The sequence below is a fragment of the Sorghum bicolor genome, chromosome 2 (assembly GCF_000003195.3).
Source record: "Sorghum bicolor cultivar BTx623 chromosome 2, Sorghum_bicolor_NCBIv3, whole genome shotgun sequence".
Lineage (NCBI taxonomy): Eukaryota > Viridiplantae > Streptophyta > Magnoliopsida > Poales > Poaceae > Sorghum > Sorghum bicolor.
Window position 1 is genome coordinate 7864577 of NC_012871.2, and position 71233 is coordinate 7935809.

Genomic DNA, 71233 nt, shown 5'->3' on the forward strand with positions numbered 1-71233 from the left:
TCAAGCCATTCCAAATAGATTTGATCACTCAAACTCAGACTTGATCACTGCTATCTCAGTTTATCAAATTTAGACAGATTTCAAGCAATTGAGCTATGCTTGTTCAAATTGAATCAAACTTGAAATCAACTTAATTGAATACTTTCACAAGACATATATCAATTCAGTCCACTTACTAAAAGTCATCTTATGAACTTATCCAACTCAAATCAATCCAAACTTGATTACTAAGCATTTAATCCATTCAAACATCTTATAGCAAGCAACATTGCATATATATCCAATTCAATCAACTTATATGCACCCAAATGAATGTGATCAACAAATATATACCTTGGTTATCTCATGATCATCTAATTTGCAAGCTTCAACTCATGTATTTGCAAGCCATCAAATAATCCAATAAATCACCACAACTTGAATGTGACACTTGTATGTTGTAGCACATTTGGACTTCACTTATTTGACTTGGCATTGGGATGAGATAAGCACTAAACTTCAATACTTGACTCAATCATATGATGAATAATATAAGATCAATTGAATCAAGCCTCCAATGCCGATGGTACCTACACACATTCATCCACTTTTTGATGGTACCCAAACTAGTTTGGGTCCTCTCAAATTAGGTGCAACATACTTAGGCGATGCCTTAGTATGAGTAGCGGGATGTTTTGCAATAGCAACCATAGAGGTACCATTACCATCCTTTCTAAGCATATTATGGTTATCAATTGAAATAGGCTTAGAACTATTACCTAGGGGACATGAATGAGCCATGTGTCCCCTTTTCCGGCATTAGTAGCAACTTCGCTTTGATTGAGCCTTTTCTTCCATGCTCATGTGTTGCTTCTCATTGCCTTGCCTCTTGAGAGTTGCTTGAGCCTTCTTCTCAAGCTTGGTAGGACACCTCGAGGCAAAGTGTCCATCATTCTTACACTCAAAACACTTGATGTGAGCATAAGCTTTCTTCTTGTCTTCATTTTTGCTCATCATCTTGGCATCTTGGATTTGCATTGGATGCCTTGCTCTTCCACCCCTTCTTGTTTTCTTCTTCATCATCATCAAGTCATCACCATCATGGTTGATCTTGACTTGAGCTTGGGGCTTCTTTTCTTGCTCAACTTGTGGCTTAGGTTGAGGCTCTTCTTGTTGCTTCACCAATTGCTTGGTAGGGCACATTGAGGTGAGATGACCCCAAGTGCGGCACTTGAAGCACTTGACATGCTTGAGCCTCTCTTCTTCTTTTATCTTCTTGAGATTCTCTTTGTTTGGGCAACCATTAGCAAGATGTCCCACTTCATGGCACCGATAGCACATGAAATGAGAAAGCTTTCTCTTTTCTTGCTTTCTTTTGCCCTTTGTCATCTTTTCTTTGAAGCCAAGGCCACACTTGTCACCATAGATTCTTTGAGTCTTCAATATATGCTCAAAGGTGACTTTTGAATTATAGCACCTCTCTAGCTTGTTGCTCAAATTCTTCACTTGTTCATTGAGCTTATTGTTCTCCTTCAAAAGGTTAGTCTCACAAGACATAGAAGTAGAACAAGCATCTAAAAGTGAAGAACATGGCATAGATAATAAATCATCACAAGAGGTGGATACATGCTTCTTTCCTACATCACAAGGGTTAGTAACAATATGTGATTGATCATTTGACCCAAGTGATGAGCTCTCACTAGTTTTAATTTCTTCATTAGAAATCTTCTTAGTGAGAAATGCATGATCTTTTACCAAGTTATCATGAGTAACACAAAGTTCCTCATGAACCAATTTTAGCTCCTCATGTGAACAAGTAGTAACATAAAGTAGATGCTTTTGTTGTTCACATGTGTTCTTTAGAAATGAGTTTTCATTTTTCAATTTACTTGTTTTAGCCATCTCATTTCTTAAAGCTTTGGTGAGTCTACATACAAGCTCAAAATTTGGATCATCACAATCAACAATCACACCTCCAATAGATACCTTGCCATCACCGTGAGACATGGAGGAATGTGATGAAGTGGATGAGCTTGTAGAAGCATCACTCTCATAGCCATCATCTTCATCTTCACTTGACCATGAGGTGGAGCAATCCTCCACAACCACCTTGTTGTGGTCATGCTCAACATCCTCATGTATGTCCACCTTTTGTTCCTCCTTTTTGAACTTGCCATCATCCCATGTGGAGGAATCACCGAAGGTGTGTTTGATAGACTCCCACATTTCATATGCGGTTCCTTTGGAGTTTATCCTATCAAACAACTCAAAGCTCAAAGATTTCATTAGATAACAATAAGCTTCACAATCAAGTTCAAAGAGAACCTTTTGAGCTTTGGTAAGATTCTTATGGTCCAAGTTGTGTGTGAGACCATTAGTGACAATCCACCAAAATTTAGGTCCCTTTGCACGAAAATGATCAAGCATGTGATTTTTTCAAAGTGCAAAGTTTGTACCATCAAAAATGTGTGTCTCACAATCATCTAGCCCATAAGCCGCCATCCTCTCGGATCGATGAAGACCACAAATGAGAGACCTAGCTCTGATACCACTTGAAGGGTCGAGATGGCGGACTAGAGGGGGGGTGAATAGTCCTTTCTAAAACTTAATGCGCCGGCTAACCAAAACAAATGCGGAATTAAAACTATCGGTCTAGCCAAGACTACACCCCTCTATCTAAGTTCTCTAGCATCTTGAAAAGATCCTAAACAAGCAAGCAAGGTGCTACCTTAGCAAGAGCTCACCTAATCAATTCTAGGAGCAAGGTCACACAAACCTATGCAACTAGTACTTTGCAAACCGGGGGAGCTCCTACACAAACTAGTGAGGCAAAGCGCACAAAGCCTAAGCTCACTAGCAAGCTCAATAACAAGGCAACTAATGCCAAATTAGAGAGCACAAAATTACTTAGCTACACAAACTAAGCAATGTGACTAACAAGGTTACACAAACCGAATTAGTCACGCAAGGGAACTACTTCTAGCTACACAAGCAAGAAGGTAACTAGCAAGCTACACAAGCTAACTAATTACAAGAGCAACTACACAAGCACAAGTATAGAAAAGTAAATACAAGCTTGTGTTAGGGACTTGCAAACCAACGGAAAGAACAAAGTTGACACGATGATTTTCTCCCGAGGTTCACTTGGTTGCCACCAAGCTACGTCCCCGTTGTGTCGACCAACACTTGGTGGTTCGACGGCTAAGAGGTGTTACACGAACCTCGTCCCCACTAGGACACCGCAAGAACCTACCCACAAGTGAGGTAGCTCAATGACACGCACGATCCAATAGAGTTGCTCTTCGCGATCCCCGCGGGGTGAGCACCGTACCCCTCACAATCTCTTCTCCGGAGCACCGCACAATCTCCTTGCATGCTTCGACGGAGTCACAAGCCACCAAGCCGTCTAGGAGGTGGCAACCTCCAAGAGTAACAAGCACCACCGGCTTGCAACACGAACACCTAGTGCCACTCGATGCAATCTCTCAATGCAACGCACTAGAATCGCTCACTCACACAATCGGATGATCACTATCAAGCATAAGTGAGTTAGAGGCTTCACTAGCACTCCCCAAGCATGGACACTAAGTCCCAAGGGTGCTCAGCTCCAGCCAAGGCCGGCCACCACTTCTATTTATAGCCCCAAGAGCTAAACTAGCCGTTACCCTTCACTGCGCAAAAGTCGACCACACCGGACGCGTCCTAGTTCACACCGGACGCGTCCAGTATTGACCAGACTAGCGTCCGGTGCTCTTGACTGTTAGAAAACTAGCCGTTGCCTCTGACACTGATAGGGCACCGGACTCTAGCTTTTGAAATACCGGACGCAAACTCAGAGAGCGTCGCAAAACTTGAACCAACACCGGTCGCCACACCGGACGCACACACCGGACGGTCCGGTGTGCACCGGACTCACACCCAGAGAGCTCTGCAAGAGGAGTTTGCACTGGACGCTAACTCGGACGCGTCCTAGTTCACACTGGACGCAAACTCAGAGAGTTTCACCGAGAAACGAACTCACCAGACGAGGCACACCGGACTCTACGCGAAAAGTGTTTCCGCGTCCGGTGCCTCAACTCGGACGCGTCCGGCCTGAAAGCCTACGCGAAAAGTTTCTCAACTTCTACCCTTGCTTCCATGTGCCAACACCAAAGTGTCTCCACACTTGTGCACGTGTGTTAGCATTTTCACAACCATTTTTCAAGGGAGTTAGCCTCTCAACTTGCCACGCCACTCGATCCTAACACGTATGCAAAGTTAGACGCTCAAGTGGCACTAGATGACCGATATGCAAACAAGTTTACCCCTCTTGATAGTACGGCCATCTATCCTAAATCCGGTCATAAACTTCTCTACACACCTATGACCGGTGAAATGGAAATGCCCTAGGTTATACCTTTGCCTTGCGCTTTCCATTTCATCTCCTCCAATGTTGATGCAACACATGCACCAACCAATCACCAAAAGATATGATCCACTTCATATCATCATGTGATCATATTGGTTCATCGATCTTGACCTCACTTGCTCTTCACCGTTGCCTCGGTCCATCGGCGCCAAGTCTTGCTCAAGCTTCACCGTCACACGCGATCCCTCGCTTCAAAGCCTTCGACTTGCCCTTCACTCTTGCAACCGGTCCATCGAGCCAAGCCTCATCTTGATCTTCTCCACCTTGGTCACATGACTCCATGTCATGTCTCATATGCAATGAGCTCCTCCATCATCATATCATCACCTGTGGACTAATCTCCCGTGTATCTCACATAAACACTATTAGTCCACCTAAGTTATCACTCAATTACCAAAACCAAACAAGGACCTTTTAGGTGTCCAGCACGGGCACGGGCCCTCCTCGACGGTGTCCTCCTCCACCTCTAGATCCAGCGTGACATTGTTGTAGCGTGGCTCATCCACCTCCACCACCACCTGTGACAACGACGACCACCTCTAGGACCTCTGACGATGATGATGACGACCAAGTGGATCCGCACCCATGGTGGCCGGATTTGGCGAGCAACAGTGGCGGTGTGGATCCGGCGAGCAGCAGCGGCTCACGGATGGGCTTGGTAGGCCTATAGATGGGCTCACGGGCTCATCCATGATTTTTTTCTTTTTTATTTTTTTATTCAAATAACTGAAGCGGACATCAAAATACATTCAAAAATACCTCCATTAACCATGATCTTTGGTCGGAGGCATTTCCGATGCCTGTCTCCTTTAATACTTTTTGCCCGCCTCGGATTTTATTTTCTCTAATAGTGACTTTCGTTTCTTTAATAATTATTGTGCAACCATAGACTAAATAGATTTAAAAGATTTATCTCGTAAATTATAGACAAATTGTGTAATTAATTTTTTATCTATATTTAATGCTCTATGTACATAATGTAACGTAAGATTAATGTAACGATAAATCTTAAAAAGTTTTTGGATTTTGGGTCGAACTAAACAAGGTCTATATCCATCCATCCATCCATCCATCCATCCATCGAGACCCGATATATGTCTGTCCCATTTTCCTCACACAAGTCCGGTCAGGTCCTAGCAGCTACCACATGCAGGATGACGCAGCTGCATCTCTGTGGGATTTGTGTAGCAAGTTGACGATGAAGATGATCCTCATGTGTGTGACCTGATTGCTCAGCCGACCACCGACCTAGCCTACCTAGAGAGAGCCAGCCCTAGAGGCGGCTAGGAGGCTGCCAGTGCCAGCCACCGCGCCCACCACCCACCGCGCGACAGCAGCCATGGCCATGCCGCCGGAAGCCGCCATGCGCGAGCGCGAGGGAAGGAACCGGCGGCCGGCGGCTGGTCGTCGGACCCTGTCGTCAGCCGTATGACATCACCGACGACAATCCGTTGGCATCGATCGATCGAGACGCGGATCCGCCTCAGCCACGCAACTTTCCAGCAGCCCGGGCGGCCATCATCATCGTCCTTTCCGGCGGCGCCGCACACGGGTCCCGACCGGTCCGCGCAAGGTCCTTCAAAATTCTGAGCTTCCGGCCGGCCGGTCGCACACGTATGCGGGGAAACGCCATAACTTTTTTTTTTAACAACAGTAACAGTGAATGATGAGTAATGCAAAAGTGGTTTTCTTTTTTAGGCTGCCCAAGGTCATGTTGGCCACGAACGTACGTGTCCACGCACAACAAAGACAGGGCCGACAAGGAGCAACTTCGGCACACGAGGGCAACGGGAGAGCCGGAAGAAGCTTTGATTCTTTTAGATTTTGCGGCTTATTATTTGGCTCATAAGCCATGGCTGGAAGTACTTTTCGATGATTTTTTGAGAGAGAAAAATATTACTGAATGTTTGGTAGATTTGGCAGATAAGTTCAAATGAATAGCCTAATTGTTTGAGCTTGTCTGTCGAATCTACCAGTCATTTAGTAGTATTCTTCTGTCTGTAGACATTATTTTCAGTCATGACTTTTTAGACAAGAGGGTCTATTTTATAATAAGCTAATTAATAAATTAGCCTAGTCATGCATCAAATAGGAGGGTTAATATGTGGCCTAATTTTTTAATTAACTACTTGTTAGCCAACTAGCTGGCCAACAATAACTAATTTAGATTAATTTTTAGCTAAACTAATAACTACTTAGTACGTAAACGGCCGGGCTCCCAGAGCGGTCGGAGAAGCGTTTAGTTACGGCATAATGTTGGAGCAAAATAAAATAAAAATAAGCAAATGGCCACTTTGCACTTGGGAACATTTTCCTTTTTTCAGCCAAGAATTCCAACCTCTGATAGATATACACACACACACACTTCTCTCAATAATGCAAACCATGCAAGCGAGACCGGCGGGGCATCAAAACGATGAACACGTAGCCACAGTAGCTGTACGTAACTTGCCAAAGCTGCATCAATCATGCATGCACGCTGATGATGCACTCATGCATGATGTTAACTGTGGGGCTTAATTTGGGGGAGACAAGGTCCCCTCCAATAATTGGCAACCAGGGGCTACGTGTGCCCCGTTTGCTTGTCTTCATTGCACAAGCAATTTAGGGACGACGTGGCATCTGTCCTGGCCGTCGATCGGTCGCTTCTCGCTCACTTGTCCCAGACACCCATGGTAATCGATCTGATGGATATTTCCATCTGCTGACATGATTGATGATTAGATTACTTAGACGCGGACAAATGCGTGCACAGCATGCAAGTCTAAAATGGCTTCTTCTTTAGGGCTCTGGCCTTGTTTACTTTCAATTTTTTTTGCAAAATATGAATAGTGACACTTTCGTTTGTATATGATAAATATTATCGAATCATGGATTAATTTCGTTTGTATTTGATAAATATTGTCCAATCATGGACTAACTAGGGTCAAAAGATTCGTCTCGTCCATTTCGACTAAACTGTGTAATTAGTTTTTATTTTCGTCTATATTTAATACTCCATGCATGCATCTAAAGATTCGATGTGACGGAAAATCTGAAAAAATTTGTAAATTTTTTAGGAACTAAACAAGGCCTCTCTATGTCAAGCAGAGCTTCAGATCCAAAACTTTGTAGATTTCATAGACCCCGAGTATTTTGTAGTTTCATAGAATTTTAGATCTGGTACATCGAAACACAAGTATTATTAGATGAACTACTTTGTTTATATTCTAGAGTAAATCCTAAATATTTAAACAGCTTTAATTAATTTAACCCATAAACATATAGATTTAACCTAGATCATCATTGGTCCACCTTTAGCTCTAACAATATTTAGTCATATATATCTCCCTCTACAAGTTTGTAGGGCTAGAGAGCTATGGACACGTCGAAAATATCTAGTTAACTAATAGCTTTAATATCTTTTTTAAAATTACACAGTACAAGTAGACAATCACAACACACGTATATTTACTCCTATGAACTACACGTACAATATAATTTATATCATTCTACAAACTTTAAATCATCGTGTATTTTGGAGTTTTGGAGACGCGCTAAACATGCTAAATATAATCGATTGCGGCGGTCATTGAATTTCTGACACCAGCTCTTTTGATCCTATTGAGGTGTTTGGCTTCAATTCCCCTTTTGATCAATATTCATGCATATTCATGAGGCAGGCAAAATATAGATACATACTCTCTGCGTTCCAAAATTAGTATATATCTCATTTTTCTAAGTGTGAAAACTTTTTTGAGTGTGACCAATTATATAGAATATAATATTAATATTTGTATCTCTAAATAAGTTTACTACAAAATTATACTCTGCTACCAATTTCATAATATTTGTTACGTATTATAAATTTAATATGTTTTTATATATACTTAATCAACTTTTTTTTTTAAAGAATGACTTTTGAGAAGTGGAATGTGCACTTATAATATTTTAGAACGGAGGGAGTATACATAATATCGTATATATTGTGTACATGTGGAGAGATAAACTCAACTTAGATGATAAGAGGACGAAATGATTGAGTGCAGCGTGTGTTATCGGACAGTGACCATGATATTCATGCTGAGCTGAGACTGACTCTATGTGTTTTGTGAGGTGCGTGTTGTGTTTTGATTTACAAGGTGCAAACAATAATGATTAGTTTCATGCTCGATCCAGCAACCTGCATATCATTAGTAGTTTATTTTTTGAGAAGAAGATCATTAGTACCTTATATTAACCACGCGAAGAATCAAATAAGTACGTAGCAATTTGCATGTAGCACTGCCACCGACCTAGCTAGATGTTCGGCACACCTTATCATCAGATCAAGGATCGAAACACTCTTGAAAGAAAAATGATTTGGAAAAGAAAAATTAAGAGGGAATAGATGTAAAGCAGCCGTCAAACTATGCAGGAATTCTGTCCTGGACCCTAGGGAATGCAACAGCAACGTGTACGTATAGTCCCATCTTCCCTTGTCTGCAAATAATGAAAGAATTGAAGAGGCAGGCGTGGAATGTAGCCGCCGGCCGGAACCTACGCACAAGCAAACAATTTTCTCGGTTACGGAATATTCTAACCGGCAGAGAAAAAAAAGGAAAGAGAAAAAAAGGAAATGATGTGCTTGGCAGTGTGTGCAGTCAACCGAATTCGATCAAGATATGAACGAAAAACCCAATTGCACAATTTCATCCGATATTTCTCATCTAAAAGATCATACAGCTCTGGTATCCTTTCAATCTCACTCCTGGTCTCCACAAAGATGTAAGTCTCGCTTCTCGAATAGCCATTGCTAAAAAAATTCTAAATTTAACTAGGTTTATATAAAAGAAATAGCATTGGTCAACATTTGTATCTTCAAGTACGTTTATTACGAAAACAGCCATTTAAATGAACATTCTAGATCGAATAATGGCTAAATACAATAGGCGAGACCCTGATCAGCGTTTAGTGATTTTTTTTAATGCCTAGATCAGCACTGAATTTTATCATTTGATTTAGAATGTGTGTATTTGGATCTATAATAAATGAAACCTACATATTGAAAATAGTGGTATCTTGATTCGATCTAGAGATGATTTCAAAACTCGATCTACAGCAAAACGTAATGGCGTTCGCCATGTATTGTTGTGACGTGAAAGATTGTCTACTACAGTAAAAACTTTTGTTTTCTCCCATGTATACCAGCAGAAGGTGAGCAGGAAGGAAGGAAGGAAAATGCACTGAACTTGGACTACCGCATAACGCAGGTATCATGGACCATACCATGCATGCACATGCAGTCATGCACCATCCTAATCAAATTCTTCATCCGGCTCCGCACGAGACAAAAATCTCTCGATTCTTCCTTCTTCTCTGCCGATCGAGCTGTACAAACGTGTTTCACCGTGATGGCGTCACCAGCAGTAAAATAAATTCACTTGCCACGTGTCCCGCCACGTCACCCCTCCCCTCCCCCCGCGAGTATATAAACCCTCACCCCCCTGCCTCCTTCCTCCCGCCAGTTTTTCTCCCTCCCAGTCGAGGGAGCACCATTACCAAGTACTGTAGTTTAGTGCTACTTATATTACCATTACTATATTATTATTACTACTGACTTAATTACCCTCACGCGGCCAGTGAAGCCCTCTACCTTTGATTGATTCCGCACTTGTTGTTCTTGCGCGCATTGCAGAGAGGGTGCTCTCGATCCATCTCTGCAGTTTTATCTCTTAGGTAAAAAAAATCAAATCGTGTGGTACCAATCAACATGACGGTGACGCCGTGGATCACGGTGAGCGACGGGACGCTGGCGGTGCGCGGCCGCACGGTGCTCACCGGCGTGCCGGACAACGTGTCCGCGGCGCACGCCGCCGGTGCCGGCCTCGTCGACGGGGCCTTCGTCGGCGCCCACGCCGCCGAGCCCAAGAGCCACCACGTCTTCACCTTCGGCACGCTCCGGTGAGTAATAATAATATTCCTAATCACTTCATCCTCTCTGCTCTCTCTATCTACACCTATGTCAGTGTTTCCTTCTGCGATAAGAAATGAGGCTGATTTTTTCATGAGAAACGTCTGGAATCGGAATTTTCGGTTTTTTTTTTTTTTTTTGGTTGTCGTGTGTTCAGTACTATTTTGATGTAACATTTTTGCATTGCAGATTGTTGATGAGATCGAAACAATGTGTAAATTTCTGATTTTTTTTTTTGTCTCTCTCTCCCCCGTGGTGCCGTGCCGTGCAGGGACTGCCGGTTTCTGTGCCTGTTCCGGTTCAAGCTATGGTGGATGACGCAGCGGATGGGCGTCTCCGGCCGCGACGTGCCTCTCGAGACCCAGTTCATGCTCATCGAGGTCCCTCCTGCCGCCACCGACGGCGACGGCAAACCCGCGTACGTGGTGATGCTGCCGCTGCTGGAGGGGCAGTTCCGGGCGGCGCTGCAGGGGAACGACCGCGACGAGCTGGAGATCTGCGTCGAGAGCGGCGACAAGGCGGTGCAGACGGAGCAGGGCGCGCGCATGGTATACCTCCACGCCGGCGACAGCCCCTTCGACGCCGTCACCGCCGCGGTCAAGGCGGTGGAGAAGCACCTGCAGACGTTCCACCACCGAGAGAGGAAGAGGATGCCGTCGTTCCTCGACTGGTTCGGCTGGTGCACCTGGGACGCCTTCTACACCGACGTCACCGCCGGCGGCGTCAAGCACGGCCTCCAGAGGTAACGACTCTGCTCTCTTCTTGTGTGTCAGTGACTGTGACTCCATCCGTGCCGACGTTCCGTACTGACAGAGCAGCAAACCCTCCTCTGCTCGCTATTGCAGCCTGTCCAAGGGCGGCGCGCCGCCGCGGTTCCTCATCATCGACGACGGCTGGCAGCAGATCGCCTCCGACAACAAGAAGCCCGACGACCCCAACGTCGCCGTCCAGGAGGGCGCGCAGTACGTGCACTGCACCCATCACATTTCTCTGATCAACCATGGCCGCCGGCCGCCGCAGTGCTCACCACAACTCATTGATTGCTTCCAGATTCGCCAGTCGGCTGACGGGGATCAAGGAGAACACCAAGTTCCAGACCAAGCCGGACGGCGACGGCGACGGCGACGGCGGGCTGAAGCGGCTGGTGTCGGAGACCAAGGGCGTGCACGGCGTGAAGCAGGTGTACGTGTGGCACGCGATGGCGGGGTACTGGGGCGGCGTGGCGCCGTCGTCGGGGACAGCGATGGAGCGTTACGAGCCGGCGCTGGCGTACCCGGTGCAGTCCCCAGGCGTGACGGCGAACCAGCCGGACATCGTCATGGACTCGCTGTCCGTCCTGGGCCTCGGCCTGGTGCACCCGCGGCGGGCGCGGGACTTCTACGGCGAGCTCCACGCGTACCTGGCCTCCTGCGGCGTGGACGGCGTCAAGGTGGACGTGCAGAACATCATCGAGACGCTGGGCGCCGGCCATGGCGGCCGCGTCGCGCTCACCAGGGCCTACCACCGCGCGCTCGAGGCCTCCGTGGCGCGCAGCTTCCCCGACAACGGCTGCATCTCCTGCATGTGCCACAACACCGACATGCTCTACAGCGCCAGGCAGACCGCCGTGGTGCGCGCCTCCGACGACTTCTACCCGCGCGACCCGGCCTCCCACACCGTCCATGTCGCCTCCGTCGCCTACAACACCGTCTTCCTCGGCGAGTTCATGCAGCCCGACTGGGACATGTTCCATGTGAGTAGTAGAGTAGACTGCTGCTTTGCGTCTTCTTGGTTCTCTTCTTCTTTCCATTGATCGATTCGATTCGATTCGATTCGTTCGGCAGAGCTTGCACCCGGCGGCGGAGTACCACGGCGCGGCGAGGGCCATCGGCGGCTGCCCGATATATGTCAGCGACAAGCCGGGGAACCACAACTTCGAGCTGCTCAGGAAGCTCGTCCTCCCCGACGGCTCCGTGCTCCGCGCGCAGCTCCCCGGCCGGCCCACACGCGACTGCCTCTTCTCCGACCCGGCGCGCGACGGCGCAAGGTGACCGACCAGTCCTTGGATTAAACTTCCAATTCCAAAAAGATTTCCGGTCAATTTCAGGAAGCCGGTGGCGGTGCTGATTCTCTTGTTTTTTCATCCATTACTCTGTGCTCTGCTGCAGCCTGCTCAAGATCTGGAACCTGAACAAGTGCGGCGGCGTGGTGGGCGTGTTCAACTGCCAGGGCGCCGGGTGGTGCCGCGTGACGAAGCGGACGCGCGTGCACGACGCGGCGCCGGGCACGCTGACCGGCGCCGTGCGCGCCGACGACGTGGACGCCATAGCGCGCGTCGCCGGCGACGGCGGCAACGATGGCGACAACGGCAGCAACGGCGAGTGGGACGGCGAGGCCGTGGTGTACGCGCACCGCGCGCGGGAGCTGGTGCGGCTGCCGCGTGGCGCCGCGCTGCCCGTGACGCTGGCGCCGCTGCAGTACGAGGTGTTCCACGTGTGCCCGCTCCGCGCCGCCGCGCCGGGGGTGGCGTTCGCGCCCGTGGGGCTGCTCGACATGTTCAACGCCGGGGGCGCCGTCGAGGAGTGCCGCGCAGTGGACGGCGGCGGGAAGGCCGTGGTGGCGCTCAGGGTGCGCGGGTGCGGCCGGTTCGGTGCCTACTGCTCGCGGGAGCCGGCGAGGTGCCTGCTGGACTCGGCGGAAGTGGAGTTCGGCTACGACGCCGACACCGGCCTCGTGTCCGTCGACCTGCCGGTGCCGGAGAAGGAGATGTACCGGTGGACGCTGGAGATTGTGGTCTAGGCCGTTACACAGTGCGCCGGCGCATGTCTTGGCGGCTGAGCCATTCTGAGCCGTACCACCATTGGTGCCATTTTGCGATGTGCACGAGAGATTGGGAGAGCGCGTGCGATTTGTGGATGTAGTGTCTCGTTATATAATTGGTATGCGTGAGAGAGTATGCTTTGCTATGTCGGTGTCAGTATACCCTGTGTGCTCTGAGTGTTGTATAATACTGTAGTACTGGGTAATAAAGGATGGTGCTCCTTCAATATGAATCTCTTCTTTAAACATGACTTAATACATATCACATTACCACTTGTTCATTTTTTGCATGAATGATTCGAAATCACAGCGTTTTGGAGGGCACGGTTTGCTCTATCATAGTCTCTGCTTATTATTGAAAGGTTAGAATGCTGAGATACAGATAATGTTGCTGCCCAGCTTAGCTTTCAGGTTTGATGATCATAATACAAAAACTGTGCTCTTACACATCAGAGAAAATGGCAGCAAAATAAGTGACACTAAGAGTCTACATATCCATCCTTGTTGATAGAAATAGACATTTTGCTCTTACACATCAAACAAATGGCAGCAAAATGCTAACTAGCAGATGCCAAAAGCAACTCCAAAGATCTTGGTAAAAAATACCTCCTAACACTTTTTTAATTAGATCTACAAATATTGCAATCTTCCATTCTAGATTTCTCTTCTAACTAGCCAAAGATAGAGAGCACACAAGTTTTTTTTAAAAAAAAAAAACTGTTGAAGAATGAAAAGATACAAAGAGTGATTTTTATTCAAATAGCTCAAATGGTGATTCCAAGTAGTTTTAGAAACACTTTGAGATGCTGACACCATTGCATTAGGAACTGCTAGAAAACAAGGGCACTGCAGCACGACACTAGATAGACAGAGAAATGCATCCAGTACACCGAGAATTAGGAGCCAGATAGCATTCCAAATTTGGAATTTTGAACATGAAGCTCTACTGTCTTCGAGTATTCATTTTTCAACACACCCAGGTAAAAAATCAAGCACATCCAAGGAATAAGCACCAACAAGTGCGGAAATATAACAATCACAAACTTGGAAGTCCACATTCAGGACCGGAAATCAGAATGCAAGCTCAAGAGTGTAGTACTTTCAAAATCACTACATGCTCATCATTTCAATGCTATACTGTAGACGTTTTCACAAGTGTTGATCAGAAAGGATCCAAGAAAAAGTGAGGCAGATCGAACATCCTAGCACAAGTAAATTCTCATGAGTGCGGTCACGGTCGTCAAATGTTATCTAAGTTGGCACTACAAAAATATGGTTCCATAAAATTGCACCAGGTAACACTTGGCTTATAGCACACATTCAGTGCCACAGATCTAGGTCGCATCAGCCTCCAGAAACTTGTGTGCTCCCATGAGTCCCTTATTTGTGGTACAGGTACACAAGCGAGAATATGAAGAAAGCACCCATCTGCAACAAGAAATGAAGAGGTGATACATTGTGCTAACGCAGAACTTGCATGCACAGTACATGTGGATTGAAGTGGAAAATGAACTTATTTCCCTCTCAATAGCTCCCAATGCATATGGATTGAGGGGATTATCCTCTATTCAAACTAGGCAGTAAGGAAAACAAGGCTAGGTAGTTAATACAGGATGCAAGATGCAACCTATAATACATTCCATGCAAGTGAATTTAATGACAAAGGTCATATAGAGGTCAAGCTGTAAAAGGTGCAAAAATAAATTTCTTTGCGTCTACTGAATAACAAATGGAAGCAGATCTTACTGTTGAAAATGAGGCAGTGTAGTATGGGTAAGCTGATGTTATGAATCTCTCATACTCGTTATGCCTGTAAGGGCGTACTGGAATCTGCAACAGACAAAAACAGATTAATGAATGTGAAAGTCACAAAAAAAATGACTATACAAGTGGATGCAGTTTGACTAATGTAATCGTGCTACTGTACAAACTCCAAAGAATCATGTCATGAGACTAACCTGCTTTGTAAAAGACAGACCAGTATATCCCAATCTTTGGTACTCAACTTTGAACTGGAAAACTCCATAAACATCAGGAACTTTGAAGGATGTTGAATATAAACCCTACAATGGGAGAACATGATAGTTTAGCAACAGCAATCTGTCAATCTCACAATATATTTTAATACGACACAGGTTTGTAATAGTACGCCACCTTGTTGTCAGTCGACATAGTTTTCAGAACATAAGGACTCATCATAAAAAATTGAAGTTGCACATCATCAGCAACATATGGCTTCCAGCTTGTTCCGGACCATTCATAGATCTCAACAGAGTATTCCTTGATGGAGAAATTTATATTAGCACATTTAACTTGTCACAGCTCAACAGCAATTACACATCAAGGCAAAAGAATTACCAGGTCATCATTAATGCGGTACATGCCTGGTTCATTGGCCTCCCCAACCTTGTGATGCTTAACATTAACAGCCTGTGAATTTGAACGTGACAAAGGTTACACCTCACCATCCCATTTATTTGAAAAACATCAATCCCCTAAACAAAATTACAAAGGAAAATAAGGCAATATGACCTTTAGATGCCCCCTCTCATGGAAAACCCATTTGCTTGTCTCGGTCACAAATTGCTCATTTCCAGCCCTCTCGTATCTGTACAATAGCATGTAATAAATGATTATATGAGAGGTTATATTCTGTTACATGATATGCGGTAGTATAATTTGCAAATATCCAACAATTAGCAATATGAAACTTATTTGCAATCTATGTGTCATGTGGGCCCGACAGCCGCCTGGGGACATGCATGGCCAGCAGCCACTTGGGGACATGCATGGCCAGCAGCCACCTGGGGGCGCGCATGGGCAGCAGGAGCCCGAGGAGGCACAGGCGGCTGGGAGCAAATATCAATTAAGAGTTGGTTGAGAGATTAGGAGTAATGGCTGGGCAAGAATCAAAGAGCTAGACTCCTATTTATATCCTGTAATGAGTTGAGAATGAATCAAGCAAGATATATCAAACCTATTCCTAATCTCCCTCTGCTTCTCTTAATCTCATCCCCTTCACCATAAGGTGTCCAGGGAAACCTCCTGGCACCATTACCGGTCTTGGCTACAAACTAAGGAGCCAAGGCCCTCCTACCTTGGGCACTAACGCCCTTGACACTATGCTACAGCGCACAGAAGTATAAAATGACATCATCCAATATCTCATGTTATGGTTTCCTCCTTTATCAAGTAGTGCTCTGTTGCCTTGTCAAGAGTTAATTACAAGATAAAAACTTCAAATTTGTCATTAGGGAAGGTCAGAACTTAGAAAGGCGGATTTTTTCTAACAATCAGATGACGCTTGCCTACGCAAGGATTGAAGGCATTAACAGAAATAGCAGCCTAAAGATCTTGATATTTTCTAGCTGAAATCTATAGACTATTAATCTCAGTAAAAAGGCTTCAAAAGTAAGCTAACCTCGTTTTGCTACCAGCCTTTTGAACACCAGACTTCAGGAACCTGAATAAATGGAACAACATAAGCACTTTATGGAAACCCGGGGGAAACTACTTCATTATATATGATGATAGCATACCGGTTGCTAAACAGGTCGAGTGATCCAGATATCAGCACCCGAGCATTATTTCTTGCCTGCAAGAAGACACAAAACTTATCAGAGAGATTGAATGGCAACATAGAACTGGTAATACATGGGATTCTAGCAGGCCAATCTTACATTTAATGAATAAACAACAATGAACGAATGAACAGTGGAATGAATACTAGCCCACTAATAATAATAATAATAATAATAAAGTTAAAAAAATTAATTACCTGCATAACCGAAACCAATGATATAGCTGACCCAGTGAGCGATGGAGGAGATGACAACTTAGTCTTTGGGTTAGCTGAATATGCTGATGGAGAGGCAGATAGGACTTTCAGAACCTAGCAATGCCCAAAGACGGGAGAATGGGGGATTATATTATAGAAAAAAAAACATAAAACATACATGTTTTACAGCAATAAAACAGAGTTATGCAACTAATAGTTGGGCATGCAAATACCACTGTTCAGACTTCAAAGTACGTACCAAACTGTTTGATGGATTAGCCGTGTGTCCAATTCCTCGAAACAATACAGGAGCCTAGAAAAATGGAGAAAAATATTCAAAAGACAAATTTACATTTATAAGAACTTCCAAAATTGAAAAAGAAAGTGCTAACCAAAAGCACTTGGTAAGTTTACATCATATCCTCATGAACACCAATGTTAAGAAAACATATTATAGCTAAGTCCACTCTAGTCAGTAATGAACTGCAGGTATATAAGTAGCTAGTTCTTAATAGGAACAGATAGGTTTTAGGATATAAGTATCTTAGCTAATACTACCAATTGGTTAAGCATGGAAAAACTCAGTACAGCAACCAAGACTTGAATATAGACATGGCAAAGAAGTATGGAACAGCAAATTGAAGACAATTTATGGGCGCACTTTTACTGAAAATCTAGGCAGTATTGCCTACAAGATTAGATCAAGATTATCACTGTTGTAGTGTTGCAATAGCAAAGATGAACAAAAGGCCTGCTAACTATGAATGCTTAGTATACAAAATTATGGATATCATGAAGCCCCACGCACAAAACAGAGCTGTCTACTAATAAATTCAGAATACGAGTGCAGACAAAGATTCAGTCTCAACTCGGTTTAATCGAATGAACATGAAAAATGTGTAAACAGTTGGAAGGGTTATGAAGATTCTTAGCATCACTGCTAACCTCAATCTTTTTAGACCCCAGTATCACATCTGACTGGATAAGATCATCACCAGCAATCAAGGTGTGATCACCTTCAACATCCGTGACGGCATAGTTAATGTGGTCAATAACCATTGCCTCTGGATCCTGAAATCATCAAGACCCAAACTGTTGGTTCGCTGAGGTCAACGAAAATGTTTAAGATAAGAAGGTGCAAGGCCACAGGAATTGCTTGCCTCATCAAAATCAACCCCGCACTCTGTTGCAATGCCACGAATAAGATCAGAGGCAGAGGAATCTGCCGCCAGGATCATGTCATGCCCAGCATCAATAAATTCGAGGACTGCGTTCTGGTCCACTGATCCACCAAAACCTGCAATGGAATGAAGACTGGCTTTATTAACAAATTGGGCTGAATCAAGTACTACATAATCATGGGCAGAGATCAAGGACAATCCAGCAGTTTAATCAACAAAGAGCTGTAATAATAATCTAGTCAATCACAATAGGCAACAATTGATACCCCTAAGATCTGCTGCTTTCAACTAGAACTAACTGACTAAGGTCAATTTTCAGGTGAACCTTATTGCATAAATCCTCCGGTCACGGGAAATTCTACTCCGAAATCCCGAATTTGACATTACCCGCAACAGATCACACAACCCCCACCACTCCAAGAGTCACGGATCAGATCAGAAAAGCAGTCAGACACCGCACCCAAACCATCTCTATCCCCGTCGAATCTATCACCAGAACACTCCAGCAACACAGATCGGATCTCCGAGTGAGAGGCGAGGCAGGAAAGGAAAGGAAAGGAAAGGAGCAAATTACGTGGGGTGGAGGGGGCGAAGAGCACGAGGCCGTCGTAGAGGTACTGGCCGTAGCGGTGGAGCGAGAGCTTGGGGTCGTCGGCGAGGCGGAAGTCGAGATCGAACCCGCGCGCCTGGAGCGAGCCGAAGAAGGCCGAGTGCGACGACCGCACGGCCAGGTCGTCCAGCAGGACCAGCAGCCGCCGCCCGCGGGGCCCCTCTTCGGCCCCCTCCGCGGCCGCGGCGAGCGCGAGGAGGGTCGCGAAGGCGAGGAGGAGGACGTGGCGCCGCGTCGCCATTGCTGCTGCGCAGATCTCGTGAGGAGGGGGGTTTTGGGTTTGGAAGTGGCGCAGAGCAGCCAGTAGCGACGGAGACGAACGACGACTCGGAGAGAGAGAGAGAGAGAGAGAGGAGGTATAGCGTGCCAAGGTGGAGAGGGAGGGATCCTTCTGGACCGTCCGATCGGAGATCGAATGGCCTGGAGCCCCGGATCGAGTTCGAGCTTTTTGCTGCGGTTCCGAAAGCGTGCAGAGGGATCTGTCTCTGACAGGAGGTCCCACGTGAGACGAGTTCGCATTTTGCATTTTCTTACTTTCTTTCTTTGAGGAATTTGCTTCCATATGGCCTTGTTTAGTTCCAAAATATTTTACAAAATCGACACTGTAGCTCTTTCGTTTGTATTTGACAAATATTGTCCAATCATGGACTAACTAGGCTCAAAAGATTCGTCTCGTCAATTCCGACCAAACTGTGCAATTAGTTTTTATTTTTGTCTATATTTAATACTTCATGCATGTGTCTAAAGATTCGATGTGACGGGAAATCTGAAAAATTTTGCAAAATTTCTTGGGAACTAAACAAGGCCATATATAGTTTTAATTGATGAAACCAAACTGCTAGAACTTCTTTCATAATCAACTGATACAAAATTTCCAGAGTTTCTTAAAAAAACCCCAGAAAGATAACTGAAAACGAGCTGATCCCAGCGATCAGTGAAACATTATTAGTGATCTGTTTAACTACCAAGGCAACTACATGTAACATCAGCAATTCAGCATAGTTCAGGGCTTCAGGTCATGTCATATGCCTTCTCTGGGGTTCTCTGTAAAAAAAAAACCTCCACAACACAAATCACTCATCACCAAGAGAAGCCATAGAAAAATGGCTTGTTGGATGGGCACAAAAAAAGAAGGTCGCCTTATAATCTTCAAATCGGCCAGAACAATTGTTGCTCCACACTTCTCTCCGTGGCACAATTGCCAGAATCTCAATCAGAAACTCAGAATGACCCAGGACGGTATGACCAGATGTTCTGAATGCTGATCAAGGCAGTATCTTCAGATCATCACACAAGCTCCTGCTCGGGATGCCGAGAGGTTCCGAATGCTGATCAAGGCAGCGCATTCATATCATCACACTAGCTCCTGCTCCTTGAAGCTGGTGAGTTTCGCGTTCTCTCTGTCGTGCTTGAACACAAGGTACAGTGGGCTGTAGAACAGGACACAAACACCGAAAGGCACGGTCATCATGGTCAGCAGCCCTCTTGAGAGTGCGTACGCCCCTTCTGCTGATCCGTTCGCAAGGTTCACAGTCTTGGTATCATAGCCATAAATCTTCTCGGTGACTAGGCCCACTGCGGGGGCAGCCAGCGAGGCGAATGAGCCCTCGAACGCACGGTCGAAGGCGTAGATCATGGTGCGGTGCTTGGGAGGGACCACCTCAGCAAACATGGGGTTGTTTGCCGAGGTGGCGCACCAGCTTATCGTGATGCCCATGAAGAAAAGTGTGACGGCGAAGGCATACCAGTAGTCAACTGACTGGGGGATGACTGTGAGGAGGATCCAAGAGAACGGGATGCCCATGAAGGCACTGAACTGGGCGCACATGACACGTGCCGAATCTGGAAAGTACTTTGACAGGTGGTCTGCTATCACTCCGCCAAGAAATGCTCCGCTGGCACACCCGATGGCGAAGAGGCTGTTCAGTGCTGCCGAGCTTTTGTTGTCAAAACCTAAGAGTGTTCAAGGATGTTAGGCTTCAATTTTAAGAGCATTGTTATCAGATTTTGTAGAATGGTTGCTATCCTACCAATGAGTTCAAACCACATTGTGAAGAAAACTATAGCAGTCCATGGCAATGAGCCAATGATCCCTTGCAGGACAATGATCTGAAATGTCTTCACTTTCATAACAGATCTTGTTGCCACCCAAGAATCCCTCCAGATAGAAGGTGGAGGAAGAACATCTTTGCTTGATAAATGCAACCTGGGAGACAAGGATAAAGTTCATATTCAATTATAGCACCATTCCAAATCCCATGTTGTTTTAACTCGGGTACAATGCAGAAACCTACTAGAAATGCACTCGAATAACATAAGAGTTCCTAAATGTGGTTCAGCCACACAAGAAATGCAAAAATAGTTCAGACTGAAAAGGACATAGTAACAAAACATACTCAAAACATGCAACCCTGGTTTATTTCCTACAAGAAAATGAAGAATGTTTAATGGAATAACACGCTCTTGTACGTTCAAGAGAAAAAAAAATGAAGCACCATGACGAGATTCTCTGGCAGAATCAGAATCTTGTTTATATAAATCAAAACATGATCTGGCATAGCACAAAACTACAAGCTATGTGAGTTCAGTTTTTCCGCGAGAAGGCTATGAGTTCTATTTTGCTAGTAATATTGATTAATGAATCCCTGCAGCTAGGTGAGATGAAAAGAATGGCACACCTCTCATAGTCATCTTCATCAAGAAGGCGATTGCCAGGTATTCTTCTTGGATCAGTTGCATATAAGTACACAAGAATTCCAATTATCAAGCTGACTAGTGCGACCATCATGAATGCAACACGCCATCCAGGGAATCCCCAATAGTCCTTTCCAGCCATGATTGTTGCCAAAATACTACCACCTATACCACCTACAGCACCAATGAGGCTTAACAAACCGAATCCTGCACCACGTGTACCATCTTTATAGCTATCAGCAATGAACGACTGAAGCGCTGGTATTACAATGGCAAGCCCAAGGCCATTTACAGCTCTCCAGAATGCAACCTGCCCAAAATGTTGGCTAACACCGACAGCCGCCGTTGATAAGGCCCAGAAAACAGTCCCTATTGCAAGCACTGTTGGCCGATCATAGTGCAGAGCAAGGATACCTGCCAAGGGAGATGCTATTGACTTCAGAAAGTTCATTGCAAAGGTGAGGTATCCCAGATCAGTAGGACCAGCATTGAAGGCTGCACTGACTTCCTTGTAAACTGCTGGAAGGAGATTCTCATCAGCACGCTCCATAATTGAAGCCAGATTGATGAGGATGAGAGATACAGAGAAACCAAGTATCTTCTTTGTTCTGCAAGAAAAGAAAAGAAAAAAATACCAGTGTTATGATAGATGATGTAACAGTATATTCTCTAGTACAGCTCAGAATTTGATGCAATATTCTTGCCAGGATGCAAAGTAGAAGATGAAGGTACATACTAAGCATCACTTACTTATTTCAGAATCCTCTGCATCCAACTAAAACGAAATGATAATCATTGCTGACTACTCAATGTGTGGCACCAGAGATTGCGCAAACGTAAAATTTTGTTCGGAGATGACAACATGTCTCAAATTTCTCAGCAGTCCTCGACATAAAACATCTTATTTCCATTTGAACACTCATATAATTAGAATAGAGCACCATGCTATCAGAAGTATGAACTGAAGGTAGATAGCCAGAAAGTTCTGTTCCTTGATATGAACTGATAGCATAGCACAAATTGGAGAGCTCCAATACGAGGGGAATTATTTATTATTACTGCATCTTGTAAGTTGTAGATACAGTTCAAACAATTAATTACTTGTAGAAAAATCTCCTTCGTGATTCTGATTGTTACAGTTGCCCTAGAAAAACTCTCTTGTAAAGAAACACCGAGTTCATTAAATTTATTGGGCCCAACAGAAAGTTCTTGGGTGCATATCACGTAATGTTAGATGAGTGGCTAGGATTATACACTTATTAACAACTAACTATTAGTTACAATAAACAGATGGCTTGGTCGTACTTTTCTTCGGGGCAGGGTTGGTTATCAATTATTAGCACATTTATAGTGGTACTGTCTTAGTGTTAAAACATGTACCTTACCACAACGAAAATCAGGCCCACCACCAAATCTAATCACAAATTCATGACAGAGCAAACATAGATGGTGCTAACGTGCATAGTAGGCTGAACAATCTCAGGTGGCTCAGTTCCCTTGACATTAAAATCTTCACGCCACTCACTATCTGATTCAGTGGATGATATGAGAGATTGGATGTGCTAAGAAAAAGTATCTAAAAGGGTATCCTTTTGATGCTCATTACTATTTAGTGTCACAAAAAAAAAGGCGACCTGGAATGACAGTGGTGATGATCATTACTATTTAGTGTCACAAAAAGGCAAGCTCAATCTTGAATCGACATGGTTATCCATAGATCAAAACATAGATATTGTCCTCAAATTAGCGATTGGCTCAAGCCAACTACTACTTCTAGTAGGGATTCCCTACTAGTAGAGAATAACAAAAGATAGGACAAAGATCACAACTTTTTCCCAGGAATGGAGAATGAAGAAGCTTGACCCGTGAGAAGAAAGTGGGTGTCCACTCAACAAAAACAACAACAACGTGCTTGTCAAACCCAAAAAAAATTACTAAAAGGTACAGCATAATCTCAAGGACTGCCTGAGTGCAGCTCACATCCTTAAAACCTTTTCCCCCTATCAGAATTCAGAATCGTGGCCGCAGCTTCTGCTACCTGGCTTTTCTTTCCCCTGCCCACCCAGAAAGTGGGGCGGCGGGAACGTCAACGCCGATTGCACGAGCACCAAGCACTTGTTGATGCTGAGATCACCATCTTCCATAGGGGGTGCACGCCGGTCAATGGCCGCAGAGGGCGTCGGGATCTCGCTCGCTGACGGTTTTATCTTATCTGGTACTACAGCTTTTTCAGTTTTTCAGGAAAAAAGGGAAAATGGAAATCCAAACGATTTCTGACTTGTTCACGCTTCACACGCATCCCTGTCGTCCTTATCTGGTACTACAGCTTTTCAGTTTCCAAATTCGCAATCGAACATCAGTTGAAGAATCTGGACGAATACCACAGGGGCACCCAACCTTTTTTTCAGTTACGCAGTTTTGTTTTTTCATGCGCTCACTAATCTTATGCTGCTGAACGAACGACCAAAGGGCCTGAGCTGCTTCCAAATGCAGGCTCAAAGCCATCGCCGAGGAGTATTTCCACGAGCTTTTGCTCGAAGAATCTAATCACCGGGAAGCTCAGCTCCTTTAAACTGACAGCATATCCAAGCAGCAGCATCAAGAACAAAATCAAAGACAAGCCAGAGCGCCAAAAAGATTCCTCCCTTTGCGCCGAACGAATCAATCAGGAATCAGCGCGAGATTCCGCCACCCCGGAAGCTAGCTGCAGCGAGCACCGAGCACCGGTGCCAACAAATTCACACGAACGAGAACTGGCGGTAGACGTATCCGAAGGCGGGCCCGCAAGGCCGCAAATCCCGGAAGCCAGTACCAGAGAGAGGGGGCAAGGCAATGAGGGGCGGCCGACGGTCGGTTACCTGGTGCTGGAGGACGGGGTGAGCGGGGAGGTGGGGGAGGACCGCGCCCTGTGCCTCATGGCCATCGGCGGGCTCGGTCCGGCGGCGGGATGAGCTCCGACAGAGCAGCGGAGGCGCGCTTCTCTTTCTCGGTCGCTGCTCTTTTCTTGGTCTGCTGCTTTGTGAGCTGCGAGCTGAAGCGAGCTAGGGGACGGGGAGGGGTGGACTGGTGGGGAAGACGACGCGGCAGGGGACCGCGTCGCACGAACTCATCAGTCCGGCTTAGCACACCCGTGAGGATTTGTCCTTTTCTTGATTTATTTTATTTTAATGAGTTTATTAGTACAATCTGAGGCCTGGTTTAGGTGCGAAAACTTTTTCGATTTCAGCACTTTCGTTTGTTTGTGACAAATATTATCCAATCACGGAGTAACTAAAATCAAAAGATTTATCTCATAATTTTCAGCTAAACTATGTAATTAGTTTTTATTTTTGTCTATATTTAATGCTTCATGCATGTGCCGGGAGATTCGATGTAACGGGGAATCTTGAAAACTTTTTGGTTTTTGGGGTGAACTAAACAAGGCCTGAGTCCAAGACTGGATGTTAGAATTAATAGTATGCATAATTGGAGTCATAGACATTAATAAACATTTTCTATGTGAAATATTAGTCGGATATAAGGACATCTTCAATATTTTTCAAAAAAAACAATCGTCGGTAAAGAAAATAGTGAGCATATTAGTTGATTTTCTCCTAAAAGCCAACACTAGAACCACATGTTGTCTAAATTGTCAAACTGAAACATCAGTTTTTAATATATTTGAATCTTTTAGAGAAATAAAAAATAGACTCGCCATACCCTTACTTAATCGATGCAAAATTGGACAATTTAATCTCACTAGTTTCATTCTAAATATATATTCGTGAATAGTTTTGCCCAATTAAGCAAGAAACATACTAGTGTGCTTCTTTGTGGTTTTATTATTTTCACCATCGAATTTATAAAATTACCATTACTCGACTAAACAGTGTGTACTCATCTTTTAAACACTATTCGATGATATGTCACTACGGTTCGATCATCCGTTTACCCCGTTTAAACAGTTTGTTTTGCTTGTGTCAAGTAGTTGTTTTGTCCGAATAATAGTTAGCAACAAATGATTGATTATTTAGGGTTTAGGATATAGGATAATACTAAGAGCAACTCTAAGAGGGTGGCTATTCTTTTATTTTAGAATTTGCATAGCAAAAAGCAGGTTCCAACAGATATGCTATTTGGTTTGTAAAAAGTTGGCTATCCTTTGATTTTTTTGTTCATATATAGCTAACCAGTGACACTGACTATCTGATTTTTTAAATAGCAAGGTTATTATGAACTTCTTCTTTTAAAAAAAATTCTATTTCACAAAATGGTCAAATAATGGAATTTGACTACTAATTTTAGCCAAGCTCTTGGAGTTACTCTAACTCATGTCAATATTTTCCAGTAATGTTTTTTTCAATTTCACCTTAAATCGGCTTAAAGAATCATCCCATTGGGTTGAATTATCGATTTGTGAAGTATATGCATGTGCATTCAGCTTGCTAACTCCTAGAAGGTGCCTTAGACTGTCTCTTAGCATTACAGGCAAAGGGTTTCATATCCATTTTTTATCTTTTCCAATAATAAAACTCAAAAAAAATTGCAAATAGGTCTCAAGAAGAGAGGATACTTATATTTAAGTTATACCTCTCTTGATACCCAAAATGAGCCTTACATATTGGAGTTGAAGATCTATTTTGGATTCTCCTATTGGATACAGCCTGGGGTTTACCAATTCCGTATTGCTTCACCTCGCGTGGAAGAAACTGATGTTTATGCAAAGGTAACCATCGGCAAAGTAGTACTAAAACCCTCAAAATTGGCCATATCGGTTTTGGTCGTCAATGTGTACTTGCGTAGCTCTTCTGTCCCTAGAGAAAACAAAAAAAAATCCCATATTAAGGTTGATTAGCAACCAAGGTTGATCGGAAGTTTGGCAAAACAACTCTCTATCTTAATTTTTTAGCAAAAAAGAAAAAAGTTTTCTCCAACAGTTTCTTAAAAATAAAAAGTTGTCAAATAGCATTTTTAACTCATAGATTTTCAAAGTCAAAAGAACTCCTTATCTTTCCTTTGTGTGCGAGAGTTTGTTTATGTCGTGGCGGCAGTGTGCAAGGATTAGCTCCAAACCGTTCCAAAAATAATCGGACATGGACCCTACTTTAGATTTTAGAATAGAAAGTTAAAATAGAAAACTGTTGGAGAAGGGCAAAATATAAGGTTGCTATTTTTTATTAACTTGCTAAATCGATTATACCAAACTCCTGGAGATGCTCTAAAGTCCCCATTTGAATCCGATTTCAGAATCTCAAAATAGGATAAAAAAAATCTTTTAAGCTTCCAAACAGGGAGATTATGAGAGGGATACCAAAAAATCTAAACGTGAGATTCCTGAGAATCCCTCGCAAGATTCATATGGTGGGACACTTCTTCCATCGAGCTGATGAAAAGACAGTTCTGCCCCTAGCTTATCTTCTTCCTCAGGTCATGCAATACAAATGACTGGGGGCAAAATGGAGAAAACAAACATTCAAATGGGTAAAATCTCTACATAGAATCCATGATCCAAACATGAGAGATCTTTATCATTTAGAATCTGGGTTCTAAAATCCAAGTCTATAATCTAGATTTTATAAAAATCCCTAGTGCATCCAAACAACACTTAACATATGTATCTTGAGGAAAAAAAATCAATGTTATCCTAGACGCTAAACGCTAAACGGTTAGCCACCCTCTATTTAGCGTTTAGACGATTTAGATGACTGACTTGAGGGTTTAAACAATTTGCACTGTAGCAGTAAATATACATATAAAATTATAATTTTCTATACAAAATTTAAGTTCAATTTAAGACTTTAACATAATTGCACAACTTGACATAAACAATAAACATTGTATACATAGTCATATGGACATGATCTAGGTGGCACCAAAATTTCCCCACCACACATGCAACCTAAATTTCACCAACACAAAAAGTTTGTCTAACACCCTAACTTTCATAGTCTATAGGCGAACAATGGGAAAATAGAAAAATCATCTCTTTTTCTCCCTTTTATTATGGCTATCCATAAACTCGCTAAGATTATCTTGCGCTTGGGTTTGGACAAATTTTAGTAAGTTCAACAAAGCATCTTAGTGCATTCATCATGAGTCGTACCAGATCTAGGAAGAGGTTAATTAGTTTTTACCTTAGATGAAGATGTAGTAGATTAAAGAAGATCAAAATTAATGTCTTGGATCTTCTTGGCAACTCCCTACCAATCCGTCTCAAAGTATGCTAGGGCAAACTCTAATTCAATAGTAGCTCGAGCCTTCGTCCTCTCCTCCAGTATCTTACAAATCTCCTTAGAAAGTTGGTCGAGCGAAGGCTTGAAAATGTTCTTGAAGTTGTTTGGATCTATAGGATTCTCCTTTTTTTCACTGATCATCTTAATAGTTATACTTTGCTTTCTTCTCTAATGTATTGTAAAGAAATGTGCTAACATAGATATGTTCAACACATATAGGTAAGGGCTAGATCGCTTGAGGCCACAAATGACCTAGATACACAATGAAGGTAGGTCTAGATGACAAGGTCAACTAGTAGGTTGACGATGCCAATTGACGCTTGTTCTTTTCCCAAAAACCCATGAATGCCTTCCAAGAAGATCAGCCACATAGACACACAATAGGGGTGCTCTAGGATCGCTAAGATCACCTAGGACACCAATAAATATCATTGAAAGAAGTGTTGGGCAACAAGAGGTTGGAAAATATCGAATTTAGAGGTAAAAGGTAAAGATAGATGTGTTTTTATGATTGGATGGATGGATCTCTCAATCTATGGTGATCCTCTCATAGAAATAGAGAGAGAGAGGTCTTATCCTAGTAAGAAACTTATTTCACACAATTTACAATTTTTTCATGAGGTTAGATCAATTTTTTAAGGAAAATTAGGATTTGGGGCTCGGACTGCCAAAACCAGCTCTTGAATTGGGCTAGTTTTATTGGGTGCTACGGACTGTCTATATCTTGAATTGATGCCACCTTCTTAGCACAAATCGGTCTAGGCTGGGTTTTCCATGGAGTTTGCAAATTTACTTAGTTTAATCCAAATTTGATCATTTTTCTCACAAATGATTTTCTAGTCCATCTTCAATCTTTTCGATCATGTTTTAGCTGCCAACAACACTGAGTGTTTTCTCATTGCTACACGGATACACACCCTCTCCACTGCCACACATAGATGAGTGCGTGACAAACCATGCATAAACCATCAAAAAAGTTGGCTCATTCTCAACCGTTCTAAGTAGAAATGAATACCTCTATGTGTTTGTTTTGAGGATTGAGTTAGTCCATCATTTACTCATCCTCACCTTTTGTGTCTAGTTTGTAGAATGTAATCGATTGATGCATCAACATCTCATTTCTCACAAATCTAATAATTAGTACTAGCAGCACCAAATTTGAGGAGTGAAATGTCATGATACACCGTCTCATCTAGAATGATTTGATTTCTCAAACCAAACACCCCTAAGTTCATGCGGTGCGAACCTGATCTAGCATATTACAATGAAACAACTACTTCATTGAATTCTGATTCATCAATCTCATACTTCCTTTATCACGGGCATCTGTTGTTTGCCCCAAATTAAGATTCAACACGACACCCTCTCTACCATCTCAGGCTTCCTAACCAGATTGGTTTAACTCTGCTTGAGAAAAGTGTTTCCATTCATAGTTTGGGGTTTCCTAGTCCCTGATTTTTTCATAACTAGCTTTCTATCTAGGTTTTCATCCTCAACAACTATATTTGTTTGATGGTGTTCATTGCCAATGCACAAGGGTAAGTTTCTGCTTGCTTTTTTCCTGATCGCGTATCCATCCCAGCCTAATGAATTTTTCCATTGTACTTTCCAATCGAATTGATTGTAAGACTCATAAGGATCTATTTTATGAAGATCTCCATTATATTCCAGAAGCTAAGATTTTTTTTTGCTATAGAATAGTCTTGTCTATAAATAGAAGCTTCGGCGCACTCTCTATTTTGCGAGACGAGAAAGGAGTCAAAGGTGTTAATGCTTCCTCATGAGGTCAATAATGCTAATCCCTCCTTTTGTGACCAGAAGAAGATAAGAAAAAGCGAAACTGGTAAGAAAATACTTCAACAGAAAGTAAATACCTACCAACTGTAATGACTTACTTCTTCTGTGAGCTTTCTTCATGTTCGATCGATAGAAAAAGGCTTAAGAGCTAAAGAGAGGTAGTAAGTGAAAACCACGAAATTAGGCTCACTAGACACGTTTTCGTATATTTCTGGTGCCCTACCCCACCCCCATTCAGGGATCCGATCAAGTCCCCTCCTCCTAGGGAACTAGATCTCCATAACACCCCTCTTCCTAGCTAGGCTTCTCCCTCAAGAGGGTAGCTCTCTAACCTAGCTTTCCCTGTTTGCTTGCCTTTACTCTGATATTGTTCCCTCCCCTAGAGGAAATAATATCTCCCCTCTTCTAGTTCTCTTACCTAGCTTCCCTCCTATTCATTCGGACCTGGTTCTTTGACCCCGTTCCCTACTCCTAGTAAAGGATATCTGTCTTGGCCTAACCTCTGCTATAGACTCTCCTCTACAGATGGGCTATCTTACCACCCCTCGCGTCCAATCTTGGGGTGCCGCTTGGGCAAGCCTATTCTTTAGTGCTAGTTTCGGGAAATGCGTATCGTGATATCAGTATCAGGCTGATATTGCTTATTCCTAGAAAGGCAAGCGCTCTTTGGAGCAGGCATACGCTCACCCATACATGAAGGCCCTAGCCATATCCCGTGTGGAGCCCCCTTATGACAAGACTTAGTCAGTTATTTTTTGTTAGAGTGGATTTGGACCGCCACTTCTCTAAAAGCATGGTTATTTCCTTCCTCTTCCCTCCCTCCTTGGAGCTTGTCCATTCGTCTGGTGATCCCTTGCTCTCACATTCAAGTGTTTGCTCGTCGTTTAGGCCGGTGAGTGACATTTTTGCTCATTTCAGTCACCTCCAAGGTTCTCTGCACGTGGTTATTACCAAGACCCTTGTGCCCTATACTGCACTACCCGCCCTATGACCTAAAACTCAAAACGAGCCTTGCGACGTGATGCGGACATTCCTCGTGATGTGGTTCCCTCTGGTCCGTTCCCGGGTTGGGTTAGACGAAGATCCGAGCGATTGCCTTCGTGGATCCAAACGTGCTCACAAGGTGCACAATAAGAATAAGACCAATAAAGACTCTGTAAGAGATCATATTGTAATGCTCCTAGAAAGGCAATGAGTGAACACTGTATTAAAATAATAAACTAAAATATTATAAAATTTACTAATTCTGTATTTTTTTGGAGAAATCAACTAAAATTCATTTTTAGAAATCAATTGTTGAGACATTCATGTCTAGTAAAATTATCACTAATTCCCATTACAAAGGTCAACTAAAATGGTATAAAATTCATTAATTGCATAAATTTCTATGGAGAAATCAACTAAAATAATGGCATTGCCATAATAATTACGCGAAAAAACACCTAAAAGCATAGCACTCGCTCGTGTACGCTATGGATGTTGGTAGCTAAAGTCGCATCACCATATTTGTTCTCGCTAGAAACCGTATCACCGTGTGTGCATATGATTGCTTTACCTAGGGACCGTGTGTTTCAGGATCCAGATTTTGCGATCCTTACTTGAAAACTCTTTCCATCCCGAGATACAGGGTCTTGTTTAGATGTGAAAAGATTTTGGATTTCGCTACTGTAACACTTTCGTTTGTTTGTGGTAAATATTGCCCAATCATAGACTAGCTAAGGTCAAAAGATTTGTCTCGCGATTTAGAGTCAAACGGTGTGATTTGTTTTGGTTTTCGTCTATATTTAATGTTTAATGTATATGCCACAAGATTCGATGTGACAGAGAATCTTGAAAACTTTTTAGATTTCGGAGTGAACTAAACAAGGCCTAGATTCCACGATCGAACAATCCACTCAAACTCCAACTTTTACCGGATTTGGACACACAAATTAGGCCCCGTTTGGTTTGATTTGTTAAAGTTTAACGCTTGTCACATCAAATATCTGGACATATGTATGAAGTAGTAAATATAGACTATTTATAAAACTAAAAACACGGCTAAAGAATAATTTGTGAGACGAGTCTTTTAAACCTAATCAGTATATGATTGGACAGTAATTGTTGAATAAAACAAAAATACTATCTATTAAACTTTAACAACTCTAACTAAATCCTCTAACTATAGTCCAAAAAGTGGAACCCAAGTTACCAAACAACCATTAACTTTTGCACGCATACTTTGTACTACCTACATCCAATCGCTTTGTCGTTCTTTCCAAACTCGATTTGGAAAACATAGATTTTTTAGAGCAAATATAGAATGTTGAACGATATACTCCCTTTATACTTATAAAGAAAATTATCTCTTCTCTACTATAATGGAACACTTCAAATTATATTAGATTTACCCAGTAAAATTTCCCCCGCTGAGAGTCTCCAACCTCTGTGCACCCAAAAATATATACGCAGGAAGTCGTCTTCTTTAAAATCAAGGACTACAAAACATCTCTCCAAGGCTTCAACCTAAAAAACATGCGGCCAAGATGGATTGTTGGCTTCAACTCTAGGCTTCAACGGGGCACCGCACAGGCTTCAACACGCGGCAACCGCGTCCAGTGCAAAACGAGCCACGATCGAACTCTACTTGCATCGGAAAAGAAAAAGAAAAAAAAATAAACGAGACGCACAGATGCGGGCGGCACCTCTCTCCCAGTTCCACTGCAGGGGCGAGACGAGGGCTCCACAGCGAGGGCAAGGGCAGCTGCCGTGGTGGGGGACACTGCCTCGAGGATCGGTGGCGGCGGCGGAGCGCTGTCCCATGATAGTCTTTTGCCGTTAGAAGAGAAGGCAGGGAGAATCCAAGCCATTCCGCCGCCTCGCCGTCTCTCGGCACGGCCTCGTCGAATTCGTTTCTCCTCTGCCTCCGATGCTCCTGCCATCACGCCCCCCAATGCCTTCTCTTCTACCGTCGCTGCCGCTGTCGCGGGCCACCGAGGATCTAGCAGGCGGCATGGCGGCGATGACCGTGGATGTGCGGTTCGATCTGCCCCAGGGGATTGGGGAGTGCATCTAGGAGGATGAGCTCAGGCGTCTGGAAGCCCATCCCCATCTGCTACGATGGTTTTGAGCCTCCGGACACATGCACATTGCTCAGGTTCGAGATTAGTAGAATAAAAAATATAAGTTTGCACGATTCAGCCATTGACATCAGAAGGAAGAACCAACCGATTAGGTACAACTGCTTTATTCAGGTTTTTACAAACCCACAAACTTATTTGTCAAAGAAAAATAATACTAATGCTAGGGGGCCTAGAACTGCTCCAAGGATGTTGAAAATCCCACCGTCTGATTAATGGATCTGTAGAATTAATATCCACAATTGATCTGCTCTGCTTGGGATGGAGGTTCTGATCCAGTGCAATTTATGCTACAGGGTCAGAGATCTTTGTGAGAAGGCAAAGGAGATTCTGATGGAGGAAAGCAATGTTCAGGTTCGCTGTTTAATTGCTTTGGCTTAAGAACAAGAGCGCTAGAATATGTTGTCCAACTTATATATCTATTTTCTTTCATATGCTGTGCTAGCTTGCAAGCATAGTGAAATAAAATATGTTTCTCAACCTGTATATGCATTTGTCCAAGCCTCTTTTTTTTTCTTGGGAATTCTATAGAGAACTTTGAGTTTTCCCACTTAGTGCAAATTTGTTGGATCAGAAGATTTACTTTCTTTGAGACAATGCCATTTACATGTTAAACTAGATAGCCTTATTCTGTATCGTAATTTAGTTTTCATTTCTTACATTTTGTCCCATCTTTTTCTAACTTGTTTGAGCTACTGCCCTTGCAGATGTAATTTGTTTATTCCATATGAAAATATGGTTGATGATATTTCTATTTGATGGTACCTGTGAGCCCATGGATTCAGCTAATTGAATGTATAATGGATTGGCTTGTGGGTTCAATAAGATGGCCAGATGCACAAGGAAATATTGGGAAAAACTCAAATTTCACTGCTCAGTTTAGTGCTTTGACAGACCACAATTAGCTAAGTAGTTCAAACATGAGAATCTTGTCAAGGTACTTCCTGGTTGCATTCGAAAGATCCACTAATATGTTGGTAGATTTGGGGCAAATTTTGAGAAACATTAGGAGAGATCTGGACAGAAAGTAAATGTTACACGGGGCAATTCATAATGGGGTGACATATAAGTGATTCCTCAGCACGATTGAAAAGTCATCAGAAGCTTAAGCTTTGGCGGTGATGTTTTCTAGGAATTGTGTCCTTTTTTTTGTTAAAAATTTAATCATTGAAGATATAAATACAAATATTTGTTTGTTTGGGTACGAAAGGGAATTTTGCATTGCAGGTAGCCGGGCTCTGCGGGTAGCGCGGCCGCAGCACGAGATGCTGGAGAGCACAGGAAGGTTATAGGCTATGTAAATTCTAGATGTTTGCCAAACTAATTTTGTTATATATTAAAAGTTGGAAGGTTGTGTGTGTCCACTATATATTCTGATATCATTGTTGTCATACAAGTAATCTTTGTCTGAGGTTGTCGAGAGAATCATGTTTTTTATTATAATATTGTAATGTGGTCACTGTTTTTTTTAAAAAAAATCACCAAAGCATTCATGTTATTTTAGTTGTTTAATTTATGTTGACCTAAATGTTACTGTAGCGTTAGCACGGACATTATATTACTTTTGGATAATGCTTGAGTTAAATATTACAAATATAACTCATAAATAATTTTTTAAGTTGTTGAATTTAAAAATGTGAAAACTATATGAATATATTTATCTTAAAATATACTTTTACAACAAATATATATATATATATATACTATTTTTTGATAAATATTTTTATAAAAATAAAAATTTAAATTTTAAAAATCGTATTATTATCCTAAACGACTTTTGGAGAGAGCAGGTACGTAATGACTGATAAGGTTGGGTCTCAACAGTCAACATTCTCTAGCCTCACACGAGTCACCTACCAAGCCCGTCGTGCCGCCACTGGCAGGCTCGCCCCCGTGGCCCAAGGCCCAAGGCCCAGCACGACCCGAGCGGCGGGGCGCTTCCCCTCCGGTCTCGGTGCGTGCCGCGCTGTCCTCCTCCGCGCCGCGACCCAGGGGCGCGGATCCCGTCGCGTCCGACTCAGCCCCCACGTCCGCACCACCTCCCACCCACCCACACCCACTGACTCGCGGGCCCGGAGCCCCACCCTCACCCACCGAGCACACCACCTCTACGGTGTACCCAGCCCCCCCTCCTCTCTTACCGCCCGTCCACCGAATGACTACTTGTCCTTACACTGGCACCACCGCCCGTCGCCCCCCCCCCCCGTAATCGCCTACGCGTCCCCCGCTCCACGCACCCACCCACGCCCCTCGGTCGCCGACGCCTGGGCCCGGGTCCCAAAAAGCGCCGTCACCGTGTCCATCCCGCTGGCCGACGCGCCGGGCCCCGCAGAGGCTCAGGCGAACCGCGTGACGCCACGTCGGAGGGCGGCGGTGCTAAGGGCACATGGGAAAGCGTACACGGGGACCGGGGGTGGGCGGGCACCGAACCCTAGCGAAGCAGGCGCCTTTTTGCTCCTCGCAGGGACTGCTGCTGCTGGCTGGCTGCTTCCCCACACCGCCCCCCCGGTAGGCTCACCGCCGGCGACGCGCAGCACGCGTCCCACCACACCCAAACCGACCGACCGCCACCGCTGCTCGCTCGCTCGCTTCCGCCCGGGACGGACCGGCGGCCTCCAGATCTCATCACCCGCGCCGCGCGGACTGACTGACCCTCATGGCGTCGTCCTCCGACGAGCAGCCCAAGCCGCCGGAGCCGCCCGCCGCGGCCGCCGTGGTTGCCGCCGCCGCCGCCGCCGTGCCGCCGCAGACGCACGCCGAGTGGGCCGCCTCGCTCCAGGCCTACTACGCCGCCGCGGGGCACCACCCCTACGCCTGGCCGGCGCAGGTCAGGTTCTGTGCACCTTTGGGTGGGGGAGGGGAGGGGAAAGTGGGGTCACTCCGGGTTCTGACTAGGGTTTCCTTGCTCGATTTTTCAGCACCTCATGGCGGCGGCCGCGGCGGGGGCGCCCTTCGGCACGCCGGTGCCGTTCCCCGTCTACCACCCAGGCGCCGCCGCGGCGTACTACGCGCACGCGTCCATGGCCGCGGCAAGTTTCCCTCCTCATCTCGTGCTCTCCCTTTCCCTTGCCTAATTCCAGAGAATTGGGCCTCGATTTGGAGGGGGTTTTGGGGGTGATTTTTTTTGCTCCTCTGCTCCTCTGCAGGGCGTCCCTTACCCGACGAGCGAAGCTGTCCCCGCGGTTGTGCCGGCGGCTCCTCTACCGGAAGGGAAAGGCAAGGGGAAGGGCGGGGGCGCGTCGCCTGAGAAGGGCAGCTCTGGGGCGCCCTCCGGCGAGGACGCCTCCAGGAGGTACCGGCTTTCACACTATTGCCTTGTCAGCGCTTCCCGCAGTTTTAAATTTCTTTTCTCCCCCTTTCCTTTTTCTGGCTAAATTTCAGTTCGAATTCTGTTGCGTGTGTAGCGGTGACAGCGGCAGCGACGAGTCGTCAGATACTAGAGATGATGACACTGACCATAAGGTACCAGACAACTTGCTGTGCCACAAGGGACCATTTTTAAATTGCTTGTTTTTCCTGTAATTAGCTGGCTTTCTGTGGTTCATGTTTGTTCTCCTCAGGATTCATCTGCGCCCAAGAAGAGGAAATCTGGTAACACATCGGCTGAAGGTTAGTGTTTCGTCTTAAGCCTTTTTTTCATTCATTGGAAAGGACTGAGCGATTAAAAATTGGTGTTTGCCAGGTGAGCCATCTCAAACTGCTGTTGTGCGCTATGCTGCGGTTGAGTCGCCATATCCCACAAAGGGAAGGTCGGCCTCGAAGCTTCCAGTGTCTGCACCTGGGCGGGCAGCACTTCCTAGTGCCACCCCAAATCTAAACATTGGGATGGACATTTGGAATGCTTCTCCGGCGTTGGCTGTTCCTGCAGTGCAGGGAGAAGCGAATCCTGGGTTGGCACTTGCCCGACGTGATGGCGTTACTCAACTGGTATGGATGGCCTTTACTGAATCTTAGCATCATTTTGAAATTCATTTATTTATGTGCATAATTGCTCTAGGATGTCTGTGATTCACGAGTTTTTGTCTTATGCAAAGTTACAGATCATAATTGTGCCTTATCCAGACCTATTTCTTTGATCAAAGTTCCTTATTTCTTCAGGATGAACGTGAATTGAAGAGGGAGAGGCGAAAACAATCTAACAGGGAGTCTGCAAGGAGATCTAGGTTACGCAAGCAGGTAGTACTGGAATCAGTACATCCTCATTTCCTGCAGAACGCCATGGAAAGAATTATTTCAATATTTATCTTTTTGTTTCTTCGTGTACGTTCTGCACATACTCACTAGTTTCTGGCAACCTGGTGAACACCTGTTTTCATGGTAATTCAAGACAAGGAGACTAGAGGATACTATTACAATTTGGAGCCAAAATTTCCCAAAATTAGTTGTATCCTGGTTGTCCTACCACGATTTAATTAGAGTCATGAAAGATCTTCCAAATTCATTGATTTTGGGCTAACTGATACTAGTCTATTTTAAATAAAATAATGTGCTTGCTTGGCCTCTGGATCTGGTAATTGTTTTGGACATGGAAATGGTACCTAAACCTATGGGTGCTGCATCATGATTCATAGCCTAAAAAACATTTTGTGGTTCTCTGACAGAGCTGCCTCATGTCATTTATTCATTGCCAGTTTTACAAAAGCACAGATGCTGATTGACTAATTGAGGTAGCAAAGATTAATGAGAAGTCCTGGAATGATAAAACATGCCTAGCCTTGTCTTTCAGTAATGATGGGTGCATGACTTACTAGCTTCATATGTTTCAGTTTATTCTGTGTACCAAATGCTTCATACTAGCTTCATACGCTTCAAACTTACTAGCTAAAATTTGTTTTTGAGTACCAACCATCTTTTCGAGTCAAAACTAGCATGATGAACCAAATTTATGAAGACTTTTCAGTTCATTATTCACTGCAACAGAGAGCATAAATGAATTACAGAGCAAATGGGGAAGTACATATTATGCCCTATTCCTTCCACATCACTGCCAGCTCATGAAAGCAGGAATCTATGTGTTAATCAAAGGATGATCTAAGAGGGACAGAACTAATGCTTTGGGTGGGAGGGATCTAATGTGCTGTCACAATTAAGAATCTACAATCCACCAAAAACATTTATTCATGCCATGGTTTTTGAGGTGTTGCGGTGTCCTGTGGCGCTGGGAGTACACCTGGACGCCTAGGAGATGCCTAGGAGATATGGCGGAACTAAAACCCTGTGGTGTCCTGCGGCGCCTGGGGTACGCCTCAACACCTAGGCGATGACTAGGCGATGCCTCAAAAACCATGATTCATGCAACTGCGAAAGAAGTAAAGAACACTAAAAAAATGCTAGAGTTTGATGAACTGAAACAGAACGAAGTTTTTACCTTGAAGTTAAAAAATTATTTCTGGCTCAGGGCATGCTTTTCCTTTTAACGTGTTAAGAATACTTATCTGTGTAAATTTGTTTGGACAACTAAAAACATGGAAATATGTTGACACATACAGTAAAGCAAATAATAAGAGCAGCGTATTAATTGAAAACTATAGAATATTGATGTTTGGAGCCCCCTAATCTTAGCCGCTTAGCAATAGGCGTGCAAAAAGAGATAAATATTCATCTGACTGCATCATTTTTGGTCCTTTTATACCTTGTTTGCTATGTATTTTCTGCTGCCAGTTGGTTGCTATAATGCCCCTAAACTTTGAAAAACAAAATCAAATATTTTGAGTAACAATTGAAAATAGGGAAAAGCTAGCAGTGGTTATTAGGTTGTATTTGCTAATTTTATTTTGAGCCTCAACTGTCATCGATAAATGATCTGGTTTTCCTCTTCAATTTCATGCTGTTGACCGAGTTCTTGGTGACATGCATTTCATTAAACTATGTTGTTGATCTACAACTGGACGACTTGAGTGTTCTTATGGCTGCCCACTGGTCTGAAGTTTACTCATTTGTTAAATAGTATCGAAAGCACAGTCTTAGCTTTTAGCTTCAAGATATCGATACATTTATCGACGAGCTGAAGTTTCTAGTTGAGCCAACCTTGTGACCTTCATGCCAAATTTCCAATTACATGGTTCGGATCGCCAAGGTGGGGCTAGAACATATAATGTCAAATTAAATATGTAATCTAAGGTCCCTACCATTTAGCAGCTACTGTCCCCTGGATACACATATAATGGTATATATAGTATATGTCAATTGTGGAGCAAAGCTTGACTGTGCAAGAAATATGGAAATGTTGATTCCTTGTTGCGTATTGGAGTTAACTCATATTCTTTTCTTTATATATTTTTAAAATATATGCTTATGATTATAAAAAAAAATGTTAACAACTACCATGTCTTGTGTTTCAGCAAGAGTGTGAGGAACTAGCCAGGAAGGTAGCTGACCTAACAACTGAGAATAGTGCTCTCAGAGCAGAACTTGACAACCTCAAGAAGGCTTGCCAAGACATGGAAGCAGAAAATTCACGTCTATTGGTGAGCACAATGAGCTTTGCTATCCTTTTTCATCAGTTTGGTCATGCTACTTCATTCACATAATTTCTTGTCGTTATCTGACCTTAACATACTTGCTAAGGGTGGAATGGCTCACTCCCAGGGACCAAGTGTCACAACCACATTGGGAATGAGCATTGACCCACCAAAGGTGCAGCATCATGATGATGAGGGCCAGCTCCACAAGAAATCTAGTAATAACAGCAACGGGAACTATGCGGGAGTCAGCCACAAACCGGAGGCTAACACTAGGTGAGAGAGACAAAGGTGGTGAGGAAAGTGACAAAGATGAGATGAGGTGTTTCTTATCTAACCACAACACCCATCATCAATCAGTGTGTTTTTTCTTAGCAAAGCTGTCGTTTTAGTCCTCACAGCCCGCTGGGGGCCATGTAGAGTCGCCCCACTGCAGCCATGTATTATTTATGGCTCGTCGCGGTGTGCTTTGTGTCTTTGTGTGTTGTGTAAACCTATTGATGTAGCTATTGTAACAAACCTAGAGAGCCTAGAGTTTTTAATGTTTGCTAACTCCTGATGAGGGATGTAACCGGCCAATTTGGTGCCTGATCGATGGTTAGATGAAATGCGAGCAAATATCATTTGATAGCCTGCCTCGCTTTGTTGTTTGGATGGTTGCAACTTTGTGGGAGAGAATTTTATATGGGTTATTGAAAGTTTGATGGTGTTTTTAGATATTGTGGTGAGTTACTTTCATAGTTGCCTTGCATCGTCGCACGCTTTGATCATAAACGAAGCGTGGAACTATGCTCGTAGCAAATGGCTGGGGTCATGTCCCTAAACATGCCTGGTGCCGCCTCCTGGAACTTATAATTAGATCTAGAAAAGTTGAAAGCAATCCTGCCCTCTTTTGTCATCACTTTATGATAGTATGACAAATCCTTAGAGCAACTCCAGGAGAGTTTGTAAAAATAGATGGTTAAACCCATGATTTAGCTAACCTTTAAAATAAAAATTGTAGCAAAGAAACAGAAAACTCAGCCTTTCTAAAGGGTGAGGCGGATGACCAGTGGGTGAGGCGGATGACCAGTGGCATATGCAAGCTATATTTAGTATGTGAGAGTTTTGGGATAGATGACTTACTATTTTACAAAGCCAAATACAATAGCGATTAGACTCTCTTTTATCTTAAAATACTTAAATATAGATTACACAACAGCGGTTAGACTCTCTTTTATCTTAACATACTCAAATATGTTCGAAACCTCTTCTGTTGAAGTTGGTCTTATGAGGTTGCATACTGGGCAACATGTGTCACGCCAAAAAATTACATATCTATCTTTGCTTCACAAACTTGGATCACACATGCTAGTGCTGGTTTTAGAATTACACGTCGGTTTTATAAGGTGGCCTATGCCTTCTCAACGCAGGCCCATTCCTTAGTCCTCAGTATGGTCTCCCTCCTAGAAACGTCAATTTTTACTGTCTCCGTTCTTTCCAAGCTTTCCGTTGTCAGGACAAACCACTAGTGTTTTCAATTTTTACTCTCCTACTATTGCTTCACACTTCCCCAATGTTGCTTCACACTACTGATTTGAATTGCACACATCTTGTTATAGTTTTGGACGATGAGGATAACAGTGTTGAACATGTATGCACCAAAAAACTGCGCCCCTCTTTGAGGCTCTGCAAGACCATCAGCAGAGCACCCCCTATGGAGTGAGGCTCAAAACGTCGTTCATTGTTGTCCCTACATAATATTAACGATGAAACCGATACGGAAATATCCCTATTAACGATGAAACCGGTATGGAAATATCCCGTATCGAACCGCATCGTTTTGTACATTTGAAGAAAAGGTTTCCCCAGCTTTATTACCATAAAGCTAACAGTAATGCAGCTCAAGTTCAGAGTTTAAGTGCCAACAAGGGCAGGGCCACATGGCCAAACAAAAAGCCAAACGTTTAGGCTAGGAAAGAAAATCACACTCTAGCTCACACACTCATCTAGGCCCTATTACACTGACAGGACATCGCACTTCCTAAGCCCTCCGAAGGCTGAGCAGTTGATTGAGCCAACCTTGATAACTCCAATCTCCACGTGATCTGCGGTGCTGATCTTGCTTCGGCTTCCACTAGACAAACTATCTGCTCCACACTCTCCTGGCATCCAGTTTCTCTGCATCCGTCCCAACATAGCAAACACCATCTTCATCCCCATCCATGGTACACCCTGAAAGCAAAGAGCATTGCGTAATTTCCAGATCACCCACAAGACCGCTGAAGAAACTATATTGCACACCATGAACTTTTTATTTGAGATCCACAATGAAGCAACAGAAATGAAATCATTACCCATGGATCTATTAAGCCAAAGAGATATAAAATCCCAGACATTCCTAACCACACAACACTGAAAGAATAAATGCATAATTGTTTCATTTTCCCCACAAAACAAACATGTCGAGTCTTCGACTTCCCTTCTTTTAGCTAAATTATCTCTCGTCAGCACTCTATTATTAGAAAGCAGCCAGAGAAAAAATTGCACTCTGGATGGAATATTAAGCTTCCAAACAGCTGGAACAAACACTGGAACCACACCCCTGTGGTTGATAATAGCATACAATGACTGCACCGAGTACCTCCCAGTGGAGTTGTAGGACCACAAAATTTGATCCTCCTCATTACTCAAGATAATGAGTAAACCGACCAAATTTATATTTTTGGACACAAATTCAGTAATACTAAATTAAAAAAACGGAACCTCCGGCCAACTAATTTTAGCCATCGATATGCATTGTTGGCCGCCAAGTGTCGTTTTGGAAGCATACTGCTGGTGCTCTGAGGCGTGAGGCAGATGCTCAATTGCAACTAGTAGCGCCTCTCCGCTCGTACGATGCAGTCTCCTCTGCCTCCGTATGGCTTGGTGCTAATATTGAAGGGCTCAGGTACTCAGGTGATAAGTCAAAGGATCATTATTTACTCAGATCTCCAAGGTTAGCAACAATGAAAATCGCTAATTTTTCCTTAATATATGTATAGGGTTGCAATTTTCTATACCTATCTATAAAGAGCCAAAATTTCAGTCTACCTATAGATTTTTTCTGCCACCAGTCCGCCGGGCCTCGATGGTGAAGATCGGATTACTTCGGAGTTCGGACGCAACATAGACTGGAAAGAAATCTCCTCTTCCAAATCAGACACGAAATCACTTCCAAATCAGACACGAAATCAAATGCAGCCAATTCAATCGAAGTCCAAATCTACCTCTAATATTTAATTGTGAAAAATTCAGTATGCCACCCATGCCACTTTTTTTTTACCGTCTCCGTCTCTGAGCGGAGAACCTGATGACAAACAATTTGATCTGTTGTGCAGAGGCCCTGATCTGCAGGCCTGGGTGCCGGACTGCAGGCTGCCGCTGACATGGCGACAGGAGGCAGCGGAGGAGTACATGGAGGGAAGCGAGTAGGAGGCCCAACTCACCTGCCGCCAAGGAGCTCGCCCGTTGCGGAGGCCGAGCGTGCTCACCGGGGAAGACGGAGACCTAGGGTGGAATCAGCGCAACAGCGGCCATGAAACCCTAGCCCCGTCCACCGCGCCGCCGCCGCACCGCAGGCCGGTCCGCCTTGGGGTTTGTTTGTGGGAGAGAGGAGAGGAGCGTCGGGCATAGGGAGTATCGGGGGAGATGGAGAGTTGCGAGCGAGGTGGGCACAGGTGCTGGAGACAGAGCGTGGGGGGGGGGGGGGGGATGGAGGGCCACACGTGGGGTAGGCGACGGACGGGCTGAGGCATGTAATATATGCCGTTGTCTAATTTTTTTTTACCCGATGGTTGTTCTCATCGTCGTCGAGCTCCGACCACTCCCCGGCGCCTCCTGCGCCATAGTGGTAGCTAGGTCGGTAGTCGCTGCCTAGGACCTTGGACCAGTCCGAGATTTTCATCGGCAGCGACCCGTGCACCGTCCGGCGCAAGCTTCACTGGCAACGCCTTCCGCGCGGCTAGAAACTGGCCCGAATCAAATCTAGAAATTATAATTCAAAAGTTTATTAGGCTCCTTTCAACCAGAGAGTATAAGGTGCCATTGCGCGTGAAATAAAAATTCTAAAAAGTGTATATAAACTATATATGGACAGTCTCCTTCAAAGTCAGTTTTAAAAGCTTAAAAATTATCAAAACACAAATAAATATAACAAAGTGCTCATTTTCTACAAACATCTATTTGCTCCCGTAGCAACGCACGGGCATATTTTGCTATTTCTATACCTGATACTACAGCCCTCAAATTTCGTCTGTCGGTCTGGCAGCCTCTCCCCGCGCGGCCGTCTCTCCCAGCGCGCTGCATGCCCGCGGCCCGTCTCTCCCTCCCCCGCTCCGTCTCTCCAGCCATGCCCGAATTGGAATTGGAATCAAGCGGTCAAGCCTAGATTTCATCCCTTTGCGCCTCTCCGCTCCCTCCGAAGGTGGCAGCTGCTATCTGCGCTCTCGTTCCGTCCTCTAGGAGGCCAGTGCTACGCGAATGGAGATGTAGGGCGGTGCAGCCAGAGTAGCGTCTCCTCGCTAGGAGATGGACGGGGGCGCGAGCACAGGCCGGAGGAACGTCTCCACCTGCTTTGGATCCAGGGCAGCAACCGCAGCCACCCAGGATGGTTCCGCCGGCAACTCAGGCAGCCTAGCACGGCAATAGCCGGCCGGCCGGCCGCCTGCCCATCTCGGCCGTCGCAGGCCCTCAGGCAGGTCCCTGCTGGAACCTAGGCTGCCGATGCCACCGTGTTGGTCGGTGGAGTCGGAATCGAATAAGAATTAGATTGGAATCAATTGAAACATCACATCTATGTATGGTATGTTATGAACTTCAAGTTCTACATGAATTGGCTTTACTTTTTCCTTCGGTTGGATCTTCTATATAAAACTAGAAGGTGCCATTGGGATCTCATCGAGCAGAACAATTACTCGATCTCGCTGAGCAGCCAGGTCTTGCCGTACAAACCCCCACCTTCAAATTCTCATTTCGCCGAGCTAAGCAAGAACCAAATCTTAATTCTTGCCATACACACGATCGATAAGATTAGCTTGACAAGTTAGCTTCCTTACTAATTGTTCTAACGGACAGATGCCGTAGCAGGTTATACACACCATGCATGCCATGTTAGGCTGTCAGCACTACATGTCTTGTGTCGTGTTTGTCCTACATGTTCATGAGGATTCAAAATAAAAAATCAAGATAAAAATAGAAGAAATCGAATTGGATGCTAAATCCTGGCTATTGAAAACTAAATAATACAAATTTGTGAGTATAGGTCGGATCAGTCTCCTACCGGTCCAGTATACATAGAAATAAAATTTCCTGCGAAGCAGATCATGACCATCGTTACATCAAACTTCCGCATCACAAGCTAGACATCTCCACCCCAACCGCGAGCAACTCCGCCTCAGAAAAAAAAAAAAAATGTGGCCACAAGCAAGCTTTGATCCGACTAAACGCCGATCCACGCACCTGGCTTCATGGCGGGCCAAACCTGACGCGGTGGACTTTGATTCATCCATCTCGTAATCGTAAGGAGGAAGGGGTAGATCTCTTCATCCAGCGCCAACCGATGGCCACGCAGAGCTAGCGCCGCTATGTGTTGGCTGGGCTCGCGACGCCACCATGTTGTCCGCCTCGACATCGTCTGGATGTGTAGCAGCACGAAGATGTCAAGCAGGCTTGGATCCTTGCTTGGAATGATGAAGCCAATGCATCGATTTGTGGAGGCTTGCGGCCACCAAAAACCGCGCCTGCGCTCGTGACCGCCGGGAACGCCTAAGCAGCCGGCGGTGGGCCACACAGGAAGACGACGGGGCATATGATGCCCTGATCACGGAGCTGACATCATCTAGGGCCCACATGTCAGCCACAGTCAAGAAGCACAAACGTCAAGCGTGTGCGATCCGAAAGTGAGGGCCAATGGCCACTTGTTGTTTGCCACGTGGCCCTAGGGGGGGGGGGGGCATATGTCTGTAATTGAGGAATTTGTGCTAGAGCATTGCAGAGCACGGAGTAGGTGGCTAACTGGCTATTGGTTTCGGAGGATCTCGGGACTGCTACTTCCAAGCACCAAATGTGCTTAGTTTTAGTAGTACATAATGTATATTCATTTTTCTCTAAAAGCAAAATCAAAGGACATGGCAATCGATCGATTGAAAGATGGCATAGCAGAAATGTGAGAGTTGAGAAAGGTATTACTAATTTAAGAGTCAAAATAGTGGACTGAAATTTTTTTTCGTCTACTCCTGTCCCCCGCCCGCGACGTTCTGCTCTTCCCTCGCGTGGCGTTGTGGAGTTCTTTTCCTTTTCGTCATCTCGTGCAGCAGCAGGCCCAATGCAATCCCTAGCCCACGCGGATGTGCACCTACGTACAGCAACCCCCGGTCAGCAGCTCTCTGGTGGCAGGCCTGTGGGGCATGTGACCTCTCCCGTGTGTGTATATATATAATTAATTAATTGTACAGTTTGTCCGTACTTTATGAGATAAATTTTTTAAGCCACAATACTTATCAAATATAAACGAAAGTGCTACAATGCCTATTTTGTAAAATTTCTTGGAACTAAGCAATTTCAACTTTTTTTTTTGCAAAACGGCTAATGTAGTATTTTTATTTGTATTTGACAAATATTGTTCATCACAAATTACAGGTAAACTATGCAATTTATTATTTTTTATCTATATTTAATGCTCCATACATATGACGCAAGATTTAATATGATGGAGAATCTGAAAAATTTGCACAAATTTTTGGGAACTAAACAAGGTCTTAGTTCCACTCAAAATGTAAAGACTTTTCAAGATTTCCTGTCACATCGAACCACTCAACAGATCCATCCAAAATAGTCCCTCATTAAAAAATAATAAGAAACAAGGTCACTATTAATTTTCCCTACAAAAGATTTTGTTACTAAATTGTTAATGCAGTATTGATTAAAAAAATGTTTTCATTAAAGTCTAAATCAATCAATAGTACATGAACTAAATCTTGATCAGTTTGTTGTCTAATCCAGTCTAAATAAGGCCTTGTTTAGTTCCGAAAACTTTTTGATTTTCGAGACTGTAGCACTTTCGTTTTTATTTGACAAATATTATCCAATTATAGAGTAATTAGACTTAAAAGATTCATCTCACGATTTACAGGTAAACTGTATAATTAGTTTTTATTTTTGTATATATTTAGTGCTCTATGCATGTGCCGCAAGATTCGATGTGACGGGAAATCTTAAAATTTTTTTGGTTTTTGGGAACTAAACAAGGCCTAAATGTATTCTGGAATCATCGATGATGACTGCTATGTAAAAAATCAAGAGAGGTCTCTCGTCATAATCGTCATCGCACAGACTAATTCTTGAGACGTCGGTAAATAACTCCTTGCAGACTATAATTAAATATTTTATTGGTCCTAAGAAAGTTATAGAATATTACGAATATCATAGTCATCGTAAAATAAATTACAAATTTCAAGTTTTATATAAAGGATAAATTATAAATAGAAATTATATTATTACCATGGTCCCTTTCTATTAAGGTTTGAAAGTTTTATTTTTCTCCCGTTGCAACGCACGGGCATGTTTTGCTAGTATATTTACTGTACATACTTGTAACTCTGCCTCTTCAGCGTACTTATTACATGCATTCCAAATGTGAACTCATTTAACTGAATGGATTCGTTTATAGGATGCCAATGTTGCACTTTGTTTATTTTTATTTTAAAATACATATGAAGATACCGTAACATTGCATCGTGTTTAACCAAGAATATAATCGGTCTTGATCTGCAAATGTGGTGACATTGTTTTGGGTTACACACAAATTTTGTTCAGTTTATATTTGGGCGGTTGCATATCAAATTTCAACTAATAAGCTGTGTTAGGTATGGGTAGAAATTAAGGTGCTAACAATTTGCACCAATCCTGGTTTATATGGTTTGATTTTCCTTTTTTGAATAGAATATTTGTTTGCTTCGTTCTGGACATGTGACATCATCTATATTTTAGGCTCTAGTCCTTTGTGGCGTGACCATGTCGATGTCGATCTCGAAGTCAATCCCGCTGAACCATCTCATGGCAGGGTTGACGTTGTTGAGATAGTTCATGGTGTCCATCACCATGCCGTGAGCGTGTGCCTTGAGCCCGTTCATGAGCGTGAGCAGCTAGAAGACAATGTGCTCATCACCTACCCATGGGTTTTGTCCCTTTTGTGCACTTTTGGCCACAACGAAGTCGATCTCGTCGATGAAGATGATGAATGCTTCTTGGCAGTGGCGATTGGCGAATCTAGGATTTTGTCTAAGGATACGCCACTCAAAAATTTTTTATATACAATTCAGTAAATCTGTTTTAACAAATCGGTAATAATTATAAAATTTACAACATGATTCGGTGTATATATATGCACTAAATAACACAATAAAGCTTAAATTCATGGGTTAAGTTCAAACCATCCATTAAATATACTATAAATAGTTTATAAACCACACCGATAATTGAAATAAGGCATAAAAGAGAACTGCAGACTTACAATGCTATTTTTGTGAATATTTTACTCGACGCCTTTGAAAGGACATAAATGTCTTGATTATATATCTTCATCAACTTTAAAAAGAATCCACCGCTCAATGAAAGTGACTAGACAATCATCCAAAAGACTATTTGCAATTTTGTCTTCATCTTGCTGCGCGATAGATAATTCTATAAATTTAGCGCTAAGCAATTAGCAATTAAAGTACATATAGATTTTTTATAAGCTGAAGACACCTGAATAATTCTGAATTTCTTATCCCAAATTCACCTAGACAACGATGAGATCGTACAGGAGGGCAAGGACAACTGACGATAAGCTGCAGACGATAGCCAACCACCGATGACTGCGGTGCAGTATTGGTGCCGGCATAGGGCAGGGCGCTGCCTCGAAGGCTCGAAGTTGAATTGATACACGCTGCCTCCCAGTGGAACTGATCCGTAGTTGTCCCGTGATGGCCTGATCCCAGTCGCTGGCCGCATGGACTGCCCCTGCTCATGGAGTAGCATTGCCTCTCGCTTACACACAGATGAGTGTTTTTTCTTTTTAACATAGATACATATATATACTCGCTATGTATACGGAATTACAGGTATGCCGGTGTATACTCGGTATATCCTATAGCTCCGCCACTACTTCTTGGTCTCAAATGTCTTTTCTGAGGTTGCTCTCACTCTCCCCAACCAAGAAATGATCTCTAGGCCATTAACGTAGAAGAAGAACGCTCCGGTCTTGTTTGCCACTATCCAGGTGATCAATCTTGTCCGAAATTGTTGGTACAAAAGGATCTCTTTCAAATGCTTCATGTCGATAGACTTAAACCCATAGTTTGGTTAAGTTTAGACGTAATCACCAACACTTTGCATTGATGTGGGTTGTGAATATTTGTACATAGATTGGACTGATTCAGTGAGAGACGACTGGTCTGCTATTGGTTTTGGTTTGGATCTAAGCTCATTAGCAGCTTTATTAGAAATTATTGGCCGGTTATTTGGCTTCCTCCAATACCACATCTATCATATGAATAATTCATGTAGCTTAGAAATATACTGGGAAATTGTCGTAGCATATACAAGGGGTGCTAGATATGTGATGTAAGTAGCAGAAATTATATCTATCACTAAAAGCCTTACTAAATATATATATAGGATATGAATGGAGCTAAACCCAGCATGCTGTTTGGGTTACCGACTTGTGCTATTTTGTGTGAGCTCATTCATCTCGAATTAACCAAGGCATGTGATGCTATTTTGTTGTGCCATATGGTGTAGGTTAATGCAAATTGCATCGTGGTAACAAAAGGTAACACCACAACAACCATTAGCTTCGATCAGTTTGCAAACAAGTGATGCTTTATATTATCAGTCAAATAATTGACCACTAGAGGGATGCATGGATAAAGTCTATTGATCCATGGAACGTCCATTGCTCGCTTGAAGTGGCAATAATTTAAGAATAATTGAGCTTGTCATTTGATATCGTCACCCAATTTCCAATTTCTCGTGGCCACAAGTACAAGCAACTTCTTGTCATTAATTAGGCGTGCTTGTGACAGAGCTAAGGTTGGAGTATTAGAAATGCAACGGAGTGCTAGCTATGTGATGCTTGTGATAAGTATATGTATAGAGATTATGGCACTGTTTGACACAGCTCACAATAATTTTATGAGTTGTTGTGAGTTTTTTTTTTGCCAAACACTCTTTTGCAAAATAGCTTCATCGGTGAAGTTATTTTTCTTCTCTCATGAAGATATGATTTAGAATGAAGCTGAAAAAAATAGCTTATGCTAGTTCTCTCTCCCATTTCTTTCATTCATTCATGCATAGCTATTGGTGAGGCTATTTTGTCAAACAACCTTTTCAAAACAACTCAACTTTACCTAAAAGTTGCTCATGAAGTTTTTTTCTAAAAAAAACAACTTCACTAGTGAAGCTGAGTTGTACCAAACAAGGCCATATATATTTAATCAAATTTCTAAAGTTAGTAGCATAGAAATAAATTAAAGACTGGCTTATTAGCTATGGTACTATGTTTTTCTCTCACGACAAATCAGTGAACTTTTCAGCCTAGCTTATCAGCGAAACGGGGTTAAGGTTAGGTTAATCCAATCCGCAGTCCGCTCACAAGCACGATCCAACTATTTTCCCATGGGGCATTCATCCTCTGTTTTGGCATTGCCAGTTGACAGTCGTGGCACTTCTGGGCGATCCGACGCCGCCCCAGTTCCCCTGCTTGGCCAGTGCTAGTAGTGCCTCTGAGCCTCTCCTCTCGTAGGATGCAGTGTCCTCTGTCTCTGTGTGGGTTCGTCTTCTGCAGTTGCTCAGGTGCTTCGTTATGCTATTGGCTTGTTTGTATATACTGAATTGAAGGGCTGAGGTGCTCAGGTGGTAAGTCAAAGGATCATTATTTACTCAGATCCCCAAGGTTAGCAACAATGGAAATCACAAAACTTTTTTCTTAATGTATGTAACTACTACTGATAGCTTGGAAAACATACATACGATTATGATTTCTATTACTACGCTTCTTGTAACTCGGCCTCTTTGGTGTACTTACATGCATTCAATGTGAACTCATTTAACTTGAATGGATTAGTTTCTAGGATGCCAATGTTGGCAAATGAACACTGTATAGAGAGGTATGAACAAAGTAGACAAACTAGGCATGTGGTTGCACTTTATTCGTTTTTATTTTTAAATACACATGAAGGCACCGAAACATTAAGCCGTGTTTAGCCAAATATATGACCAAGAAGATCTATGTGGTTTTCACTAAACAGCTGGGAGACGATGCGCCTCCGGCTTCCCCATGTCAATGGAGATGTTGTCTCTTAGCCCGATTGAACGCGATGTGTCTCAGCCTGATTGAACCTGTGGTTCTGACTCTCCCTAATCCAACTTTAACATGATCTATGATCTATTGATGAGAAAATTGGCTATTTGCCATTCCAAAGGATGGGTTTCGCAAAATTGCCAACCAAAAGAAGATTGACTATTGATGATTGACGGAGAGATACGTATGCGCAGGAAACTAACTCGAATGGAGAAACCGATGCAGGAGTGATGCAGGGCGGCCGCCGCCACGCCACGCCACGCCTGCTCAGCATTGCAACGTCGTCGCCCACACTCGCCGCGACCACGGCGGCCATCAGCACGAGCACGGAGGAACTCGGATTGTCCTCGTCGCCTCTCGTCACGGCCCTGGCGACTGCCGGATCATCATCGCCGCCCCTCATCGCGGCCCCGGCAGCTGGCGCGCTCATCGCTCAACTTGCTGCAGGCGGCCGACGCGCTCGGCAGGCTAGACGCAGTCCCGACGCCGTGCGCCCTGCCGGCTTCGGCTCCGGCTCCGTCCCTCGCGGTGGACGCGCCCCCACTGACCGGCATCGACGCGGCTTCGTCGGCACCTGCACTTGACGGAGACTTATGTTCGCTCGACGCTGCCTGACATGGTGCAATGTGCACCCCCTCCCAGGTGTGGTGATGTAGCCTTTTCGCTTTTTTGTTTCTACATTTTGTTTCTACAATTTTTTTCACTTTCTTGTGAGTAGAGCGTAAACTATACACAATATTGGCTTTAGGTTCCATAAGGAGGTTGATGATCATGTACCACAAGTTGACAGCTGGGACAACTTGCAGGTAGTAGAGTCACACGATGAGAAAGAGAAAATTGAACTTTTGAATGAAGATCAAATATATGTGCTTTTAGGGCTGAGAGATGAGGAGAGTGCACATGTGGCTGCACCAAATGATGGACCATTGGATGATATGCAAAATGTCGATAATGATAATGATACTGCAATTTCTACTAGTGATGCTATACCAAGTGAGTTGGTCATTTCATATGATAAGGACCATGTTAGGAATTGTAACAAACAGATATTGTAACACGACAAATGATCGTGATCCTTTGTATGATATATTGCGGTGGACGTTGTTGAGAAAGATCTCGGTTGTTAGACTTAGCAAGGTTGTTAGGCAAGATCTTATCTCAACAACATCTGCCTTGTAACCCAAGTTTGTAACAACTATATATACATCAACACGGATATGTGATGAGCCAAGATAGGCAATCACGGTTGCTGCACTTCTTTCATGGTAATCGGAGCAACCCTTCCACAAAACATCTAGCCCTAACAATGGCGTCCTCCTCCAACGCCAACCATTCCACCCATTCACCCTTCGGCCCTGCTATCTCTGAGAAACTCACACGCGATAACTTCACCCTGTGGAAAGCTCAAGTCATGTCGGGCATCAGGGCCGCACAATTTGAGGGCTACCTCGACGGCACCAAGGTTGCACCGGCCAAGACCCTAGAGCTGGTGAAGGATGACAAGACGAAGGTCACCATCGTCAACCCCGAGTATGAGAAGTGGGTCAAGGAGGACTAGCAGCTGCTGGGACATCTCAACAACTCCCTTTCAAGGAAGATCCTCGGTGCGGTGGTAAACGAGACCACCTCGGCATCTGTCTAGGCAATGCTCACCGAGATGTTCTCGGCGCAATCCCAGGCGCGCGTGGTCAATCTGAAGATGCAGTTGGCCAATTGCAAGAAGGGGAACCAGACGGCTGCTGCCTACTATGCCAAGGTCAAGGCCTTGGGAGATGAGCTTGCTGCTGCTGGACGCCCGATCCCAGATGAAGAGCTGGTCACGTTCATCCTGGCGGGGCTCGACTTCGACTACAACCCACTGGTGTCATCAGTGCTTGGACGCGTTCCAGCGATCATCCTGAGCGAACTATATGCTCAGATGATTGCCTACGACGCCCGGCTTCAGATGCTCCAGGACAACGCCAGCAACAACAACTCGTCTGTCAACGCTGCGTCTTGGGGCCGAGGAGGCTCCCGTGGGCGTGGCCGTGGCAGCCCTGGGCGTGGCTCTGCTGGGCGAGGCTCTGGCAATCCACCGGTGTTCCAGAAGACTGGTGGACAGTCAGGTGCCAAACCCACCTACCAGGTGTGCAAGAAGAAGGGCCATGAGGCGGATGTCTGCTGGCACCGCTTCGAGGAGGAGTTCCAGCCCTATGTCAAGAATGCAGGAGCGGCACAGGTGAATTACGGCTACGACACCAACTGGTACGCTGACAGTGGTGCGACCGATCATATCACCGCCGAACTGGAGAAGCTTACCGTCCGGGACAAGTACAAAGGATCCGATCAGTTCCACACCGCGAGCGGTTCAGGTATGAGGATTAGTAACATTGGTCATGCAATCTTACATACCCCAAGCAAAAATCTCCAGTTACAAAATATACTTCATGTGCCAAGTGCAAACAAAAGCCTTGTTTCTGTTCATCGTCTCACATCCGACAATAATACCTTTATTGAATTTCATCCTAATTATTTTCTTATCAAGGATCGGGCCACGAAGAGAACTCTCCATCGCGGCAAGTGTGAGGGAGGCCTTTACCCGTTAAAGCCTCAGGAGTCAGGAGCACAACGTCACAAACAAGCTTGTCGTGTCAGTCACCCATCCACTTGGAGATGGCATAATCGTCTAGGTCATGCGTCCTTTCCCATTGTTGAGAGAGTTATCAAGAACAATTGTCTACCCTAGTCTAGTGATCGTGATGTTGAGTCGGTGTGTGACTCTTGCCAAAGAGCAAAGAGTCATCAATTTCCTTATACTAGCTCGAATAATAAAAGTTGTGCTCCTCTTGATCTCATTCATTCGGATGTATGGGGTCCTGCTCCTGTGTCTGTTGGCAATTATACCTACTATGTTTCCTTCATTGATGATCACAGCAGATACACATGGCTTTATCTCCTAAAACACAAATATGAAGTTTTTCATGTCTTCAAGAACTTTCAGAATCTAGTTGAAAGAAAGTTCAATAAGAAAATTGTTCACATGCAAACAAATTGGGGGGGAATATGAAAAGTTAAACCCTTTCTTCCAACAATTGGGCATATCCCATCGAGTTTCATGCCCTCATACACAGCAACAAAATGGCCGGGCTGAGAGGAAGCATCGCCATATAGTGGAGGTAGGATTGTCCCTCTTAGCACAAGTGTCCATGCCTCTGAAATATTGGGACCAAGCCTTCCTTGCTGCCACTCACATTATCAACATCCTACCTTCCAAGGTTCTAGACCATAAAACACCAGTAGAACTGCTGCTGAAAGAGAAACCTCATTATGCATCACTCCGAGTGTTTGGTTGTGCTTGTTGGCCCAACTTGAGGCCATACAACACAAGGAAGCTATCATTTCGATCCACAAGATGTGTATTCCTTGGATACAGCTCTCTTCACAAAGGTTTTAAATGCTTAGAACCTAGTACTGGCCGTGTATATATATCACGAGATGTTACCTTTGATGAAGAAGTTTTTCCGTTTTCTGAGCTGCACTCCAATGCGGGTGCTCGGCTACGAGATGAAATATCTCTGCTCCCTGAGACACTAACTCCTTTTTCTCCTGGGGATGTAGATTGTCATGCACCTAATGTTACTAGTGCTACTAATGTGTTTGATGATCCCGAAATCCAGGAAGGAGTGCATGGAACTCTGTCTGATGCGACTACGGATCCTGTCGTCACAGCAGATCCAGGCTCAGCTTCCCGGGCTGATTCGCTACCACCGCCTGCGTCTGAGGTAGCGGGAGCCGGTACGAGTTTGGCGCGTGCTACGGATCCTGTCGTCACAGCAGATCCAGGCTCAGCTTCCCTGGCTGATTTGCTGCCACCGCCTGCGTCCGAGGTAGCGGGAGCCGGTACGAGTTTGGCGGGTGGGGGGACAGGATCGACTCCGAGCACCACGCCAGAACAAGTATTACCATCCAATGGATCTTCTGTGAAAACTCTGGGATCCGATGAGGCTACGGCAAAAGGAGAACAGCAAGAACAACAAGGTCTTCCAACTGATTCAGTTGTCACACGCCCACACACGTGACTTCAAAGCGGCATTACTAGGCCCAAGGTTTTTACTGATGGTACAGTTCGATATGCTAACATGTCCGCTACTGGTGAACCAGAATCACTAGCAGAAGCTTTGAAGTCTTCAAAGTGGAAAGATGCCATGCAGGAGGAGTATGACGCCCTGCAGAGAAATGGCACTTGGACTCTTGTACCATCATCTCGTGACAAGAATATTGTGGATTGTAAGTGGGTATATAAAGTTAAAAGAAGGGGTGATGGAAAGGTAGACAGATATAAAGCGAGGTTAGTGGCCAAGGGCTTCAAGCAGCACTATGGTATTGACTACGAGGATACCTTTAGTCCCGTAGTGAAGTTGCGACAGTAAGACTGGTACTATCCCTAGCAGTGACAAGAGGATGGTGCCTTCGTCAGCTAGATGTTCAGAATGCGTTTCTTCATGGTGTTCTGGAAGAGGAAGTATATATGAGGCAACCACCAGGTTTTGAAAGTCCTAAACATCCTTCTTTTGTATGTAAGTTGAAGAAACCTATCTATGGGCTGAAGCAGGCTCCAAGAGCCTGGTATTCTGAACTGAGCTCTGTTGACGGTCCTTAATGCTCACATTTAACCATCAACTAATCATAGAAAAGGATCCAAATGCAACCAACACCTAGACTTAGGGTTTTATCTGACAGAATTCCACGAGTTTTGGTGTTTGTCTATTTCTGTAGGGGGTTATCAGGAAATACGGAAGAAAGGCACACACGTCGGGTTTACATAGAGATATTAACGTGCCGCACAATTATCTACCATCTAGAAGACTCCAGAAGCCACGGGACCGAAGCGGAGGCCGAGGGGGCTCAGGCACTGGGCGCCCGCCCTACCTTACTGGGCGCCCGCCCTCCCCCCTGGACCAAACAGAGTCCAATTCGGGGACAATGCTCCACCGACCTAATACTTCAAGGAAAACCACACGATCAATGTCGGTTTGATCCGACGGCCCAGATTCACTTGAAGGGACTATAAAACCAAACCCCCCTGGCCCCTGGAGATCATACCTCTTCTACAGAATCAAAGCTAGGGTTTCAATTCTTCATCCAAGTAGAGAGGATCCCTCTAGTTCTTCTAGTTCTACCTCTAGTTCATCTAGATCTAGTTCTAGTTCATCTAGTTCTAGTTCTAGTTCCTCTAGTTCTAGTTCTAGTTAGTTCTAGTTGTAATCTAGAAAATAGGGAGAGAGAAGAGTAGAGCGGAGGAGGAGCCGGATCTGTCGGATCTTCCTCAACATTGTACTTTTGCAGCAACTGGTTCGTTCTTCATCGTTCTCCAGGTTCTTCAATTCATAACTCCTGAGTTCTCTAATTACTTTTATTTACATTCAAGTTATTTATTGGATTCCCGCTTGCATCAAGTGCTCTAGTTTTTATAACGCTAGAGTAGTAATTAATAGATTAGACGTGGTGTTTAGTCTTGCGATTACCTGGAATTGCACCCAATCTTGCGGATTGTTGTGGTAGCCTTAGGGTAGTGACAGCCCTAACGGTCGACGTATTCCACCACGTTCGGATCGGTGTTTGTAGGACCGTAGTCAGACCTTCCTAGCCCCCTTCTCATCTCTTTCTGTGGTTAGTGCTCTGATGTCCCGATATAGATAATCTTGAAGTAATTCTTGATTCTTAGATCAACTAGAGAATTCTCAGGAAACTTCCTCTCTTCCCACCAAAAACAATTATATAGTTATCCTTGGGCGATCTTGATTCTTAATTAGTACACTCACGTTCTCTGTGGAAAATCGATACTCTGGAATACTCCCGGGTGAAAGCTACATCGGTATCCGTACGCTTGCGGATTTTTCTGTTTGCGTTTAAAATACCCAACAAGCTCAAGGCTTGTCGCACTAGGGTTCACTCCATCAAAATCAGATATGTCCCTATTCGTCTACAGAAGAGGGAAAGTGGAGATATATATGCTAATTTATGTTGACGATATAATAGTGACAAGTTCTTCTCAAGACGCTGTGAAGGTACTGATAGAGGCTCTTAAGAAAGACTTTGCTCTAAAAGATCTAGGTGATCTTCATTACTTCTTTGGGATTGAGGTAGAAAGGAAACAAAATGGTGATCTGCTCTTGACTCAGGAGAAATATGCTATGGACCTACTGTCCAGAGTTGGTATGTCGAACTGCAAAGCAGCTGCAACACCGATGTCTTCAGCAGAGAGGTTGATGCTGGACGATGGGCAGTCTCTCGGGTCAGAAGACAGTACCAGATATCGCAGCATAGTTGGTGCACTTCAGAACATTACTCTTACAAGACCAGACTTGGCTTTTGCAGTTAACATAGTATGCCAATACCTTCATTCGCCTACTACTGCTCATTGGATTGCTGTAAAAAGAATTATTAGATATCTGAAGTACTCAAGTAAGGTTGGGTTATTGATTCACAAGAACTCTCTGAAAGGTCCTAATATGGCTAGAGGGGGGGTGAATAGCCTATTTAAAAAATTCTACAAAAACACTAGAGCAAGAGGTTAGTAAATAACAAAGCGAAGCTTTTTGCTCTGGAAATAAAGGGGTGTTTGCAAGCCACCTACCCAACAATTCTAGTTGCTATGATCACTATGCACACAAGAGCTAAGTCTCTACTTACACTAGAGAGCTACCTAAAGTTTCTATTCAAGAAGTAAGCTACTCTAGTTTGCAAGAAAGTAAGAGAGAGTGTTTGAACTTTATACCACCGAGTAGAGGGGATGAACCAATCACAATATTATGAAGTCCAATCACCGGGAGAAATCCAATCATCAAACACAATGGGACACAAGATTTTTCTCCCGAGGTTCACGTGCTTGCCGGCACGCTACGTCCCCATTGTGTCGACCAACACTTGGTGGTTCGGTGGCTAAGAGGTGTAGCACGAACCTCGTCCTCACTAGGACACCACAAGAACCTACCCACAAGTGAGGTAACTCAGTGACATGAGCAATCCACTAGAGTTACCTTTCGGCTCTCCGCGGGAAGGTACAAGACCCCTCACAATCACCGGGAGATGGCCACGAACAATCACCAACTCGTGCCAATCCTCCTCCGCTGCTCCAAGCCGTCTAGGTGGCGGCAACCACCAAGAGTAACAAGAAACCGCAGCTAGAACGATCCCCAAGTGCCACTAGATGCAATCACTCAAGCAAATGCACTTGGAATCACTCCCAATCTCACAAAGATGTAAAATCTATGAAAGAGATGAGTGGGAGGTGTTTGCTTAGGCTCACAAGGATGTCAAGTATGTTAGAATGCCAGGAGAGTGAGCCCTAAGCCGGCCAACAACTATTTATAGCCCCTCAAACAAATAGAGCCGTTGGCTCTTTCACTGGGCAAAACTCGGGGTCACCGGACGCTCTTAAAGGGGCACCGGACGCTCAGCCCTTGCGTCCGGTGCTCCAACGTCAGCCGCGTGTCAGAATCTAACGGTAACCTGCAGAGCACCGGACGCTGAGCAAGTTTCCACCGGACGCGTCCGGTGCACACCGGATCCATGCGCAGAGAGCTCCGCAAACTCGCAGAGTCACCGGACGCGAGCCACCGGACGCACACTGAGCGTCCGGTGCTCACCGGACTCATGCGCAGAGAGGTTTGCAAAACCTCCTTACACCGGACACGGACCACCGGACGCACAGGCCTGCGTCCGGTGCCTGTCGTCCGGTGCCTTACCCTAGCTGAGCCAGGCACTGTCTGCACCGGACGCTCAGACGCAGCGTCCGGTGCTCCAGAAGCCAGCGTCCGGTGAGTGTTTTCTCAGCGAGAAACACTCCCGTGACTTCTCCAAATTTCCCACAGGCGCAATAGAAAATATGCACTTCATTTTCTCAAAAGCGCCGAATCCCGCCTCGCAAGCTCGGCGGGAGGGAGAGAGGAACCCACCCTCTCTCTACTCTTCAAACTCCACTTCCTTCTCAAAGTGTGCCAACACCACAATGTGTAAACCAACATGTGCACGTGTGTTAGCATTTTCACAATCATTTTCTTTGAAGGAGTTAAGTTAGCTCACTAGGTTCTAAATGCATGCACATGAACAATGACACCTAGTGGCACTTGATAACCGCTTAGCCAAAGAATTCCCCTCTTTATAGTACGGCTATCTATCCTAAATGTGATCACACCCTCTATGGTGTCTTGATCACCAAAACCAAAACCCTAAGCAATACCTTTGCCTTGATCTCCATAGGGTTTTATTTTTCTCTTTCTTCTTTTCCAAGTTGAGCACTTGATCACCTTGTGGTCATCACCATCATCACCATGATCATCTCTTGCTCCATCACTTGGCATGTACCAACCTCATTAAGTCTACACACACTTAGCATAGAGGTTAGTACTAGGGTTTCATCAATTATCCAAAACCAAACTAGGGCTTTCACTCTCCCTTAGTTATTAGCGAATTCTCTGATGTTGATTGGGCAGGATGCAAGGATAATAGAAGATCTACAGGGGGTTTTGTTGTGTTCTTGGGATCAAATGTGATTTCTTGGAGTGCTAGAAAACAGCCCACTGTCTCCAGATCTAGCACTGAGGCAGAGTACAAGTCTATGGCAAATACTACAGCAGAGATGATTTGGCTAGAGCAGTTGCTTGGTGAGTTGGGAGTTAAACTTAAGGTAAAGCCCAGGCTCTGGTGTGATAACCTCGGAGCCACCTATTTACCTGCCAATCCAGTTTTCCATGCTAGAGCTAAGCACATAGAGATTGATTTTCATTTTGTAAGAGAAAGAGTTACTAGAAGACAATTAGAAGTGTGGTTTGTTTCAACTGAAGATCAAATTGCAGATGGTTTCACTAAGGCACTGTCACAGAGAAAGTTTGAAGAGTTCAAGAACAATCTAAATCTTGTAGAGAAGACAAGTATAGATTGAGTGGGTTGTGTTAGGAATTGTAACAAACAGATATTGTAACACGACAAATGATCGTGATCCTTTGTATGATATATTGCGGTGGATGTTGTTGAGAAAGATCTTGGTTGTTAGACTTAGCAAGGTTGTTAGGCAAGATCTTATCTCAACAACATCTGCCTTGTAACCCAAGTTTGTAACAACTATATATACATCAACACGGATACGTGATGAGCCAAGATAGGCAATCACGGTTGCTGCACTTCTTTCAGACCACCCCAAGATGGACCTTGGCGCTATCTACCCATGTATGAAAGAGTTCAGGATGGCAGTGTGGCAATTTGCCATTAACTAAGAGTTTGATCTGGGAACTGAGAAGTCTGATCCGACCAGAGGTTTCTGCAAGTCCACTGATGACTGCCCTTGGAAAATCAATGCTTCGCATAAGGGCGCAAGCACTATAGAGGTGAAAATATTTTTATGTAGTTTAGAAAACTACATAATTGTGTAATTACTTAATTTGTTGAATTAATTTTATATACTTCTCACAAATTGTGTAATTGCAGTCACAGTTTTAACTAATCACCATACATGTGTTTCCACGATGAGGGTGAAAACTATTACACCATCTCGTAACTGGGTAGCTAGCAAGGCTGTCAGTATCCTCAGGGATTATCCTCATATTGGTGCTAAAGAGCTTCAGGACAAGTTGCAGAAAGAGCACAATGTTACAATTTTATATGACCGGTCTGGAGGGGTAGATAAATAGCTCTCGCGGAAGTTTATGGTAACTGGGAAGAGAGTTTTGAGCTGCTATACAGATGGAAGGCTGAGGTGTTGAAGAGATCACCTGGAAGTGTGGTGGAAATTGATGTGCTTGAAGTGGACGGTGAAGTTTATTTCCATCGTTTTTTCTGTGCTCTTAAACCATATATTAATGGTTTCTTGCAAGGATGTAGGCCTTACTTGAGCATAGATTCCACAACACTTATGGAAGGTGGAATGGCCATTTAGCTTCAACGGTAGCAGTTGATGGTCATAATTGGATGTACCCACTTGCTTATGGGTTTATAGCTTCTGAGGACAACTGGACTTGGTTTATGACCCAACTAAATAAGTCCATAGGTGAAAAGTATACACGCATGATCATATACTCACGATCCTACCATGGTACCAGTCTCTCCGGAAGCTTAAGTTAGCTAGATATATGGTACGATTGTTTGGTTTAAATGGATCATACATGGACCATCAGTATACACGCATGATATGTACATGCAGTTCGTGTGCACTGCTCATTCACCTCGAATGAAGAAGCAACCAGCGACATGACACAAGTCCAAAAAAAACGTGCTGATGACATTCAAATGGAACCCCATGTCCCCATCCGTTTCTCCCTTGTCACATTGTTTGCTCAAAAAAAAAAGGATGTTGTATCATAGCACAATGGCTGCTATCCTGCATGAATAATCCATGCATGTGCATGTTCTAGAAGTCCACCCATGCTTTTGCATCTGACCGGGACTGTTATTAACTTTTTCCCTTTTTTTCTTATTAAGAAAGTAGATGAAGGAAGTAACAAATTAAAATAGAAGACGAAAACATAAGCATTAAATCGTCGCTTAGTCTGCCCTTGTATACTCTTCATCACCCAAATGTACACGGGAAAGCAATACGCCACCAAAGCACAAGCAGTACCTGGTCTTCGCGCAATGACAAAATTTTCAGAGGCTTTGACAATTCAATTCGCCGCTGCAAGATCTTTAAAAAAGAGTTTGCTCAGGTTATCCTAAGAGCAAAAAAAATAATATGCAACTAATGCTGACGACATGGTTACAAGCTTATGTATAATTTATTTTATTTTCTTCTATTCTTTCTTTGTCTCCTAAGCGAGGCCTGTAATATTTTGCACACTTTGTTTAAATTTTCAATAAAATCCAGTAGGGGGTAAACTAATGCTGATCACATGCACCTATAGGTTGCCGATTCGGCGCCACTAGATTTCTGAGCTCCTTTTTATATGATGCGAGAGTACCGAAGTAGCCATCACTTCGACTCGGTGTGCATTCAGTTGGATCAGTAGCCAGGGTTTTTGTGAAACACTTGCTGTACAAGAATTGCGATTTCAATCGTCAAGCGCCTATTTGATCGTTGTGTGGTCAATTCTTCCGAAAACCGAAAAAAACGTGCTGCGTGAAAATGTCGAATTTTGTCACTGTTTAAAATCACTCTGAACATATGGCCACCATATGTTTTAATCACCGTTTTTTAATTATGTCCATCCTAATTAACCTCTGTGATGCCAAGAAAGACATAGCCAGCAAGGTTCAAGGCAAGACTCATGATCGATACCAATAGTGTGTCAGGGGTGGGCGCGCGCGCAGAGAGAGAGAGGGACATTCTCAATCACGTACGAAAATTGCATTATCATGACCGTATAAAAGATGCATTGAACAATGTTGCATCTTTATTCGTATAAAAATGTCAAATTAGATGCCACGAAGAGGTTAAGCTAGATGACAATATAAAGATGCATTATTGAACAGTATTAGTTTAGGCTATTATCACTCTTGTTTTGATTAGGCAGTTGGTGTGATATGAGCACTTGTTAATTGCTGGATAGCATGCACAGGAGGTATATTCTCACCACCTCTTGGCTCTTGCAGGAGGCAACCAATACCTTGCATATGTACAGGCAACCAAAATTGGCAATTCAATTCTACATCTCCTTTGAGAATGTGTTTATACATGGATGTAATCAAACAAAGTTTATTTATGTACAGTAAACCAAAATTGGCAATTCAATTCTACATCTCATTTGAGAATTTGTTTGTACATGAATGTAATCAAACAAAGTTTAATTATGTACAGTAGCTAGTTTTTTTTTGACCGGAAAACAAATTTATTATTAGCAGCAAGAAGCTGCAATAAGGAAAAGGGTTCCCAAGTTACAAGTCGTAGTTCCTCACGTAGAGGACAGGAGTGCTCATGAGATACATTGTAGCAAGAGACATTTGGCAGATTACATTGAAGCTCAGGAGCTCTAAAGGATTGATGGGCTAGCAAATGAGCAGTAGTGTTGAAGCTCCTATGGATCGTCAGGAATTTATAGCTTGAGCTGGCCATGGCATTAAGGACACAACTTACATGGTTGATTTGGGCTTTGATGAAGAATTTGCTGTGGCCAATTGGGTCTAGGATGAAAATTCCTAGCCCAGCTTTCCTGGGTGTGAAGCTCGAGTCATCAGGCGAAATTGAGGCGTCAGTGTAGCATCTTGCATCTGCAATTGAGCATGGAAGACTGCAAACATTTTGGTCTCTACAGTTTTGATCGGTCGCGGTTGTCTGCGCACCTGCAAAAAAAGAAACATTCATTGGCAGTGCTGAGGCACTGTAAATATTTTGGGCCTTCTTCTTTTGTTGTATTGCAACAGATTTTAGCTTCCACAGCATGTTGCACCGTACCTGCAAAACCTTTTGAACTGCAAATCGTTTATGGCTATCCAAATGTAACAGAGTGTAGTAGTCATTATTCTTTGGAAGTCAATGTCTGTCAGTCATGTTTGTTGGTGACAGCTGCAGAGAGGGTTTCCTGCACATCAAAGTTACAGTGGAAGAAAAGGCGAGTCATTTTCAGGTAGGCTACAAGGCACACAACTTTTACTTATCTTGTCCGATAGATTTCCAGTATATATATGCTGCTGAGCCTGTTCAGCAGGGCCTCTTGATGCGAGGCAAGGCTAGAGTGGGCAAACGGACCTCGCTCTAGACGACACATAAGAAGACAAGACCGAGAACTCTTGATTTCCCGCGAGTAATATAGACCGTCGTACTCGTATGTATGTTCCGTGCAAAATAATTAAGTCAGGCCGAGTTGAAACTGCCCAGTGTTGTCTTATCCTTTGTCACTTGGTCTTGTTTAGTTTCTAAAATTTTTCAAGATTTCTGGTCACATCGAATTTTGCGGTACATACATGAAGTATTAGGTATAGACGAAAACAAAACTTAACTATAAGTTTGCTTGTAAATCGCAAGACAAATCTTTTGACCCTAGTTAGTCTATAATTATAGATAATAATTACCACAAACAAACGAAAATACTACAGTAGTGAAATCCAAAAAATTTCGCCAACTGAACCAAGCCGTGGATCTCTCTTGCTCGGAGAAAATATACTCAATTCTGTTTTTAACTACTAGCGGACAATAATAAAGGAGAATAGTGTGTTGTGTAGCGATGCCATGAGCCCATGACATCGACGTATGGATGATGGCCGGGTTTGCTTGTGTGCTACGATTAGGTTTGGTTGCTATAAAGCTGTAATACCCGATTTTAATGACAAAACCAGATATACACTATATATGAGTTTTAGAAGTCAATTCTCATATATAGCTACAAATAAGGGGTAATATCAAAAGACAATGCATAAATTATATAACGTACTTAGTATAAAAGAGATAACCTTAAGGAGCAAACAACGGAAGATAACTCCAAACTTCGGGTATTAACTTCACTCTACAGGATCCAACTGACTGGTTGATCACAAGCCTAACACATCTCCTGAAGTATGGGGGAAATAGCAAGAGTGAGTCCATGTCGAACTCCACAAGTATAGCAACTAGATTGTATAGCTCCCACAATCTCATGATCAATGTGACATGAATTATGTAAAGCATTAAATAATAAATAACGAGCATATTCAACACACAGGAATCATCATCGTCACAGCAAGAATCCCCAAGGCCGCTCCTGACCGTGAGCTCGGCTAGTATACTAGTTTTTAACCCTCTGCAGAGGTTGCACATCTTTACCCATGAGTCATGATTTACCCTTTCGCCCGAGGTAGCTAGTCTCTTAACCCCCTTCCTAGGGAGGTCGGCAGGGATCACTATGAAGTCTTTCAAAGGTTCGTCTAACAAGTTAGGGCCGCTTGGTTTCATTAGTCAGTCCGTGTGATTCACCCGCAGGAATCCACGGTCTGCTATTCCCCAATTGCGCCACAACGGGTAACCGCTAACGAGCTAGAAAAGTTACTCATACTTAACTAAAGCCAGAGCCATTATAGCCCTCATGGTTGCACTGTTGTCCCGGTTATCACTTACAGATAAATCATCAAGTGGCTAAAAAGTCATTTTTATCATTTATTACTTAACATTAATCTAGTCACACGATCATGGACACTGAAATAAAATCCAATTGTTATACTTGCCTTAATCCAAATGCTCTTGCTGATCTTGCTAGTTGTCCAAGGCTCTGATCTTGATCACTGAAGCACTCTTGTTCACCACGAATTGCTTACCGTCTAATCTCGATCATCGACCACACAAACAAAGAAAACATATACGAAGCAAACAAGGCTATAATTAGAACAGTACACCAATCATATGAAAACAGTATTAAAAGTTTATAAAATGATTCTACGCATCGCTACGACTTCATAGACGTAAAGATCACGAAAATCGGAGTTGAAACGGAAAAGATATGAATTTTCTAAGATTTCCTATAGATAAATAATTAATTAAATAGGATCACGAAATTAGAAAGTTTCAAACTGAGTAAACAATATTATTAACATGTAGAGTTCATTATTACGGATCCAACGCAATTTGAATGGACCAAATCGGAGTTAAAATGAGCATGTTATAAGCAATTGAAATCTGGTGGCAAAACTGTAAATAGTGAAAGCGTATTTTGGACTAAGCCGATCGGTTAACGCTTTAGAAATTGAAAAGCGTATTCCTGGAAGACGTTTTCGGACTGCGGGTTCTATATTGAAAAAGGCCAGGGGTTCTTTAACAAAACCTACCCCGAAGGGGTATCTTCTAACTGCAGCCGTTGGATCTTCTCTGGATGGACCAGATTAGAGCTGGGAGAGAGGAGAGGCAGCTGCCCGCCGGAACAGTGGCAGCCGCGGAGGCGCCATGGCCGGAGTTGGGCACACCTCGCCGGAGTTCGTGGTTAAAGCGATTCTGGGCACGATTCGAGGAAATAAAAGCATGGGAGGCAAGAGGGAGGCGAGGGGAACTCACCTAGGGGTTTTATCGCGGCAGAGAAGGCTCGGGGTCGCCCGGCGTCGCGAGGGGGCGGATCCTTGGTCCCTGCGAGGTTCGGCGACCATCTGAGAAGAACAGGGGCTGGTGGAGGGTATGGGGAAGGGCTCGGCACCTACTTCACCTCAGCGCGGAGCTCGGCACGGCCTTGGTCTTGCTTCTATGGCCAAGAACTGGGAGTTCCACGGCGGCGGGGAAACTCCGGCTCGGGAGATCCCGTCTTGATGTCCAATAGGCTACGGCGGCGCTTTCCTGGAATAGATTCGAAAGAGCGATGCCGACGAGTGCCAAAAGACTTTATAGGGGTCGGATGGGGCTTGGATTGGAAATTCCCGTGAAAACTGGAATACGGAGATCGGCATCAAAACAGAGTCCCGGTTGCGCCCGACTCGGGGTTGAAGAAGGGCGACTGACGAGGAGGGCCCACCTGTCGGTGACCAGAGGCGCGGGGTCCGCTTGCCAGCCAAAGAAGAGAGGAGAGGGGAAAGGAGAGCGCGCGGCCTGCTCGGGAGGAGTTGGGCCGCCGGGAAACTGGGCCGAGCGCGGGGCAGGGGAAGAAGAGGGAGGGGGAATTTGGTTGGGCCTCTCGGTCCAAAACAGGGAGAGAGATGTTTCCCCTTTTTTTTTTGTTTTGGTTTTGTTTTCTTTTATGTAAAAGCCATTTCAAACTCATTTCAAAATCCTTTTTAAATCTGTTTGAAATGTTTGATCTTTAGTTAAATCCACACAAAAATAAAACAAATGACCCAAAAATGAATGCACAAAACATTGTTACTAAGCTTATGATAAATTTTAATTTCCACAAAAATTATTTATTTGCTACTTTAAATGCTCACACAAATATTAAAATAAATCCAGTTAAACCCTATTAATTCAAAATCAAATTTTTGGGTGTTACAAATCTACCCCCCTTAAAATGAATCTCGTCCTCGAGATTCGGAAGAGGCACGGTTTCCAAAAGAGAAACAAGAATAAGATCTTGATATCTAATTCAACTTCACAACTTGTATTCCAATGTAAACACTTATGTCTTGGGATCACAACTTGTGAACAAAACTTCCATAAGATATCTATTATTCGTAATTGCTCACTGTCCATCTTGACTACCAACTTTTCAACTTATACAACTCGAAGACATGATACCTCGGCATGGATATGCCTCCTCAGGTAGGAGTGGACCACCTTGATACTCAATTCTTTTCCCTGATGGTGCGGTTAAGAAAATTTTCCACTGGGCAGCATAGATCACTGCTTTGTGTGCACATAGCCATCCATTGCCAAGAACCAAAGGAATATTGAGTGACTCTAGCACAATGAGGTTTACAGTGAAGTTTTCCTTCTTTATGACAAGATTGATATTTGAGCAAACCTGATCTGCCTGTATTTCTCCCATTGGGGTTTGAACTAACAAAGGCTTTCTCGTCGGACACTTCACCCGTTCGATTGTCTTTACCAAGTCAGTGGATATGAAAGAATGTGAAGCACTTCGGTCAAACAGAGCAAAAACTAGTACTGAGTCCACTTGAATATAGCCTCCCACCACTTTGGTGGCTCCTTGAATGTTATGCATATCCACATTGTTCAGTCTTCCATTGATATAATTTCGCTGTACTTTATTTCCGAGAGCAGGCTTCTTACGAGTTTTCCTTTTACGCTTCCGTCGTTGTGGATTTTGATTTGATTCGTTGTCAACTTGCTCTTCCATATTGTTATTTTGATAACACTCAGCTTTGTCATACTCATAGCATCTTTCTTCAAAGGCAAGATGATCATAATCTTCCCACCTATCCATGAGAGGTGTCATATTGTGCTCCGGATTCTTGGGACACTACACTCCCTGTCATCAAGTGACCAACGTCAGTAACACGGCAAGGATAGATGATCATAACCATAGAATATCTTAGAAGACAATTATCACTCCAAGCTAGTCTTAAAATGCATCACTCGTGATATCAAGGTACTACCCCCCTTAAAATTAGATTGATTGGGGACACTAGGGACTAGTTCTCCTATCCTTTTTGGACGCCACACATCATAGTCTTTTACATTCGTGGTACCGAGTCTCTTGTTCCAACATTATCCAATTCTTCTCCATGTAACCCCTTTATTTAGGCTACCCCCCTTAATAAAGGTCATCTAGGGGACACAAGAAAGGTAGCTAGCATGTTTTCCAGACAAGTTAACTAACATTGAGAACTTATGACATCCCAAAGAGCTTTTGTGCAAGAGACAAACATGTATCCTGAAATTTTTCCGCGATATGAAAAACACCAGCATAGAAAAACAGGTATAACTCCCATTCTGTTAATCCAATAGAGTTGTAGCTTATACCGTTAGAAAGATTATGAAATTCCCTACAACTTTCCTGTAGAAGACGTCCTTAGGTTCTGTATTTAGGCTCAGGTAAAACAGCCAAACATAATATCCTTCCTGATAATATCCCAGCAAAGATGCAGTAAATTCCAGAAATTATACCTCGAGCTACTTAACTCATATGGAGATGATCCTTACATTGTTGAAAAGCTTATGAAATCCTTTACAATTTTCGTATACAACTTTTCCCCAGATTCTGTCTTTAAGCTTGGCTGAGAATAGGAATTGCCAGATCTATCCAGATTTTGAAACAGAACAGAAACATCCAATTGTAAATATCATATCTCAGGTTCTACTTATCCAAATAAGTTCCAGCTTATACCGTTGGAAAGAATAGAAAATTGTCTACAACTTTTCTATAGAATACTCTTCCAAATTCTATAGTTATATATGTCTAAAACAGTAAGCAACCGAAACTGGTCCAGGTTCTTGACAGCACAGTTGTATCCTGTTGTGATTTTTGTAACTTCCAAACCATAACAGCTATGAGGGTGATTCTTGTGGTCAGAGAAAGATCTTGGAGTCTAGTTGTTTCCAGAAAAGTTTAGTAAACTTTGCACGACCAGATCTTGATATACACTATGATTATTGCAGACTGCTCCAGAAGTCAGCAAAAGACAGAAACAGGATATAACCAAACCCAACTATTTATGTCATTACTCCGTATGCCTTAGTTCTATAAACTAAATGAAATTGTGAAGAACTTCACAAAATCATTACACTCATTACAAAGATCCAAATCAAACATAAACATAATAACAAGCAATTAAGCATTAAAGGTTCACAAGGCACACAAACTCAACTTTCGCTACTAGCGTTTTTATTACACCAGGGGACACGGACACCTATATCTTAGACTTAGTGTGGTTATCTTCACGATGCATCTGTTGCTTCTTTTGTGGACAAGAGCTCATATAATGTCCTTCTTGTTGGCAGTGATAACACCTTCTCTTAGCTGGTTCCTCTGTGATGTTATTTTCCACTGAAGTGTTGTTCGGTGTGTTATCAACTTGCATACTCTGATGGTTTATCTTTGCCTGGTTAGATTTCTTTCTACATTGCTTGATCCTCCGAGGTTGAAACTCTCTATAAGTAATTGTCCACCCATCTATGCATACCTCATGAGCAGTGGGATTAGCTTGGGGAATTTGTTCATCTCCAAGGTTTGAGTTTTCCTGACGAGAATTTGAAGCTACATGTGACATCTTGGGATTTGGGTGTTGATCACTTCCCAATCTCGGCTCTAGTGCTTTTGCCTTCCTCTTCTTATCCTCATTAGTCACACAGGTTGGTTTTGTCTTAACTTCCTTCTTAGACGACATATTCCGAAGACAAGGAAGACCATAATGCTCACAACAGTGGCATTGATCCTGATATCCTGGTGTATTACTCCCAACGCTTCCACGATTTCTCATATTTTTCCAAGCTTCTGCTACTTGTCTCCTCACGGGTCCTGAGATACGTTGTTGAGAGTTCTTATTCTGAGTTATTCCTTCCACTACTTGTGTTTGCATGGCTAGAAGCTTCTCCATGTCGAATGCTTTTACGGTTGGAAAATCTGGGTGCTTTCGTTCCCTCTTGTCAAAGGTCTCCTCGTTATGATCCATCTAAAGAGACAAAGAGAGAGGATTTAGAATAGAGACAAGATTTTATAAAAGAACTAGGCAAGAGGTAAGCATAACTTTTAGCAACTATCAAGGTCAAGGCGAAAAGCAAGAAGTAAGCAAAGATAGAAGCATGCCAAAACGTCCAGTTCTAACTAGGCTTGCGTCCTACAGTCAGCATTGCTTTGATACCACTTTGTAATACCCGATTTTAATGACAAAACCAGATATACACTATATATGAGTTTTAGAAGTCAATTCTCATATATAGCTACAAATAAGGGGTAATATCAAAAGACAATGCATAAATTATATAACGTACTTAGTATAAAAGAGATAACCTTAAGGAGCAAACAACGGAAGATAACTCCAAACTTCGGGTATTAACTTCACTCTACAGGATCCAACTGACTGGTTGATCACAAGCCTAACACATCTCCTGAAGTATGGGGGAAATAGCAAGAGTGAGTCCATGTCGAACTCCACAAGTATAGCAACTAGATTGTATAGCTCCCACAATCTCATGATCAATGTGACATGAATTATGTAAAGCATTAAATAATAAATAACGAGCATATTCAACACACAGGAATCATCATCGTCACAGCAAGAATCCCCAAGGCCGCTCCTGACCGTGAGCTCGGCTAGTATACTAGTTTTTAACCCTCTGCAGAGGTTGCACATCTTTACCCATGAGTCATGATTTACCCTTTCGCCCGAGGTAGCTAGTCTCTTAACCCCCTTCCTAGGGAGGTCGGCAGGGATCACTATGAAGTCTTTCAAAGGTTCGTCTAACAAGTTAGGGCCGCTTGGTTTCATTAGTCAGTCCGTGTGATTCACCCGCAGGAATCCACGGTCTGCTATTCCCCAATTGCGCCACAACGGGTAACCGCTAACGAGCTAGAAAAGTTACTCATACTTAACTAAAGCCAGAGCCATTATAGCCCTCATGGTTGCACTGTTGTCCCGGTTATCACTTACAGATAAATCATCAAGTGGCTAAAAAGTCATTTTTATCATTTATTACTTAACATTAATCTAGTCACACGATCATGGACACTGAAATAAAATCCAATTGTTATACTTGCCTTAATCCAAATGCTCTTGCTGATCTTGCTAGTTGTCCAAGGCTCTGATCTTGATCACTGAAGCACTCTTGTTCACCACGAATTGCTTACCGTCTAATCTCGATCATCGACCACACAAACAAAGAAAACATATACGAAGCAAACAAGGCTATAATTAGAACAGTACACCAATCATATGAAAACAGTATTAAAAGTTTATAAAATGATTCTACGCATCGCTACGACTTCATAGACGTAAAGATCACGAAAATCGGAGTTGAAACGGAAAAGATATGAATTTTCTAAGATTTCCTATAGATAAATAATTAATTAAATAGGATCACGAAATTAGAAAGTTTCAAACTGAGTAAACAATATTATTAACATGTAGAGTTCATTATTACGGATCCAACGCAATTTGAATGGACCAAATCGGAGTTAAAATGAGCATGTTATAAGCAATTGAAATCTGGTGGCAAAACTGTAAATAGTGAAAGCGTATTTTGGACTAAGCCGATCGGTTAACGCTTTAGAAATTGAAAAGCGTATTCCTGGAAGACGTTTTCGGACTGCGGGTTCTATATTGAAAAAGGCCAGGGGTTCTTTAACAAAACCTACCCCGAAGGGGTATCTTCTAACTGCAGCCGTTGGATCTTCTCTGGATGGACCAGATTAGAGCTGGGAGAGAGGAGAGGCAGCTGCCCGCCGGAACAGTGGCAGCCGCGGAGGCGCCATGGCCGGAGTTGGGCACACCTCGCCGGAGTTCGTGGTTAAAGCGATTCTGGGCACGATTCGAGGAAATAAAAGCATGGGAGGCAAGAGGGAGGCGAGGGGAACTCACCTAGGGGTTTTATCGCGGCAGAGAAGGCTCGGGGTCGCCCGGCGTCGCGAGGGGGCGGATCCTTGGTCCCTG

The 71233-nt window shown here is 43.8% G+C and overlaps 4 protein-coding genes and 1 long non-coding RNA gene across 8 annotated transcripts; 2 read left to right on the forward strand and 3 right to left on the reverse strand.

The window, feature by feature from the left end:
• LOC8078430 (probable galactinol--sucrose galactosyltransferase 2) lies at positions 9857-13391 on the forward strand. The gene is made up of 6 exons (XM_002459496.2): positions 9857-10309; positions 10591-11061; positions 11165-11281; positions 11370-12051; positions 12143-12345; positions 12467-13391. Exons 1-6 carry the CDS (start codon positions 10119-10121, stop codon positions 13095-13097), a joined length of 2295 nt encoding a protein of 764 aa, XP_002459541.1. The 5' UTR covers positions 9857-10118; the 3' UTR covers positions 13098-13391.
• LOC8069094 (dolichyl-diphosphooligosaccharide--protein glycosyltransferase 48 kDa subunit) lies at positions 14163-19014 on the reverse strand. Its single transcript, XM_002461632.2, has 13 exons — positions 18652-19014; positions 18057-18193; positions 17842-17967; positions 17156-17209; positions 16897-17010; positions 16658-16713; positions 16540-16581; positions 15651-15726; positions 15477-15548; positions 15273-15398; positions 15077-15181; positions 14865-14948; positions 14163-14546 (listed from the first exon to the last, which is right to left on the reverse strand). Exons 1-13 carry the CDS (start codon positions 18926-18928, stop codon positions 14499-14501), a joined length of 1317 nt encoding a protein of 438 aa, XP_002461677.1. The 5' UTR covers positions 18929-19014; the 3' UTR covers positions 14163-14498.
• Positions 19503-24476, reverse strand: LOC8078431. 3 transcript variants are annotated; one of them, XM_002461633.2, is made up of 4 exons: positions 24240-24476; positions 21366-21989; positions 20718-20893; positions 19503-20640 (listed from the first exon to the last, which is right to left on the reverse strand). In XM_002461633.2, exons 1-4 carry the CDS (start codon positions 24302-24304, stop codon positions 20042-20044), a joined length of 1464 nt encoding a protein of 487 aa, XP_002461678.1. In that variant the 5' UTR covers positions 24305-24476; the 3' UTR covers positions 19503-20041. The 3 variants fall into 3 exon arrangements, with proteins under 3 accessions (XP_002461678.1, XP_021310181.1, XP_021310180.1); XM_021454506.1 differs by lacking the exon at positions 24240-24476 and adding an exon at positions 23420-24222; XM_021454505.1 differs by lacking the exon at positions 24240-24476 and adding an exon at positions 22132-23409.
• Positions 34926-39687, forward strand: LOC8078432 (DNA-binding protein EMBP-1). 2 transcript variants are annotated; one of them, XM_021454537.1, is made up of 9 exons: positions 34926-35336; positions 35428-35538; positions 35656-35801; positions 35914-35971; positions 36070-36118; positions 36192-36436; positions 36608-36685; positions 38851-38976; positions 39098-39687. In XM_021454537.1, the coding sequence occupies exons 1-9, from the start codon at positions 35166-35168 to the stop codon at positions 39248-39250; spliced, it is 1137 nt and encodes a 378-aa protein (XP_021310212.1). In that variant the 5' UTR covers positions 34926-35165; the 3' UTR covers positions 39251-39687. The 2 variants fall into 2 exon arrangements, with proteins under 2 accessions (XP_021310212.1, XP_002459542.1); XM_002459497.2 differs by having other exon boundaries at positions 34927-35336; positions 39077-39687.
• On the reverse strand, positions 40804-44789 carry LOC110432395. The gene is made up of 2 exons (XR_002449843.1): positions 44449-44789; positions 40804-41184 (listed from the first exon to the last, which is right to left on the reverse strand). It is a non-coding gene; the product is annotated as an uncharacterized LOC110432395 (long non-coding RNA).

Bases quoted from the DNA above. Each gene is read 5' to 3' on its own strand.
- LOC8078432 (XM_002459497.2), top strand. From the start codon at position 35,166: ATGGCGTCGTCCTCCGACGAGCAGCCCAAGCCGCCGGAGCCGCCCGCC. The intron at 35,337-35,427 runs GTCAGGTTCTGT...TCGATTTTTCAG, and splicing joins CCTACGCCTGGCCGGCGCAG to CACCTCATGGCGGCGGCCGC. The intron at 35,972-36,069 runs GTACCAGACAAC...TGTTCTCCTCAG, and splicing joins ATGATGACACTGACCATAAG to GATTCATCTGCGCCCAAGAA.
- LOC8078430 (XM_002459496.2), top strand. From the start codon at position 10,119: ATGACGGTGACGCCGTGGATCACGGTGAGCGACGGGACGCTGGCGGTG. The intron at 10,310-10,590 runs GTGAGTAATAAT...CGTGCCGTGCAG, and splicing joins TTCACCTTCGGCACGCTCCG to GGACTGCCGGTTTCTGTGCC. The intron at 12,052-12,142 runs GTGAGTAGTAGA...TTCGTTCGGCAG, and splicing joins CCGACTGGGACATGTTCCAT to AGCTTGCACCCGGCGGCGGA.
- LOC8069094 (XM_002461632.2), bottom strand. From the start codon at position 18,928: ATGGCGACGCGGCGCCACGTCCTCCTCCTCGCCTTCGCGACCCTCCTC. The intron at 17,011-17,155 runs GTACGTACTTTG...GGGCATTGCTAG, and splicing joins CTAATCCATCAAACAGTTTG to GTTCTGAAAGTCCTATCTGC. The intron at 15,399-15,476 runs GTAATTCTTTTG...TTCTCCATCAAG, and splicing joins ACCGCATTAATGATGACCTG to GAATACTCTGTTGAGATCTA.
- LOC8078431 (XM_002461633.2), bottom strand. From the start codon at position 24,304: ATGGCCATGAGGCACAGGGCGCGGTCCTCCCCCACCTCCCCGCTCACC. The intron at 21,990-24,239 runs GTAACCGACCGT...CTTTTCTTGCAG, and splicing joins ACCCCGTCCTCCAGCACCAG to AACAAAGAAGATACTTGGTT. The intron at 20,894-21,365 runs GTGTGCCATTCT...CTTGTCTCCCAG, and splicing joins GATGAAGATGACTATGAGAG to GTTGCATTTATCAAGCAAAG.